The sequence below is a fragment of the Erythrolamprus reginae genome, chromosome 5 (assembly GCF_031021105.1).
Source record: "Erythrolamprus reginae isolate rEryReg1 chromosome 5, rEryReg1.hap1, whole genome shotgun sequence".
Lineage (NCBI taxonomy): Eukaryota > Metazoa > Chordata > Lepidosauria > Squamata > Dipsadidae > Erythrolamprus > Erythrolamprus reginae.
In genome coordinates, this window is record NC_091954.1 from 19,160,855 (window position 1) to 19,232,943 (window position 72,089).

The 72,089-nt window shown below is 40.2% G+C and overlaps 1 protein-coding gene across 1 annotated transcript; it reads left to right on the plus strand.

Moving 5' to 3' along the window:
* The first annotated feature begins 14,574 nt into the window (after positions 1-14,574).
* TSPAN15 (tetraspanin 15) lies at positions 14,575-42,898 on the plus strand. The gene is made up of 8 exons (XM_070752190.1): positions 14,575-14,766; positions 30,451-30,636; positions 31,117-31,191; positions 35,407-35,502; positions 38,502-38,618; positions 38,992-39,039; positions 40,436-40,552; positions 41,275-42,898. The coding sequence occupies exons 1-8, from the start codon at positions 14,668-14,670 to the stop codon at positions 41,419-41,421; spliced, it is 885 nt and encodes a 294-aa protein (XP_070608291.1). The 5' UTR covers positions 14,575-14,667; the 3' UTR covers positions 41,422-42,898.
* Positions 42,899-72,089: the final 29,191 nt, after the last annotated feature.

A 72,089-nucleotide genomic window follows, 5' to 3' on the forward strand; every position in this document is an offset into this window, starting at 1 on the left:
ATTGGAATCACTTTATAATATATAAATAGATATACAGTATTGCTCTTGAGTTAAAATGGTATATACCAAATATGCCCCCATTTTGGTGGAGGGGTATGAATGTTATCTGGTGGTGGGCACAAATCACTGAGCACTTGTCATATGTTGTGTGTGTGTTTTATATTATAAAATCAATAAAAAAATATTTTTTAAAAAAGTACAATCATGATACACTAGACCTTTAAAAAGGCAATGGGCTTTTAATCTGATCATTCTGACAGATGTAAGGCAGAGCTATCAATCATTTGGCAATCTTGTTCCTCCTCTTTGCTTGGGTTAGATCTGTCAAAATACTGCACATTTGTCACTTCAGTCAGTGTGTGGGACTTATGTGAGCTGCTGTCTTTGGCTGTGATTGTGTGGCTAGCTCACAGCACATTTAGCCAGTCCACGATCAGCAATGAATTGTGGAAAAACTAGTGCACAATCCACTAGTCGGATCATTCTTATGATCCGTTTTGTGTTTGCTATGGAAAGTTTTTGATTGAAAAGGTAAATGATTGCCATATTCCTAAAAGAAACAGGGAAGAATCAGAAGGAATGGATTTTTCCATTAAGCAACTACACTGAGAAGGTTACAGGGAGACAAAGTCATTGTTTCTATATTAATTAGTAGAAAACGTCAACCTAGCTTCATATAAATCCGACAGGCTTTCATGCTTCATTTGCCAATATGGTTCCTTGATTATTTCAACTCAGAACAAGACAGAACAGTCCATCTCTTTTACCCGTATCCCTAGTTGTACCTTGGAATACTTATATCAAATGACCTAAGTGCCAAAGCCCACTGCAACAACATCACCAAAAAGGCTTCAAGAGATGTTAACTTAATCCTACGTAGCTTCTGCTCCGGCAATCTCACACGTCTAACCAGAGCATACAAAACTTTCACCAGACCAATCTTTGAATACAGCTCATCTATCTGGAACCCACAATGCATTTCGGACCTAAACACTCTGGAATGTCCAGAGATACTTTACCAGAAGGGCCCTTCATTTCTCCACTCGCAATTGAATACCCTAGGAAACTAGGTTTACAATCCAAGGTTTAGAAAGCTTAGAACTACAGTACGTAGCCTTAAACACAATCTAAACATAAAATCATATGCTACAATGTCCTTCCTGTCAGCGACTACTTCAGCTTCAACTACAAAAACACACGAGCACACAACAGATACAAACATAATGTAAACCACTCCAAACTCGATTGCAGTAAATACGACTTTAGTAACCGAGTCGTTGATGCATGGAACTCACTACCAGACTCTGTAGTATCATCTCCTAACCCCCAAAACTTTACCCTTAGACTATCTATGATTCCTAAGAGGTCAGTAAGGGGCATGCATAAGTGCACCAGCGTTGCCTTCTGTCTGCTGTTGTAATGTTTATTTTTTTACTAGTATCGGGTATATGAATATTATTATATCTTTACATAGCTCCAATATGTACTTGACAAAACAAATAAATAAAATTGCTACCAACTGCAGGAAGAAGCATCAACCTGGTTCAATTGTAAGCTGGGAGAAAGACTGGAAACATGGAGCCTGATTAAAAAGATGGTTAAATGGTGAACTTCCAAGCACATAGTTCTGGGCCGTTGATCACATGGAGTTGAGAGTGGGTGGCTTTTATACCTTCTCTTGGGCTTTGTACTTCCTGTTCCTGTGCAAGAACATGTATTCTATTGGCTGTTGTCAGATTCCCATGAGGCCCTGTAGGGGTCATGTTTGTCTGAGTTAAGATTGGCTGAAGTTTGGGCTGATGCAATGAAGGGGTTTGTTAATGCCATGTGGTGCCCCCTGCTGCTATATGGACTAATCCTTTTATGTCCTGGAGGGTGAGGTCTTAATCCCATCACCCTGGAGTCTTTTATATTGTAGACAGGCTGGCCCAGTCTTTCTTAATGGGCATCAATATCTGCTGATGGCAGGGAGCTGCTTACCATCTTTAAAACATATTTATTCTTTTATTATCCAGGGAAATACACTTTTCAATATTTCTCAAAGTATTTCATTCTTCTAGGAGAAGAGTGGATGCTACATTTCTATGCAACGATCTTGGATTGTGCAGATATAAATCCCAATGCAAGATCCTCTATAATTGTTCCCCACTCAGGGGTGAAATTCAAAATTTTCCCCTATTGGTTCTGTGGACATAGCTTGGTGGTATGGCAGGCGAAGGATATCGCAAAATCTCCATTTCCTCCCCACTCTGGGACCAGCCAGAAGTGGTATTTGCAGATACTCTGAACTACTCAAAATTTCTGCTACCAGTTCTCCAAAACCTGTCAGATCCTTTTGAATTTAACCCCTATCCCTACCTTGTCTTTTAAAATGACACATTACTTTACCCAATCTCTAATCTCTATGAGATAGAAGAGAAAAATTAAAGGTCAATTTTTACAGGACCACTTTTCCTTCCACTTTTCTAACAAAAGTAGGCAGCGCTGTCATAGTTTGACTCTAATTTGTATATGTAGTTCTGGAAATGTTATGAGTCACTCTCCCTTTTCCCGTTAGGACTGTCCAATCTTATCCCTTGCAGCTAAAAGCTGCATGCTGAAAAACTTTTTATCTCACACCTGTTTTTAACAGTCATATCAGATGGTTAATTTATACTTTGCTTGGTGGGCAATGAACTGTCGTGTACATTTTATCCCCACCTCCCATCCTCCTCCTCTTCCTCGGAAAGCGGCAGGGAGACCAGCACCGGCAAGAGTTGCAGGGGGTCCCCTTTCCTCCCCCTTCTTTTCTCAACAGCTGATTGGCACCCATTCGCCTAGCTACCCAGCCTGAGGCAGGGGGCGACCCAGGAAGGAGAGCACGGGAAACGTGGAGTAAATTGTCACCCCAGAGAGAGAGACACTGGTGAGGTTGTAAGTTGAGGACTTAACAGTTCACTTGAACGATGATGGTCATTCAAGCCACTCCCACCTGGCCATATAGCCAGCAAGCCCCTCCTACCCAGTCACATGACCATTAAGCCATACCCACAAAATAAGCCACACCCACAGTGTGGCAGTAAAATTTTTGGCTGCCCATTACTGGTTAGATAGATAGATAGATAGATAGATAGATAGATAGATAGATAGATAGATAGATAGATAGATAGATGTAGGTAGGTAGGTAGATAGATAGATAGATAGATAGATGTAGGTAGGTAGGTAGGTAGGTAGGTAGATAAGATAGATAGATAGATAGATAGATGTAGGTAGGTAGGTAGGTAGATAGATAGATGTAGGTAGGTAGGTAGGTAGGTAGGTAGATAGATAAGATAGATATATAGATAGATGTAGGTAGGTAGGTAGGTAGGTAGATAGATAGATGTAGGTAGGTAGGTAGGTAGGTAGATAGATAGGTAGATAGGTAGATAGATAGTAAAATGGGGCAAAATTCACTTAACAAAATTCACTTAGCAACAGAAATTTTGGATTAAATTGTGGCTGTAAGCCAAGGATCACCTGTATCTTCCTGCTGTATACAAAAAATAAACGGCCACATGTAATTGTAATGAAACCTGACTCATGTTTATATACATGGAGGATTAACTTGGCTTACCTCTTTCTGTGAAAAAGGTTGCAACAGCTGTTTGCAAAGCAAAAGATCCCACCGTGGTAGTTTCTCTGCCCTTCGAAAGGGCCAGTAACTTCCCCAATCAAAAGGGGGTCTTTGGCATTTTGTCTGCTGATTCCTCTCTGACCTACTTGGAAAGAGAGCACCTTTTACATACTCCAGTGGTGTGTGCATAGCTGTTTCAAGGTCAAGTGATCTCTATCAGTAAAGACCAGTGAAAATTACTTAAAAAGTGACTCATAGGTAGCATTATATTCAGTAGCGGGTTGCTACCTGTACGGGCCATACCATAGCTCCGGTAGGGAAAATGCAGCTCATTGTCCCTGTTGTGTGCGTGCATACCCGAGCAAGATTTTGCTTCCGCGCATGCTTAGAAGCAAAAAAATAGCTGAAATCTTGCACATGTGTGCGTCCTCTCCTGAGATTTTGCTTCCTGTGCATACGCAGAAGCAAAATCTCCCTATGCACGCCAGGGACGCAGAATTCCACGGGAAGTGCACCGATTGCAGCGGTAAGTAGCAACCCCCGCCTGATTATATTCCTATATTGTGGTTCCCTAAAAATAAGCCCTCCCCTGATGCATTGTCCTTTTCCAAACAGGAGAAAAACAGTTTGATTTGTATCTTCTGCCTCTTTAGAATAAACCTTTTACTGGACATCATTTCAATAGATTTTCCATGCAGTGGAACAAATTTACATTGAAATGTATATAATTTGCATTTAACATCATTAATTCCATACACTGACATATAGAATAGAGTAGAATAGAATTTTTATTGGCAAAGTGTGATTGGACACACAAGGAATTTGTCTTGGTGCATATGCTCTCAACGTACATAAAATAAAATATACATTTGTCAAGAATCATGTGATACAACACTTAATGATTGTCATAGGGGTCAAATAAGCAACGAAGAAGCAATATTAATAAAAATCTTAGGATATACGCAACAAGTTACAGTCATACAGTCAACATGGGAGGAAATGGGTGATAGGAATGATGAGAAAAACTAGTAGAATAGAAGTGCAGATTTAGTAGAAAGTCTGACAGTTTTGAGGGAATTATTTGTTTAGTAGAGTGATGGCGTTCGGGAAAAAACTGTTCTTGTGTCTAGTTGTCTTGGTGTGCAGTACTCTGTAGCGACGTTTTGAGGGTTGGAGTTGAAACAATTTGTGTCCAGGATGCGAGGGGTCAGTAAATATTTTACCCACCCTCTTTTTGACTCGTGCAGTATACAGGTCCTCAATGGAAGGCAGATTGGCAGCAATTGTTTTTTCTGCAATTCTGATTATCCTCTGAAGTCTGTGTCGGTCCTGTTGGGTTGCAGCACCAAACCAGACAGTTTGTATCATTTCACATAAACACGTCCTACCGTGTTCCCCTAAAAATAAGACCATGTCTTATATTTTTTATACTCCAAAATAAGCGCTTGGCCTTATTTTGGAAGAGGTCTTATTATTTTGAGGCGTGTGGAGCAAGATGAAGCTCCTCTTGTTGTCTTACCTGATTTCCAGCTCTGTGTCCCTAACCATAACTAGAGGAAATGGCGGGGACCGGCTGCGTGTGGGGTGAAATATTTTTGGGGAGGGCTTATTTTTGTGGGGGAGGGCTTGTTTTGGGGGAAACATGGTAGTTTCTGATTGGCTTGTCTTAATTGATGCTCCAGCATTAAAATTAGATTTTACTGTATACAGGTTTATGCAGAAGGCGGCCTTGAAACTTCAGGGATTCTGGGTAGCGAACCCCTATAATTATATTCCTATAGGAACATGCAACTAATATATCGGTAACTGGGTTTGACCATAAATGCAACCCAAATTAAAATAACAAGAAAACCAAATACAGTGATACCTCGTCTTACAAATGCCTCGAGATACAAACCCGGGGTTTAAGATTTTTTTTGCCTCTTCTTACAAATTATTTTCACCTTACAAACCCACCGCCGCTGCTGGGATGCCCCGCCTCCGGACTTCTGTTGTCAGCGAAGCATCCGTTTTTGCGCTGCTGGGATTCCCCTGAGGCTCCCCTCCATGGGAAACCCCATCTCCCGACTTCCGTGTTTTTGTGATGGTGCAGGGGAATCACAGCAGGGGAAATCCAGCAGCGCAAAAATGGGAGCTTTGCTGGCAACAGAAGTCCGGAGGTGGGGTTTCCCAGAGAGGAGAGCCTCAGTGAAATAGCAGCATTGCAAAAACACAGAGGTCCAGAGGTGGGGTTTCCCATGGAGGGGAGCCTCAGGGGAATCCCAGCAGCGCAAAAACGGGCGCTTCGGCTGGCAAAAGGGGTGAATTTTGGGCTTGCACTCATTAATCGCTTTTCCATTGATTCCTATGGGAAACATTGTTTCGTCTTACAAACTTTTTATCTTAAGAACCTCGTCCCGGAACCAATTAAGTTTGTAAGACAAGGTATCACTGTATATTTGTAAGATTTGCAAGAAACAAAAACAAATAAGGAAATAGAATGAAATGTCTTAAGATGATGAAGATCATAGGAATCACACAGTACTTGTGTGAGGAACTTCCTATAGCGATTATATTTTAATGATTGATTTGGTATAGATTTACAATCTCAGTAAGTGGCAGTCATCATTGATAAAACATTTTGGGAGAGAATTTACTATACTCTAGCCAGGAAAACTGTGTAGAGTTGTTAATGAAATGAGTTTGACTTGAAGAAGACCTTTACCTTAATTTACAAATGAGCAAGACTTTCAGAGGCAATGGATTTCTGAGTTTTGTTAGCTTCAGAGTCTATGCCAAATAAATTAGATTATGCCCAAGTTTTGTCTGATCTTCTCTGTCATGCTTTCCCCATTCCCCGTGGACACCGCTGTACATAAGCATATAGCTTGTTTTGGTCAGAATATTGATACCTAGGAAATGTTACTACTCTCTTTATAAAAGCGAGATTCTAGCCAAGGACAGAGCTGAAGAAACATAAAGAGTCTTACATGGTCTTAAAGTGCAAACAAAGTACTTAACGTTTGCAGAGTACTAACAAAGACTAATAAACCTATTGCAAAAGGCTAACAAAGAAATCTCTCTGGAAACATCAAACAACATTTGAGAAATGTTTAGTGGAATACCAGAAAGAAGTGAATTGTTACCAGCAGTTGTGAGGCAAGTCATGATTCTCTTGATGTCCTAATCAGCAAAATCTGAACAAATTATGTAAAACTGGCAAGCACATTTTGGTAAGTGGTACCTTACCTCCGGAACCGCCTACTACTGCACGAATCCCAGCGACCGATAAGGTCCCACAGAGTTGGCCTTCTCCGGGTCCCGTTGACTAAACAATGTCGTTTGGTGGGCCCCAGGGGAAGAGCCTTCTCTGTGGTGGCCCCGGCCCTCTGGAACCAACTCCCCCCAGAGATTAGAACTGCCCCCACCCTCCCTGTCTTTCTTAAACTACTCAAGACTCACGTATAGCACCAGGCATGGGGGAGTTGAGAAACCTTTCCCCGAGGCTTTTTTTAATACCGGTACTTTGTTTTATGTTTGGCATGAATGTGCTGCTTGGTTTTTTAAAATAATGATAGGGTTTTATATATTTTTTAATATTAGATTTGTTCCACTGCTATATTGTTTTTATTACTGTTGTGAGCTGCCCCAAGTCTTCGGAGAGGGGCGGCATACAAAACTAATAAATGAATGAATGAATGAATGAATAAATAAATAAATAAGATGGTCACAGAAAGTGGACCTTATGAAACAAAATAGCACAAAATGTACATAGTAATAAATAAGGAATGTCTACTTACCATTTAGGATTAGATTCAGTTAGTTTTATGCATGTCTACAAGAAGTAAATATTTTTCAGTTCCACAGGATTTATGACCAAGGTGCACAATAATGTTAAATTAATGTTAAACACAAATTCTTTGCTACAGTACCCCTACTCAAAAGTCTGAATATGCACGCTTTTACATATTCATACTAGTCTTCGTAGTCTTCCATATTCATGTAGTTAGTTATTCATATTCTAAGAGCAACTATTTTCTATAATTATATAGAGATATTTATTATAATCTTATATATTGTATTAAAGTTCAACCAGGTCAATTAATAATTATATTAATTATAATCATTACATTAAGTGTGGTTGGTTTAAATCTTGGTTAGCTTTTTGTGGTTTGGGATTCTCTAAGATTATCAAGTTATTTTAGGGTCAATGTACTATGCAAATCCAGAAAAACTGGTTAATTCAACATCCATGTTCTGTAAGCATAACCAAAGTTTGCATTGCCTAATGGTTGTAAAGAAAGCTCTCAACAGAGAATCACCACTCCCATTAGACTAGCAGATTATGTTCCCTAATATGTCCCCATTATGTAGGAAATGTAAGAAAGAAATAGGTTCATATTATCATCAATGGTGGACCTGTAGTAAAGTAAAGTTTTATTGGAAAATGATAGAAAGAATAATAAAAGAAATAGTAATGCAGGAGATAGAAAAAACCCAGAATTTTACTTACTGGATATAACTAATCAGAAATATAAGAAAGAAATTTTACATTTAGTTATTCATATTTTGACAGCGGCCAGGATAGTATATGCGCAAAATTGGAAAGGGGAAAATATTCCCAAAGAAGAAGAAGTTATTAAGAAAATATTAGATTGCGCAGAGATGGATATGATGACAAGACGGTTAAAAGGCCAAGAGGAATCAGAATTTTATGAGATTTGGAATAAAGTATATATATGGATAAATAAGAAGAAGCAGCAAAAGTAAAAATAATATGAGAATTGTAGAAGTATGGATATGATTTAAATTTTGTGTTTGGTTTAGTTTATATATGAAGATTTATTATATAAGTTTAAACAAGTTTCTCCTTTTCATTTAAAGTAATAAGTTGATTTAAAGTATTAATAACGTATTCTTTTTTCTGTATGGAAATTTGACTTCTAGAATAAGTGGGGAAGTTGCAACCCCAACTTTGTGTTAAATGTATGTTTGTCAGTTTTGTCCTTTTTATGAAAAATCAATAAAGTTTATCAAAAAAATATATAGACTAGCAGATTAATACAACTAAAACAAACAAAAACAAAAAGAGTCCCTTTTTCAGAGTTTATTTTCTTTAGGGTAGGTTTCAGATTAAATATATATATACTCACTTTACCCTTTCCCAGTCACTGTTCATCCACACCACTCCAGCACAGTCTTTGTTTCTTTGGCTGCCCCAACTTCACAGCAGTCACAATGGCTGCCTCTCCTCCTTGCCATCGGATGAGAGGGAATTAGCCCTGGATCAGGCAGGATAGCCACCACTCTCCATGACCTGCAGGGCACCCCTCCACTTTTTGTCACCCCTTATGGAGTCCTCCAAAGAAGGAGCCCCACATTTCGCATCTGATAGCGCCACGATGTCAACCGGAAGTCACCTCATTTGAACGAGATTTTAAAGAACTGTGGTTTTAGAATCAATTCATGGAAACCTATCCAACCCATAAACAAAGAAACCAATCAATAAACAAATTTGAGAATTATTATTATTTATTAGATTTGTATGCCACCCCTCTCCGTAGACTCGGGGCGGCTCACAGCAATGATAAAAACAATATATAATGACAAATCTAATAGTTAAACTCTAAAATAACAATAATACATTTTAAAAGTCTAAAAAACAAGAAACCCCAATATATGAAAAACATACATACAGTCATATCATACACAGAAAACTACATAGGCAGGGGAAGATGTTTCAGTTCCCCCATGTTTGACGACAGAGGTGGGTTTTAAGGAGTTTACAAAAGGCAAGGAGGGTGGGGGCAGTTCTAATCTCTGGAGGGAGCTGATTCCAGAGGGTCGGAGCCGCCACAGAGAAGGCTTTTCCTCTGGGTCCCGCCAAACGACATTGTTTAGTTGACGGGACCCGGAGGAGACCAACTCTGTGGGACCTAACCGGTCTCTGGGATTCGTGCGGCAGAAGGCGGTCTCGTAGATATCCTGGTCCGGTGCCATGAAGGGCTTTATAGGTGATGACCAACACTTTGAATTGTGACCGGAAACTGATCGGCAACCAATGCAGACTGCAGAATGTTGGAGTAACATGGGCATATTTAGGAAAGCCCATGATCGCTCTCGCAGCTGCATTCTGCACGATCTGAAGTTTCCGAACACTCTTCAAAGGTAGCCCCATGTACAGAGCGTTACAGTAGTCGAACCTCGAGGTGATGAGGGCATGAGTGACTGTGAGCAGTGACTCCCGGTCCAAATACAGCTATGTACTTACTTAAATTTTAATATTTAAAATTTCCACTGAAAATATTTTTAGCAACTTTTGAGATTTCTCTCACAGATTCAAATCTTGCATAACTGTATGATAAAATGGAAAAGACCAACATAATTGGATATTCTGTACTTGACCTGGGAAATTACTTCATTAAATTCCAACTAAAATGCATTTATATCTTACTTCCTGGATTTAATGGACTCTTACTGATTATTTTAAACAGCTGTAGAGTATTTCCAATGGCAATTACACACTTCGATAGAAAGTTTCAAAACTCAGCTGTTAAGTTTTATTGCTAGACTCACGCATTAACGGGAGGTCTTCCTTGGATTTAGCAGAAAGATTTTGTTCTGCCACTAAAAGAAAGAAAATACATTTAAAGGTCACATGTAGGAAGTCCAGAAGAATTTCAAATAAGTTTTTGTATTTTTGCACAATGGAATTATTTATACGTCTTTAGCACAATTTATCAAGTAATACTAAAGTTTTAAGACACAGAGATGACCTGTGAATAAAATTAAAAGAAACGTGTTAGTAAACACAGGGGTTTTGTTAAAAGCTAAGCATAAGAATCAATGAGATGGACCATGTATAAAACCTGAAAGCTACTCAAATATGTTAATATGAGACACTGACCCATTTCACAGCTCCTGTAATGCTAGTTATTTATTCTCAATCCCTTCATTCATTAGCTTACTTGTTGGCAACAGGGCAAGAACAAATTCTGCACATGTTGGCCACATCAATGAGCTATTCTCCCACAAGAAAATAGCTTTTTTGTGTAAGGCTTGAAGTGATACATTTCTCTCTTTTAGCTAGGTTAATATCAATCATGCTAGCTAAATGACATCATAACATTTCACTCCCCCCTCCCTTGAATTCAGCATGTGGATATAATGAGATTAATAATAATGAAGTTGCCCTGTAGAAAATTTCATTATGAGAAAAAGATATATTTCACAGTGCTGGTGTATGTAATGCTACAATGCAATAAATCCTTAACGTTGTGAAAACATTTTTCATTTTATCTGCTCTTAAAATGTTCCATGCCATAGTTCTCAAAAGAAACAGGCCCAAGCCAACAGCTCCATATCATTGTCAAATATAATAAAAATGATCTCCATAGCAATACTGCGATCTTAAAACACATTCACAGGTAAGTGGAAGTAAAAGCTTGTATTAAGGATTCCATCCATCCATCCATCCATCCATCCATCCATCCATCCATCCATCCATCTATCCATCCATCCATCCATATGTAGCATCCTGGTAGCTCTCTTTCAGATATCTTGATCCCTTCTGGGAAAGGCGGGATCAGGGAATCCCTTGCAAGACCGTTATGAGGCTTATGCTAGCCACATTGATGTATAAAGTTGCTGAGATTTGCTTGGAGATGGAGCTTCAACTGTGCTGGTCTTCTCAAGATGATTGGGATCCAGCCTTGTCTAGTTACCTGGGCAGAGTTTGATCTGCTTCATCCTGAGGAAGTGAATAGGATCCTTGGGAGGTTGAGTTCCACCACTTGTGGTTCTTTCTGGTTTGTCTTGGCTGGGTTCAAGTGAAGATGAGGTCTATTTGCGGGAGGTGGAAGGTGTCTCAACTCCCCCATGCCTGGCAGGATAGGTGGGTCTTGAGCAGTTTACAAAAGACAAGTAGGGTGGGGGCAGTTCTAATCTCCGGGGTCTACTTCTTAGTCATCTCCTGACTGGACTACTTCTTAGTCATCTCTTGACTGGACTACTACATCCATTCTATATGAGTCTGTCCTTGAAGAGCATTCAAAAGCTTTAGCTGGTCCAAAAAGAGCAACGTAGGTAGTTGTGGATGTACTCCAGCGTAACACACTGCTACAGAAACTGCACTGACTCCTAGTAGGTTTCTGAACGTTATTCAAGGTGCTGGTTATCACCTTTAAAGCTGTACATGACATAGGACCCTGTCAGTTGAAGAACCATGCATCCCCAGTGATATTTGCCTGTTCTCTCAAAGTTGGCTCGTCCAGATTTGGCCCCACATATCTGATGATGATGATAATGTTTGTTCATCATGTTCAAAGAGGACCTTGACATCTAACAGGTTATGGGTCCGGAGGTGGCTGGTAAGGCCAATACAGGCGCGGAATCTTCTGCCACATGTTAAGCAGACATGTGTGGGCATCATTGTTACAGCATTTACAGCTCTGGCTTTATGGAGGTATCTGTAAGAATATTATCTGGCAAGTCCTTTGAAGTGTACCTTCTCTATTATGGCGCCTGTCCCCTGGAAAAGCCTTCACTGTAGATCTTTTGCAAGGTTGTGAAGATCTGGACCTTTCCCAGCCATAGGGGTTGGGAAATGTACAGATTAATACAGATTAACAAGAGTTGCAAGGAACCTTGTAGGTCACCTAGTCCAACCCCTGCCCAAGCAGGAAACCCTAGAGCAGTGATGGCAAACCTGAAGGTGCCGAAAGAGCATGTGTGCGCGCTATTGCCGAGTCTTCGGAGAGGGGCGACATACAAATCTAATAAATTATTATTATTATTATTATTATTATTATTATTATTATTATTATTATTATTATTATTATTATTATCATCATCAATACAACACAGCAAACAAGATCACTATGCTGGATTTCGTATTTCATCACCAGTCGGGGGCTTCCCAAGCACATAGGACTGCGTGATGTAATGGAGAATTATGTTTGCCGATCCCAGTAAAGCGGCCTTTTGCAATTGACAGATGGAGATTTTGTCAATTCCGATGGTTTTCAAACGTCCGCTGAGATCCTTTGGCACTGCGCCCAGCGTGCCAAGTTCCACTGGGACCACTTTCACTGGCTTATGCCAGAGTCGTTGCAGCTCGATTTTTAGATCTTCGTATTTCACTAATTTCTCTAGCTGCTTCTCCTCAATTCTGCTCTCCCCTGGGGTTGTGATGTCGATGATCCATACTTTCTTTTTCTCCACAAGCAGGATGTCTGGTGTGTTATGCTTCAGAATTCGGTCAGTATGAAGTCGGAAGTCCCACAGTAGTTTTGCTTGCTCATTTTTGACCACTTTTTCGGGCTTTCCCACCACATTATTATTATTATTATTATTATTATTATTATTATTATTATTATTATTATTATTATTAAGCTTCAGTGGCCTGCAGTACAGCACTCTACCTGTTGTGCCACCCTGGCTCTCTGCCAATTAGTCTTGTACATTCAAAGGTATTCTAAATTCTAAGGATTCCAAAAGGTGCTTTGGGAATAGGATTGACTCGGGATTAAACCAGACCGAGCCCAGACTTTCAATCCTGGCCTTAATCTGAAATGCTTCTACAGAGGCATTATTGAGTCTGTCATCTGCACCTATAACTGTCTGGTTTGGTTCTGCAACCCAACAAGACAGACACAGCCCTCTCAGGATAACAGTTGCTACCAACCTGCCTTCCATTGAGAACCTGTATACTGCACGAGTCAAAAAGAGGGCCTAAAAATATTTACTGACCCCCTCACATCCTGGACACAAACTGCTTCAACTCCTATCCTCAAACGGGTACACCAGAACAACTTCTTATCCTTAGAAGATTAATAGTAGTGTAGAATTAGTAAATAGTTTGACAGTGTTGAGGGAATTTGTTTAGCACAGTGATGGCATTTGGGGGAAAACTGTTCTTGCATCTAGTTGTTTTGTTGTCCTACCCTTTTGAGGATAGGAGTTGAAGCAGTTTGTGTCCCATCACCCATCTCCTCCCACAAATGATTGTATGACTGTAACTTTGTAATTTACAATTTGTATTGACTGGTTCCTAATATGATTGAATTGCTTATTTGTACCCGGACAATCATTAAGTGTTGTAGCGTATGATTCTTGATGAACTTATCTTTTCTTTTATGTACACTGAGAGCATGCACACCAATGACAAATTCAATTCAATTTGCCAATTCAATTCTATTCATTCCAATATTCCTATTCCATTCCATTCTATTATTTTATGTACACCGAGAGCATTTGCACCAGGGACAAATTCCTTGTGTATCCAATCACACTTGACCAATAAAATTCCATTCCATTCTTCATTCCAATATTCTATTCTATTTTATTCCATTCTTCATTCCAATATTCTATTGTATTCTATTCATTCATTCATTTATTAATTAATTAGATTTGTATGCCGCCCCTCTCCACAGACTCGGGGCGGCTCACAACAATAATAAAACAGTATACAATAAACAAATCTAATATTTAAAAAGTATTAAAAAACCCATTAATTTAAAAACCATTCAACGCAAGCATACCATACATAAAACTATATAAGCCTGGGGGAAATGTCTCAATTCCCCCATGCCTGACGGCAGAGGTGAGTTTTAAGAAGTTTGCGAAAGGCAAGGAGGGTGGGGTCAATCCTAATCTCCTGGTGCTGGTTCCAGAAGGTCGGGGCCGCCACAGAGAAGGCTCTTCCCCTGGGCCCCGCCAAACGACATTGTTTAGTCGACGGGACCCGGAGAAGGCCAACTCTGTGGGACCTAACTGGTCGCTGGGATTCGTGCGGCAGAAGGCGGTCCCGGAAATATCCGGACATAACAGGGATTGTGAAGTTTGACAGCTCAGGGCGCCGTTTCCAGCCGCCGCCAGCCGCCCAGCCCAGCCTTCCCCACCCTTCCCATTCCAAGCAGGCTCGCCCGTCCCTCCTCCTCCTCCTCCTCCCGGGAGCTGCTCTGCCGCCTTCGGCCACGCAGGCCGGCTGGCGCAGGCGAGCCCCTTCCAAGGAGCTGCCGTCACCGCCACCAGCGTCGCTGCCTCTGGGCTGGCTGGCACCGAGAGGCGCAGGTGGCGGGCGGGCGGGGGCGATGGCGGGCCAGGGAGACTCGGAGCAGGTCCGCTACTGCACGCGCTTCCCCTACCTCTGCCTCAAGTTCACGCTCGTCACTTACTCCACCGTCTTTTGGGTGAGTGAGGGAAGCAGCGTCGGCTGCCGATAGGCGCCCCAGACGTTGGGAGGCCAGGGGAGCCCGGACTGACTGAGGAAAGGCGGAAAGCGGACGGAGCCGGAAAGTGTGTGTGAGGGGGGGGGGGAGCGCGGGGAGTCTCCTGCCCTTCGCCCCCCGAAGTGCGCGCGCGGGATGCTCGCGGGAAAAGGCGTCGCTTCAAACCCCCGAGGGTGAGGGGAGGCGCCCCACAGGTGGTTCCTTCGGAGAGGCGGAGACTTTCCTGAGGGGAAACGCGGGTGCAACTGGGCTGGAAGGGCTGCGGGAGTTTGTTTGCCCGCGGTCTGTCGGTCGAGGGGCCCGAGTTCCCGTGCAGTTTTGGCGAGCCGTGCGCGGGAGGCGAGACCGAGCGCGGCTCGGTCTCCGCTCGTCATCCCCGTCGTCGGGGCCCGCGCACGGTCGGGGATTGAAATAGCGCAACAACGTCCCCACAGCAAATAAAGGAGGCACCCGTTCAATTCGCTCAGCTCGGCACTTCATGAGGAGATTTTTTTTAAACGGGACGGTGGCCCTTGTCAGGAGCCCCGTTGTTTTTCCAAAGGGAATTCCTTTTGGTTTCTTCCACTGCTTTTAAAAAAAAATTATATTTACTCCCCGTCGTTGTGTTTCAAAGCACTTTTAGTTTCATCTTTACACACGCACACCATTGTATTTGCATGGATTGGTTGCCGTAAGGAAATATGGATTCTAAGTTGAATTTCTCGGAGAAATGTTTCTAAGCAGCGCCAAATATTGCTGCGCTGTGATTTAATTGACTTAAATAATATAGTTTATTTCTCTTTGTGGTCAAATACAGGAACCAGGCACCCTAGACAAATTGTCAATTAGATTTTACCCTCAGGGAGAGAGAAATGAGGAGTATAAATATCCTATTTAGGGCTGTGAGCCGACCCCACGCCTCGGAGAGGGGCGGCATATGAATCTAATAAATAAATAAATAAAATAAAGGACACTCTTTTTTAAAAAAAAAAAGTGTTTATTTAAAAAGACCTTTTAGGTGGCTAATTTAAAGAGATCGATTATTGTTTCTAAAAAATTAAGTAAATCAAATTAGGCATACTTTTAAAATACTTTATTTTTTATTTTTGTATAATAAAATCTAAGGGTGTATGTCTTTCAGAAAAAAAAGAGGGATTATTTTTTTTAAAAAAAATAAGTAGTAAATCAAATTAGGCATACTTTTAAAATTCTTTTGTATTTTTGTATAATAAAATCTAAGGCGGTGTATATGTTTTTCAGATGGCTAGTTTAAAAACAGGGATTATTGTTTTACAAAATTAAGTAAATCAAATGTAGGCATACATTTACTTACTTACTTACTTACTTACTTACTTACTTACTTACTTACTTACTTATTCATTCATTCATTTATTTGATTGATTGATTGATTTTTATGCTGCCCTTCTCCTTAGACTCAGGGCGGCTTACAACATGTTAGCAACAGCACTTTTTAACAGAGCCAGCATATTGCCCCCACAATCAGGGTATTTTAAAATAACATTAAAAGAATAAAATAATAAATTATTAATCTGTAAGTTATATTATGATAAATAATAAAAATATAGTATGTATATACACCCACACCCATAGTTCCCTCTAAGCTGAGCAGTGAGCAATCGCTCACTTAAAAATCATCATCAACTCAGAGTTTTCCAAACCTGCCCAGAAGCCGAGAGGGAAAGAGTGAGAGGGAAGGAGAGAGAGAGGAAGAGAGAGAAACAGATAGAAAAAAGAGAGGAAGGAAAGGAGAAAGAAAAAGAATGGGAGTAAGGAAGAGAGAAAGAAAATCAAAATCTAGTTTGAAACTAGCTCAACTATTTAAGTGGCATTTTGATATTGATAGAGTTGCCCTATTATGAGCTCACTGTTATAGACACACAGTACAGTATTTTATTTTGAAATTCTCTGAGGCAAAACAGGGTGGGGTTTTTATTTGTTTGTTTGTTTATTTATTATTTCTGTGCCGACCAGTCCCGAAGGGACTGCCGCTCAGATGCTATACTTTTCCGCCCACCCCCCAAAAATATTAGAGGGAACACTGCCCACACCCCCACAAAAACCACACACATGCGTGCACGCACACACGCGCACACACACACAAATAAAATATGTCATTTGGGGAATGTAGCCAAAAGCCTGCTTGAGTGACAGGTCGTAGTAGAGGGCAATAAGGGTCTTTGCTCAATGGCAGTTGCTCCCATTCCTTTTTTTAAAAAAATAGAATTTATTAATTTCCAGTCTCTTTTGCAAAAACAATAATACAATAATTGCTCCCATTGCTCCCCATTGCTTCCATTCCTGAATGGAGAGTTTCTGCTTGCTGTAACTCATTAATAATCCATCATTTGGATAACTTCATTGTGTTCTACATGAAGCTTCCCTTGAAAAGCAGCTGGAAGCTTCAGTTGATACAGAAGGCAGTGGGTAGATGCATCTTTGTCCATCTGTGTAGGACCAGTGGTTAGTGATCTTAGTATGCTTCCGGGTACAATTCAAAATGCTGGTTCTCATCTTATAAGACTACATGGAATAAGACTGGGTAGTTTGTGGGACCACCTCTCTTCAGTAGCACCTGCTTGTCCTGAATGGCAAATGATTTAGCTCTACTAGATAAATGGTCAAAGCAATGGAAACTGCAGTTTAATGTTTCCAAATGTAAAATAATGCACTTGGGGAAAAGGAATCCTCAATCTGAGTATTGCATTGGCAGTTCTGTGTTAGCAAAAACTTCAGAAGAGAAGGATTTAGGGGTAGTGATTTCTGACAGTCTCAAAATGGGTGAGCAGTGTGGTCGGGCAGTAGGAAAAGCAAGTCGGATGCTTGGCTGCATAGCTAGAGGTATAACAAGCAGGAAGAGGGAGATTGTGATCCCCTTATATAGAGCGCTGGTGAGACCACATTTGGAGTACTGTGTTCAGTGCTGAAGACCTCACCTACAAAAACATATTGACAAAATTGAACGGGTCCAAAGACGGGCTACAAGAATGGTGGAAGGTCTTAAGCATAAAACGTATCAGGAAAGACTTCATGAACTCAATCTGTATAGTCTGGAGGACAAAAGGAAAAGGGGGGACATGATCGAAACATTTAAATATGTTAAAGGGTTAAATAAGGTTCAGGAGGGAAGTGTTTTTAATAGGAAAGTGAACACAAGAACAAGGGGACACAATCTGAAGTTAGTTGGGGGAAAGATCAAAAGCAATGTGAGAAAATATTATTTCACTGAAAGAGCAGTAGATCCTTGGAACAAACTTCCAGCAGACGTGGTTGGTAAATCCACAGTAACTGAATTTAAACTTGCCTGGGATAAACATATATCCATTGTAAGATAAAATACAGGAAATAGTATAAGGGCAGACTAGATGGACCATGAGGTCTTTTTCTGCCGTCAGTCTTCTATGTTTCTATGTTTCTAAGTTTAGGGTCACTACTCTGGAGCAAAGTCATCTGGCAGGACCCAGAAGGTCAGCTTTTCCTTTTCTCCACCTAGTTTTTGAAATGATCTCCCTACACTTCTCTGATACCTGGTTTGCCCTGATCCCATTGGCCTTTAGAAAGGGGCAAAGCTATGGATGTCTCCCAGGCATTGGGGCAGGTTCACTGGGAGTCCCACCTTGGGGGAATGTAGCAAAAATTTGATATCTGGTTGCTTATTATTATCATCATTTTTTTGTTTTCTTGCCTAGAGTCACAATGTTTCGAGTTGGACAGCCACACAAATTTCAGAGATATACAAACTGAGAAACAAACGTAAAATGGAACCTTTCATGCAGATCCTTTCATGTTTACACTACTTCATGAAATATATTATTACTTTGTTTGGATTTAATACTCTTTTTTTTCCTCTCCTATTTTATTTTCCTTGAGCTGAATATAGATAAATTTTGGGGGAAACGATTTGGGGGCTACTAAAACACTTTGCACGTTGCTGATGTCATTGAAATAAACAAGTAAACAAATAATTATGAATATTCATGAATAAAATCTATTGTTGATAAGACTTGTTATTGTAGGAACTCCAAGCTCTTGTATGGTAAGAAATAGAGTTTAAATATCATTACTTCCATATTCTTTTTCCTCTGTGTAATGCCATACTTTCCAATATAGTTGCAAATTATAGCTGTCTATAATGCCTTTTGCCTTTTGCACAATTGTAATGAAATTATTGTGCACTTTGATTAATTCATTATCATCAAATACAGATATATTAACTGTGTAGATAGTATTCATTGTGTAGATATTATTAAAACATAGCTGACAATAGATTGAGTGTTTTGGGCTATATACATCATTGTTGTGATTTATGAAGTACAGTAGTTAATGAAACTAAATTACGTCTGCTTCTTATGTTGATCAGTCAATACTGACTCCTGAGGATTAGATATTAATCCATGCAATTTTTTTTGACATTTTCAGAAGCAATTCTTGCATGTACTTCTTAGAGCTGAGAGAGTGATAGACCTAGATCAGTGTTTCCCAACCTTGGCAACTTGAAGATATTTGGACTTCAACTCCCAGAATTCCCCAGCCAGCGAATGCTGGCTGGGGAATTCTGGGAGTTGAAGTCCAAATATCTTCAAGTTGCCAAGGTTGGGAAACACTGAAGATGAAGGATTAGAATTCACAATTTTCTATGTTGTAAATTGCAATTTAACAACCCTTTTCTTTTTAAGAGCAATTTTTTCTTAAGTGCTTTGCTCTCAGGTCCCTTTCCTGTCTGTAAAATTTTGAAGGACTGCAAAAGAGCTTTTATTTGTATAAGTTGTGTTTATTTATATTTACTGTATTAAAATTAAAAGTGGTACTTTCATATAAATTTACTGAGATGAAAAATTACAATATTTTTCATGAAATAATGTATTTTTAATAAATAAAAAATAAGGTGGACTTACATTGTTATAAGTTTTTGCCAAATCTTCAATATCTGGCAAATAATATTTATTTCATCGACCCCTTAGACGTTGTTGGAAGATTCTTAGGTCTTCTCTGACAACTCTTTAAGAAACATTGCTTTAGAGTAAGATCCTAAAACTTGTTTGTAAAGAACAAACCTATTAATTTTTTTAAAGCCAGGTCTGATGTTGTGTCCATGTCCTGTGTAGTAAACTAATGTTAAACTAAAATTTCACATGAACCAAGGAAATGCTCTTTCTGAAACCAATCAAATTTGTGATGGGAAAAATATGTTTATGAATACGACTCTCATTTCAAGATTTAAATATCAGAATTATAAAGCTGAGACTATTGTATATGAACTCATTTCATATTCACATCAATACTGAATTTTAAAAGGTGCTTTAATTGAAAGAAAAACCTCTGACCATATGAAACATAACATGTTTTAAATGTATTTTTAAGAAATATACTTCACTATACTTTTTCAAATACTATTCTTGATACTAGTGAATGTACAGTATATTAATTGGCAAAGGAAGTGCCTTGAAGTCCTATAAATAGGATATTATACTGTACTATAAAATGTTTAGTTGCTTTATGCCCCTTCCCAAAATCATGATAAGTATTTATGAACTTTTAAAAAAATAATAAAAGTTCATTTACAGGGAGATTATTTATTGTTATACCTAAACAATCATAATAGTTTATTAAGCTTATAGGCTGCTCAATTCTTAATGGGGTAGAATACAAGAAGCATACAAGAAATACGTTACTTTTGTTATTAAAAAATAATAATAAGTAGAATAGCTGAAATAGTTTTAAAATGGCACGTTGGTTGTGGAAATTCTAGAATAAATTAATTAGAAAACAGCACTTCAGTTCCATTGGTAATTTTCATTCATGGATTACCTAATGAAAGTATATCTACTTTGTATTCAACGAAGAACTGTATGAGCAGCATGAAAAATTAATTGAAGTTTATATATGGCTGCACTTTCCTCTCCAAATAAGGAAGTTAAAAGCCTTTCTTCTCTTCTCATTGGAATACCAGTTTGAATCAGATTCCTTTCACTATTGAAAACAAAAACAAAATTTAACAAACCCTTTAACAAATCCTGAAAGCAGCATATTTGACTCTAACTCTGAATTAATGTGGAGACATGCTTGATAACACCCTGGCATTATATCTTGATATCTTGAATTGTTTTAGAGTCTTAATCTCTTTGAAACTGAGACATGGACATAAATTCTTCCACGTATCTTTTCTTGAAATATTTTCCTTTAAATTTTGTTCTCTGTGCTGTTAAAGGAAATTTCTTTGTTCTGCATAAGTTATTTATGTATGCATGTATGTATGCATTTATCTATCTATCTATCTATCTATCTATCTATCTATCTATCTATCTATCTATCTATCTATCTATCTATCTATCTATTTTCACAACCTTTATAATCCAGCCACCCAGCTTATAAGAATCTACACAGCACGTTAAAATTATAAATGCAGCAATACAATAAATGAAGATGATAAAAAACACAATAACAACATATCAATAGTAAATCAGCTGTATTATACATTCTGCTTCTCAAAATGAAGCTCTCTTTAAACATATATTGTAAAGATTTTGTGCTTTCCCTCCCTCGCTATCTTCTTGTTCATTGGCCATTTATAGAAACCTGCTTTTTTCATTATTCTATGATTCTCAGTTCCAATAAAGGAGAATATTTGTAGCTCAGGGTTGAAATGAGGGGTTCTAAGTTGGGGAGTGAGGTTTGCTCACAAGTTACATTTCAGTGGCTTGCCCTGTCAGTGTTTGGTGGATATGATCTTGGTAGTTCTTTGGTTGGCCTTTTTACTGTTATGTTCTTTGGCAGATCCGTGATTGGGATATTGTTTATTTCTTGCTTTTTGGTCTGATGTTAATCTTCATAATAAGATAGAAAAATGTGGACTAGACAGTATTGATGGATTCCTAATTGGCTGACAAACTGCACTCAACATGTCCTCAATGAAACTACATCTACAACAGGAAGGGAAGTATGTCCTAGCCCTAATATTCTTCAACATCTTCATAAATAATTTAGATGAGGGGATAGAAGGGGGATTCATCAAATTTGCAAGTGATATCAAGCTGGTGGGAATAGCCAGCCCCTCAGAAGATCAGGTCAAGATCCAGAAGAATCTCAACAGAATAGAACATGGGCCTCTATCTAACAAAATGAAATTCAAGGTGAGAAAAAGTTAGGTTTTATACTTGGGTAAGAAAAATCAAATAGGCAGGGAGAGAATAGGTGGTCCCTGGCTCAATAACAGTAACTGGGAGAGGGATCTAGGAGTCCTAGTGGACAACTACTTAAATATGAGCCAGCAATGTGTTGCAACCACCAAAAAGGCCAGATTTATGTTGCATTTAACAGATTGATAGAATCAAGATCATGTGAATGCTTAGTATCACCTTGGTAAGAACATGTTAAAATATTGTGTCCATTTTTCGATATAAAAAGTGTTATGTTTGTACTTTTAAATAAAGGCGACTGCTGATTGGCTTAGACGCAGCCAAGGGAAACCTTGGCGCGAAAGTTTAAAAAAGGTGGACACACCGTTTTTCCCACCCTAAACAAAGGTATATAAGGAGCAGCTTTAGCCGTTAGCCAGCAGTCACTTCCTACCTGCGAGCTGGTCACTTCTACTGTTCCTGTTGCCTAATAAAGAGCTGTTAACCTTCCTCAGCCTCCAGCTTCTGATTTAACAGTGGCGACGAGGCGTTCGAGCCTTCATGTTCCAGAGATGGCTTCAGCAATGCCTCATGCATTGCCCTTCTTCAACCCAGACGAAGATATATGGACGGCTTACATGTCTAAGTTTCGCATCTTTCTCCAAGCAAGCAATTTAAATGACGCATCGGACGACAGAAAATGAGCCATATTCTTACACTATTGTGGTCCAGCGATTTACAACTTGGGTACCACGCTTGTTGATCAAGAATCTATCGAGAGCGTCGCGTGGTCAACTCTTCAAGCAAAGCTCGAAAGCCATTTCAAACCGACGACTCCTGCCCGCATCAGCTGGAACCAATTCTCTCAAATGAAGCAGGCTGATGGGGAATCTATGAACGACTTCGTGACCCGACTGCGAGCCCTTATGCAGAGAATGCAGAGAAGAATCTACGGAGAGGGGTGGCATACAAATCCAATAAATAAATAAATAAATCAAGGAGAAAACCAATCTAGAATTAAGGAAAAAAATTCTGACAATAGGAACAATTAACTAGCTTGCCCCTAGAAGTTGTGGGTGCTCCATTCCTGGAGATTTTTAAGAAGAGAGTTGTTTGAAATGGTATAGAATCTCCTGCTTGAACCAGAGATTGGACTAGAAGTCCTGCATAATTCAATTCAATTTATTAGATTTGTATGCTGCCCCTCTCCGAAGATTCGGGGCGGCTCACAACAATAATAAAAATATAACCGTAAACAAATCTAATATTAGATATATAAGAAAAAAATATAAAACCCCAACAATTAAAACCTTACAATTCTGTTATCATATGTTAATATAATCTGGGTGTTGATTGCTGGTGGGGATGTATTTTTGTTCCCCTTTTGGCTTATTTATTGTCTCTTTTTCACAGTATCTAGATGTTGTTTAGGTCTATGTGTCTATTGATAGCAAATTGTCAGAGTGCCAGGCTTCTGTTTTTGGACTTTACTTGGTCTAGGATGTTCAGTTTCCCAGTTGAAGCTGTGGTTAAGTTGGTGCATATGTTTTGAAACTAAGCAGTTTTCATCATATCTTCTGACAATTAGTTGGTGTTTATGGATGCATTGTACTAGTCTTCTGTCTGTTTGTCCTACATAGTAGGACTTCTATGTTTCTATAGTGGCTGTTGCAATCTTTACATTGCATATTGTAGAGGACTCCTGTTTTTAGTCTTATGTAGAGGACTCCTGCTGCTCAGTCTTATGGATACTTAGGATGTTTTGGAGGGCTTTAGTTGGTTTGTGTGCTTCACTGATTTTATTAGTCTCTTGGTGGTTTCTGATATCTTTTTGATGCATTACAGTGTTACCCTTTTAACTGTTTTTGCTGGTTGTACTATATTGGATTGATTGATCAGGCACTTTTTGATTGGATAACCATTTTTGGATATCCGTTTTGTTGGAATATGTTGTATACCTGATCTGTTCCCTTTTCCTGCTCTTCAGGGTGGCTGCAATATGTTTGTTTTCATCTAAATAGAGTTATCAGGTCTTTGTTAGTTTATTGTATTAATTTTCTTTTGACTGTGACTGAATTTATGGACAGATGCAGATTTCCCTATGGAAGAGTTTATGCTCACAGTGCAAATAGGCTTAAGACACTTTTAAAAAGCTTACATGCATTCTTGAAACTCACATTTCATTTTTTTCTCTTGAGTAAACATGTATTGGCTTACCTTCTTTCTTACTATATCACATTTCTAAGTGGGCAAAGAGTAGTTGGGTGAGTGCTTCTTGTATTTAAATTACTTAAGAACATGTTAAGCTACTTGTGTAGTATTTGTGAGAGGAAGAGAAATATGACTAATTGTTGCATTTTGTTTGTTTATGAGCCCTCCATTGGTTTTGCTTATTAACAAAATAAACACTACTGGTTAAACTGGTTAAACTTTCCAGTGACACTTCCAGATTTTACAGACCCAGATAGTACCCTACTGCCTAGGATTGTGTCAGAGTACATATTTCCAGTGTGCCGTTTTGGGCTCAATTGTTTAAAACAGTGTTTCCCAACCTTGGCAACTTGAAGATATTTGGACTTCAAGTCCCAGAATTCCTCAGCCAGTGAATGCCGGCTGGGGAATTCTGGGACTTGAAGTCCAAATATCTCCAAGTTGCCAAGGTTGGGAAACACTGGTTTAAAAAACGTAAATATTTTCCTTCTATTGTCACACACTTGCACACATTTTTTTCAATGATCTCACACATCTTTTGATACAGGATGCAGCAAATGAAACTTCTGTTCCCATCTTTTAGGTCAACAGTAATAACACGGAATTTCCCTTTTGGATTTCCACATTCCTCTAATTCATTGTTAAATTTGAATTGGGAATCAGATGAGCTCTACTTTGAAAAAAATCTGTCTGCTCCAAGTTACATAGACACATAGAAGATTGGTGGCAGAAAAAGTCCTCATGGTCCATCTAGTCTGCCCTTATACTATTTCCTGTATTTTATCTTAGGATGGATATATGTTTATCCCAGGCATGTTTAAATTCAGTTACTGTGGATTTACCAACCACGTCTGCTGGAGGTTTGTTCCAAGCATCTACTACTCTTTCAGTAAAATAATATTTTCTCACGTTGCTTTTGATCTTTCCCCCAACTAACTTCAGATTGTGTCCCCTTGTTCTTGTGTTCACTTTCCTATTAAAAACACTTCCCTGCTGAACCTTATTTAACCCTTTAACATATTTAAATGTTTTGATCATGTCCCCCCTTTCCCTTCTGTCCTCCATACAGTTCTATTATCTAGTCACATTCATTGCTTTGTGATCTAGTCACATTCTTTACAATTCTAAATTTCCTCTGATTCTTTATAATTAATTATTATAAAGAATCAGAGGAATATATAATACCTGTGACCTGCAGAACTTGCAAATTAAATTAGGAATAATAGTTAATGAGTGAATTAATAGTGTAGAGTGAATTCAATTTTTAAATTATGAGATAAAGTATAGATCAGAATATGGAAAGAAGTTTAGGGTTTTGAGAAAACTATTAAGTACACAGTAAATAAAAATGTGTATCTACTGAAATTGAATGAAAATACATTTCATTCTTACTATTTGATTTAATATGAATGGGATGAAAGGGAAAGAGAAATATGATTGGTGTAACCCAGATGAAGAAACAGACAAAAGAGGCAGCATTAGATAAATAACATATATCTGAAGTTAAAACATAAATAGAATGGATATGGAAATAAGGATTTAGGATTATGATTATAAAGGGTAAAAATCGAGAGAAGTTTGTCATTTAATAGAATTAGAATTATCCGCTTAGGGAAGGATTTAGAGGGCGTAGGAGGAAGTAGGAAAGAGGGAGAGAAAGGAGAGAGAGTAGAAGGGGAGGAAGAGAAGGAAGGAGGAAGGAGGAGGAGTGGATAGTAGAAAAGGGGAGAAAAGTTATAAGAAAGTAGGTAGCAGATAGAAAGAAGGGAGTGGGGAAAATAAATATTGGGACAGACAGAATAATAGAAATTAAAATTTGGAATGTAGTTTAGGTTACTGTATTATTGTTTTTCAGAGATAATATACCTATATGGCTTAGTATTGAAGGTATATGTCATATTATGTATGTTTTTAATGTGGAGAATTATATATATATATATCAACATATCATAACCATCACCATGTCAATCCTTCAACTAAATGTGATTCCACCAACCAATCAAATCATTAAAACATAGCCACCCAATCTATTTGCTACATGCAAACCAAATCTCCACCCCCACCACTATTTATAAGGAACAAATGGCAGTTGCAAACAAACTATATTTGCAGCAGCATGAAGCTTACAACTTCAGCCTGATGATGGTCAAAGCAATGGAAACTGCAGTTTAATGTTTCCAAATGTAAAATAATGCACTTGGGGAAAAGGAATCCTCAATCTGACTATTGTATTGGCAGTTCTGTGTTAGCAAATACTTCAAAAGAAAAGGATTTAGGCGTAGTGATTTCTGACAGTCTCAAAATGGGTGAACAGTGCAGTCAGGCAGTAGGGAAAGCAAGTAGGATGCTTGGCTGCATAGCTAGAGGTATAACAAGCAGGAAGAGGGAGATTATGATCCCGCTATATAGAATGCTGGTGAGACCACATTTGGAATACTGTGTTCAGTTCTGGAGACCTCACCTACAAAAAGATATTGACAAAATTGAACAGGTCCAAAGACGGGCTACAAGAATGGTGGAAGGTCTTAAGTATAAAACGTATCAGGAAAGACTTAATGAACTCAATCTGTATAGTCTGGAGGACAGAAGGAAAAGGGGGGACATGATCGAAACATTTAAATATATTAAAGGGTTAAATAAGGTCCAGGAGGGAAGTGTTTTTAATAGGAAAGTGAACACAAGAACAAGGGGACACAATCTGAGGTTAGTTGGGGGAAAGATCATAAGCAACATGAGAAAATATTATTTTACTGAAAGAGTAGTAGATCCTTGGAACAAACTTCCAGCAGACGTGGTAGATAAATCCACAGTAACTGAATTTAAACATGCCTGGGATAAACATATATCCATCCTAAGATAAAATACAGAAAATAGTATAAGGGCAGACTAGATGGACCATGGGGTCTTTTTCTGCCGTCAGACTTCTATGTTTCTATGGTGAATGTGATTTCACCGAAACGTCACATAGACACTCAAAATATTACACGGGGCAAAACCCGAACTCAGAACAATCTACATACATATACCCGTGAAAATCTACGAAAACAAATATATATAAAGAAAATACATTTCATTCCTGCATTCTGGTAATCTCTTAACAATAGAGATTACTCTTCAGTAGGATATCAAATAACAATTAATGAACCATAAACAGAAGAGCTGCTTTATGCTCTTTCAAGAAACATTACATGCCAAACTATTTCCTTTCTTTGGATCTATTCCCTCTTATTTCCAGTTGGGTAAATCTGCTAAGCTTTTCTCCTCCTTACACATGTCAAAATATGTAGAAACCTGGAGTCTCCCCAGCATAGTATGGTTCCTCTAGATAGAAAGTAAGCTGGATTGATACCTATTTGCATAAGTATGTATCAGGAAACATTAGGTCATAACATGAGTCAGATCTCTTTCAGCTGAGGTGCAACTGTAATGCCCCTCATTGATCAGCTGACTCACTTGCCTTGGGTGTCACACTTTGCTCCTTCTTGCTTAATTAACAAGATGTGTTGAAAACAAGGAAAACCATTTTCAGGTAGTAAGTGTCCAGCAAGGGGCAAACGTTGTGTTGCCACTGTGTAGCCCAGGTGGTCATTAGAGTGGATGCCAGACTACAGGTAATTTAACAGATTAACAGAGTTGAAAGGGACCTTGCTGGTCTTCAAGTCGAGGGGTAGGCAAAGTTGGCTCTTCTATGACATGTGGACTTCCAAATCCCAGAATTCATGAGAGAGCATGATTGGCTCAGGAATTCTGGGAGTTGAAGTCCACAAATCATTCCCCTACTTGCTGGTTTTTTTTAAATTAGAATTTTAAAGACTGGTTTTTTTTAATGTATTAATTGGTTTGCTATTATTGTTTCTTGTTTTTCTGTACATGCTGTGAGCTGCCCCGAGTCCTCAGAGAGGGGCGACATACAAATCCAATTAAATGATTAAATGATTAAATGATTAAATGATTAAATGATTATTTAAATGATTATTTAAATGATTATTTAAATGATTAAATAATTATTTAAATCATTAAATAATTAAACAAACAAACAAACAAACAAACAAACAAATACCTAGGATCGAACTCACAACCTAGGTTTAATTATCTAAATATCTGCTATATCTGCTAAGACTGCTGGTGTGGCCAAGAGGTGGAGCTCTTGCCACACAATCAAGAGGTTGTGAGATGTAGGGTCTCCTGCTTGGGCAGGGGTTGGACTACATGACTCCCTTAATCTGTTAAACCTCCTGATTGCGGGGTAAGAGCGCCACCTCTAGGACACAGCAGCTGGGTTTTTTTAGTCCTTGATTTACAAGCACAACTGAGTCCAAAATTTATCTTGCTATGCAAGTCTGTTGTTAAGTGAGTTTTGTCCCTTTTTATGACCTTTCTTGCCAGAGTTGTTAAATGAATCACTGCAATTGTTAAGTAAGTCAGTTGCAGGGGTATTAAGTAAATCTGACTTTCCCATTGACTTTGCTTGTCAAAAGATTGCAATGGTGATCACATGAACCTACGGACACAGCAATGATCATAAATACATGCAGGGGTGGGCCACAAACCGGAACAGGGGGAATGTGGTTCTGGTGGTGGAAATGGAGTGCTTAGGCTTGCTCCATTGCTGTCCGGCAGGCACGCACCGTGCATGCGCAACCAGTGCAATTCCAGTAAAAATTACAGGTTTTTTGCTGCCATGCATGCGCGGAAGCAAACAAACCAGCAATTTTTGCTGCACATGTGCAGCAGCTGAATCTCACTGCCTTGCCTAGACTAGAGCACCAGCTGGGGCTGCCAGCAAAAGTGGCCTGCCCCACCTCTGGCTGCGTGGCCTGCTCTTTGATCTCTCAGGCTGCAGGAGAGATACCTGTGGCGTGGGAGACCACAGAGCAGGCCACACGGCCAGAGTTGGGGCCACCAAGCCTGTCCCCCGTGCCATGGCCCCTGCAGGAGGTGATGGAAAAGTAAGCAGGGGAGAGGGGCGTGGCGGGGCTAGCGGCAGGAGGAGGAAGGGCCAGTGGCAGAGGGAGCAAGGGCAAGCAGCTGTTTTTACTTACGGTTTCTGGGGCTTTTTGCTTCTGCGCATGCGCGGAAGCAAACAAAATCCCTGGAAATCGCATGTGTGTGCAGGCGTGCTCCCAGCCCATTCTGGTAGCGCCAGAAATGGTAGCCCGCCGCTGAATACATGCCAGTTGTCAAACATCCAAATGTTAATCATGTGACCACTGGGGATGCTGCAATAGCCATAAGTGTGAAAAATGATCACCTTTTCAGTGCCACTGTAACTTTGAATGGTCACTAAATCAATGGATCTTTGGATTAGTGATTGTAAGTTGAGGACTGCCTGTATCATCACGTTCTGGATCCCAGTTTTCCAAGCCTAGAAACAGGAAATCTGGACTAGGTAAAAAAGGCCACAGTGGAGAGGATATTTGTTATCTTAAAATGTTTGTTTGAGGTTTGTGTCGTGCACAGAGAGTCAAGACCAAGTTAAGTTCTAGTTAAGAAGATTTATTGCTCATTTAGCACTAAATTATCAGTAGTCAGCACTACATTGACACAATGAATTTCAAGGGGGGCTGAATTTGGATCACTTATGGCAACGGACTCCAGATTGATTCCTCGCTTGACTCTCCCGCCACCCCGCATAGACTCTGCCTTTTTTTCTCTTACAATTTGTTTTTCGAAACAGAGGGTGGAGGGATTTGGTTTTGTTTTGCAGAAATCTGGGGAAAGTTGATGAATTCTTATCGCTTATTAGTCCTTATTCCTAGCTGGCCAGGAATGGTGGGATCTGACTGGCAGTTAGTTCCTTTTTTTAGCATTGCAGGCTTGCAAAAAATAAAAGTAAATCCACCTATTGCAATTGCATTCTTTGGATTAGTGATGCTTATCAAATGACCTGTACTTAGTTTGTTAAGATATTCATGAACTGCAAGAGCCAATAGTAACAAGGTCAGCCAATGAATAGGCATAGCAACTAAGTCAGCCAATGGGAGCTAACCACTTCTGAGTTTGTGCAGAGAATCGAAAGGGAAACTTAAGCTTAAAGCTGGGCGTGGCTCTGTCCACTCTGTCCTCTGTGCTTGTCTCCTCTGCTGAAATGAAACTAATTCCTGCTTGTGTTTAGTGTAATTAGATCAAAGAAGAACTCTGCTAATGGTATAGTAAATTCATCTGTTACTATGTTTATAAAGAAGTTAATGAATCCAGCTGAATCAGTATCTGTGCATGCTTCTGGTTTTGATTTTTACAACTTAATATAGTTATTAGTGAAATGCAAAGAATTTGTAATTTGTATGGCATCACCCCTGCCCCCCCTTTTTTTCTGTTGCAGTTGATAGGGGCATTTGTCTTAGCTGTGGGCATTTATGCAGAAGTTGAAAGACAGAAATATAAAACCCTTGAAAGTGCCTTCTTAGCTCCAGCGATCATCCTGATTCTCTTGGGCATTGTGATGTTCCTTGTGTCCTTCCTTGGAGTATTGGCTTCTCTGAGGGACAATTTAAATCTTCTTAAAGCTGTAAGTATCTTTATTTAAGTAGAAGTCTGTTTTCCTCGACCCTTCCAAAACCCTTTCGTTTTCCTGTCTATAAACAATTTTAAGAAAACTTGTCTAATAACTCCCTTCAGAAAATAGCAGAAATAAATTTCAGTGGGTCACTGTTGGTTTATGTCAGTCTGTCAAGGGATCTGGAAAAAAATGCTTTTAAAAAAGAGTTAAATAGGAAATTCAAAAATAAGATTCATTTAAGAAAATTCAGACCTTTAAAGGCATTTATTCTTAATTAATATTTAATCCATATTTAATCACCCTCCCTCCTGCGCACCCTGCTCCTTTCCCGCCTGTCTTTTAATTCATATTGCTGTATTTTCATTGTTTAGTTTATTGTTTCATTTTTTTACTATTGTTATGTGTATATTTTAAATAATTTTTATGTTTTTGCTGTTGGGTTGTACAAGTTTATGTAATTTTTTTTTTTAAAAAATCCTTCTTTTGCAGTTCATGTACATTTTGGGCTTTTGTTTGCTCATTGAACTAATTGGTGGAGTTACAGCCTTAATTTTCCGAAATAAGGTAAGAAAATGATTTGCCAAATTAACCGGTTAAAGTCAAATTTAAAAAGAGTCTGGATTCTATATGACTAACATATTAACATTATTAATTAAATTGCATGTATGTACAAGGGTTTTTCAGAAAGTAAGGTTACAAGAAATGTAGGTCTTGGGAATATTCGTGGGGAAATTTTGTATTACTATCGTGTAGCGGGAAGCCAGCAGAAATGAACGAGCAGGGCCAATGGTCAGTAGATCATCAACTGGCATTGTGATGAAGGTTAGAGCATCCTCATTCTGTTTACCGCCAAGTGCGAAGTGCGCGCTGTAATACACTGCCTGAATGCTAAGGGCATAAACACTTCTGCAATTCATCGTGAAATCGTTTCAGTTTATAGAGAGGACGTAATGTCAAGACAATATAGCCAAGAAGGCTGCAACAATATAGCCAAGAAGGCTTCAAGAGTTGTAAACCTAATCCTTCGTAGCTTCTGCTCTGGCAATCTCACACTACTTACCAGAGCTAACAAAACTTTTGCCAGACCCATCCTCGAATACAGCTCATCTGTTTGGAACCCATATCGCATCTCACACCCTTGAAAATGTCCAAAGATACTTCACCAGAAGAGCCCTTCATTCCTCTACTCGAAATAGAATACCCTACGAAACTAGACTTTCAATCCTGGGCCTAGAAAGTTTAGAACTAAGACGCCTTAAACAAGATCTAAGTATTGCCCTCAAGATCATATGCTACAACGTCCTGCCTGTCGGCGACTACTTTAGCTTCAACCACAACAACACAAGAGCACACAACAGATTTAAACTTAATATTAACCGCTCCAAACTTGACTGTAAAAAATGTGACTTCAGTAACCGAGTTGTCGAAGCGTGGAACTCATTACCGGACTCCATAGTGTCATCCCCAAACCCCCAACACTTTACCCTTAGATTATCTACGGTTGACCTATACAGATTCCTAAGAGGTCAGTAAGGGGCGAGTACAAGTGCACTAGAGTGCCTTCCGTCCCCTGTCCTATTGCTCTCCTATATCTCCTATACCTTTCTTCTATTCCTATATCTTCTCTTCTATTCTTTCATTGATATGTTCTATTACTATATCTTTTTTTCTATTCTTTCTTAGATATATTTTACTATGAGTATCTCCTCTATAACCTTCATCATGTATTTTACTATGTGTATGTAGATATATACCCACTAAAACCCTCATTGTGTATTGGACAAAATAAATAAATAAATAAAAATAAAATAAAGACAGCATGTGACAAAATGGGTACAGAATTTCAACTAAAGGAACACCTTGGTGGAAAACACTTTTCCAATGACAATGAGGTGAAAATCAAAGTGACAAACTGGTTGAAAAAGGTGGTGGGACATTTCTACGACATAGGCATAAAAAAACTCAATGTATTAAACTCAATGATGATTATGTGGAAAAATAATGTAATACCTATGCTACAATTCATGTAACTTTTATTACAATATCTTCATTCTTTGTATTTCAAAAAAAATCTTGTAACCTTACTTTCCGGATAACCCTCATACGTCATTAACAAAAATATTGTGAGAAATGTCTGCAGTGAACACCAATTTAGTTTCAATTAAATTTAAATAGTAATTTTAATAGGAAAGTGAACACAAGAACAAGGGGACACAATCTGAAGTTAGTTGGGGGAAAGATCAAAAGCAACGTGAGAAAATATTATTTTACTGAAAGAGTAGTAGATCTTTGGAACAAACTTCCAGCAGACGTGGTTGGTAAATCCACAGTAACTGAATTTAAACATGCCTGGGATAAACATATATCCATCCTAAGATAAAATACAGAAAATAGTATAAGGGCAGACTAGATGGATCATGAGGTCTTTTTCTGCCATCAGTCTTCTATGTTTCTATGTTTCTAATTAAAATTTAGTAATTAAAATGTACTTGGCTCTAAGAAATCACCACATAAACTGTATTTTGACATCTTTTATTCTGCAAACCAAGCAACTAATTTTCCCTCCATTTTGTACAATTTATTCTGCAACGTTTATTACTTTACATTTGATGTTATCCAAGCCAGACTAGTTTTCATTCATTTTTCTGGCTTTCTACCTTGATAATCATGAAGTCTGAAAAAATTAATTTCTTTGGAAGTTGGAGTCAGTATCTAATACATTATTTTGTGTGCCTTCCTGCTGTAACAGAATGCAAGCATCTTTTAAAACTCATTTGGACCACCGTTCCCCGTAAGCTGCACACATGAGCACGCACGCCCCCCAAAATACCCCCCGCACACTCTTTTCCACAGGCGCGCACTCCCCATCCCCCTGCCAGCCTGCGGGGGGGCGGGGGGGGGCGGGGAGGCACCGGCAGTAGAAGGCGCTGCCCCCCGCCCGCCCGATCCACCCCCTCTCCTCCTCTTCCGCCAAAAGAAAAGCGTGGAGGCTGCCTACTTGAGCCTCCCGTAGCTCCACCCCGCTTTGCCCTGCCTGTCATCCTCTGTTGTGTTTTCCGGGGGGAGCGGCAGGAAAACCCTGTGCCAGCCAGGAAAGCCAGCTTTCCAGGAAAGCAGCACGCCTTTTAAACACGCTGCTTTCCTGCACCTCTTTCCTGGGGAGGGGAGTGGCCTCCTCCTCCCCCCCTGCCCAGGAAAGAGTTGCAAGAAAGCAGCGCATTTGAAAAGTGCGCTGCTTTTCCGGAAAGCCGGCTTTCCTGGCCGGCACAGGGCTTTCCTGCCGCTCCCCCCCGAAAACACAATAGAGACAGGCAGGGCGAAGCAGGTGGAGCAACGGGAGGCTCAAGCTGGTGGCGGCAGACCTCCGTTGTGTTTTCAGCTGGGGGGGGGCAGGAGGACCTTCCTGGCTTTCCCGGGTAGCTGGCTTGAGCCTTGTGCCGGTCAGCAAAGCCAGCTGCCCGCCGGAGATGTGGAGAGAAAGAAGGGAAAGAGATGGAGGGAAAGAGGAGAGGAAAGAAGGAGGGAGGGAAGGAAGGGAAAGAAAAGTGAACAAGAGGGAGAGAGAAAGGGAGGGAGAGAGGAAGGAAGGAAGAGATAAATATAAAGGGAGAGAGGGAGAAAGAGAGGGAGAGGGAGGGGAAGAGGGGAAGGAAGGAAAAGAGAGAGACAAAGAGAAAAAAGTGGAAGGAAGAGAGAAGGAAAGAAAGGAAGGGAGAGAGAGAGAAAGAGAGAGAGAGAGAAGATAGGAAGGAAGAGAGAGAGAGCAAGAAAGAAAGAGTGAGAGAGGAGAGAGGAGAGAGGAAGGAAGAGAGTGAGAGAGGAAGAAAGCAAGAGAAGAGAGGAGTGGAAGGAAGAGAGAGGGAGAGAGAAATGATAGAAAAAAAGGGGGGGAAGAGAAATGAGAAAATGATTGAGGCAGAGAATGACAGGAAAGAGAGAGAAACAGAGACAAAAGGGACTCTTGATTTAAAGCATATGGTAAAAGCAAATAATAACAGAGAAAAAAACCCCCAGCCCTCACCTGTTTTTATTAATAGTTATATTTTTGGATTTGCTGGTTGTTTTAGTTTTAATAGTAATAGAGTTTTGTTTTGTTTTATTATTAATTTCTTTTAATAAAAAAGAAGGGATTTATTTTATTTATTTATTTATTTGTTTATTTGTTTGTTTGTTTGTTTGTACTTCTATGCCGCCCAGTCCCAAGGGGACTGCCGCTCAGACACTATACTTTTCCGCCCACCCTGAAAAAAAATTAGAGGGAACATTGATTTGGACTATAGAATTGGCTTTTTCCCTTGCATAATCTTTAACTGCTTAGAATATTTTCAGGTGAACCGATCCCAAGTGGGAGGAACCCATCTCCGGAAGTGGGTCAAAACAGTCATAATGGAAGCTGCAGCCATGTGGTCAATGTCCTGCCCTTCTTGATGTTTGATCAAAAAAATTGGTCACAGGGATTGATCATATGATTACGGCTACCATATTAACTTTGTGACACCCTGTCGATTACAAAATAGGGAACAGATCAGGAGGCCTTGGTAAACAGAGGTGTTTGGGGCAATGTTGAAAACAAGGTTGGGCTATTGCATTGTAAGCTCCACCCTTTTGAACCTGCATTGCAATATTACACATAGGAAGAAGTTGGAACGTGGGTTATTTTGATGAAAGAGTACAATTTTATAGATGTCTCCAAGAAACTCTGTTATCAACTACTGTACTCAGCTTTATATGAATACATGCTGACTAATTTTTTTTCACTTGTTCTTTTTCCTTTCAAAGACAATTGAGTTTTTAAATGAAAATATTGGAAGAGGAATTAAGAATTATTATGATGACTTGGATTTCAAAAACATTATGGATTTTGTTCAAAAGGAGGTTTGTTTGTTTTTCATTAATATTCTAGCAGTTGACAATATTTTCTTCCCTGCAGTGCATTAAAAATTGCTGGAATTTCAGGAGACACATGCTAGATTTTTTGAGTTTCTTTAGGAGAGCTTATGAGATATTGAGGTCCCACAGAGTTGGTCTCCTTAGGGTCCCGTCGACCAAACAATGTCGGCTGATGGGACCTAGGGGAAGAGCCTTCTCTGTGGGGCCCCCGGCCCTCTGGAATAAGCTCCCCGTAGAGATTCGTACTGCCCCCACCCTCCTTGCCTTCCGAAAAAGTTTAAAAACACATCTTTGCCGCTAGGCCTGGGGTTCCTTAGACCTTCCCCCCGACTGATAAATGCTTAGTTTGACTGCTGAATGAATGATATTGATAGTTTTTAATTAGAATTTTAATTGTTTTTTAAGGTATAATTGGATTGTTATTATTGTTTCCTGTTTTTCTGTACATGCTGTGAGCCGCCCCGAGTCCTCGGAGAGGGGCGGCATATAAATCAAATCAAATCAAATCAAATCAAAATAAAATAAAATAAAATAAAATAAAATAAAATAAAATAAAATAAAATAAAATAAAATAAAATAAAATAAAATAAAATAAAATAAAATAAAATAAAATAAAATAAAATAAACAAACAAATATTGGAGATTGCACGTCATGTTTCAAAAATAATTTCAGATAAAAAATGCATTTTCTGAATGGTGTACATTCAGAAAAATAAAATTCATTGGATAGTAATATATTTAAAAGCTTTTGTGGGAATCTGCCAGAACAGCAGGCCATTCCAGCTACTTCTATAAGCAATTTCTATTAAACATAATAAAATTAATGGGTGACATCATCCCGTTGATTACAAACAGAAGCCGTCTATCAGCAGAAAGAGAAAGAGAAATTATTTTCTCCAGTTCCTTCCAACCATGATAATCTGTCTTACTTTATGTTAGGCTTGATTCATCTACTGGGTGGGTGGGAAGAAGTGAAGGGCTACCAAAATTTTTACTACCACACTGTGGGAATGACTTATGTAGGATGCCCTGCATTTTCTTTCAACTTTCAGTGCAAATTGGGTGCTCTAGGGTGGAACTCTATTTTTGCTACACCCCCCCCCACGTCTGGGCAGTAGCCCACCCCTAGTGAGAAGTCCTTTCCCGGAAAGAATAAGAAAAGGAAGAACTGGGAATTGCCCTTCTCTGTTTCAATGCAATACTGTAGTAATAATATATTAAATATTAATATGTCTGTAAGAGTGACACATTAGGATAATAAAATTGTGACATTATTATGATTAAATTATGATAAAAGTCTATCAAAGAATGGAGATTTATTTTGTTGATCATTTACACTACAGTATTATAATTTACAGCATAAATTGTAATACTATCCAGACCTATCCAGATTCCTAAGAGGTCAGTAAGGGGCGAGTACAAGTGCACTAGAGTGCCTTCCATCCCCTGTCCTATTGCTCTCCTATATCTCCTATTCCTTTCTTCTATTCCTATATCTCTTCTTCTACTCTTTCATTGATATGTTCTGTTACTATATCTTCTCTTCTCTTCTTTCTTAGATATATTTTACTAGGAGTATATCCTCTATAACCTTCATCATGTATTTTAGTATATACCCACTAAAACCCTCATTGTGTATTGGACAAAATAAATAAATGAATAAAATAAATAAATAATTACAAACATATCTGATCTAAAATAAAGCCCACTGAATTCAATAGAATGAATTCCTAGATGGAGCTGAATGTTTGATCAATAAGAAATTTGTTGAAATCTGAAAGTCTTTGTGAAGGAAATAGGCTGTTAAAATTCTCATGAACTTGTTAATCCCCTATGATCACATAGATCCATGATGGTGAACCTATTATATTATATTATATTATATTATATTATATTATATTATATTATATTATATTATATTATTATTATACTATACTAATACTATACTATACTATACTATACTATACTACTACACTACACTACACTACACCATTACGTTACATTACATTACATTACATTATATTATATTTCATATTTATATTTATTATATTATATTTATTAAATTGTTTTAAACATAATTAAATTAAATTACAATAGCTATCTTCTTTATTTGGAAGTAAGAAAAATTGTATTTATACTGTTTTACTGTTTTTCAACTCTCACATTTTTTCTGTGTTTATGATAGGATTCAAATATGCATTGGGATTTTCAAAGATCTTTAAAATGATGTAACCATTTAATTTTTTTACATTTCTTTATTTTTGATCTTAGTGCTGTTATTTTTAAAATTCAAACTAACTCACATCCTTTTTCTTTATGAAGCAACAAATGTCTTCTTGTACACACTATACTCTTTAATCACTAACCTTTGTAGTTTACAGTAGTTTGGGATTGACTGAAATCTAATCAGATCAAATCAAATCTTAAGGCCTTATTTGTCACGCTGAGTATTGACAGCCCCAGAGACATTCAGAGACATTCAGTGTTATTCAGTAATTAAATAGTTAACAGTGTGTGTGTTTTATTAGCTCCTCCTATTATGATGTAAAATCCTGCCACATCATTCATGCATCACATCCGTCCCCTCCAGATTCTCCATATTGTATTGTTATATCCTTTGTTAGCTGCCATGATGTAAAGACGCATTTTATATGCCTCCTAAGGCATTCCTTACTTTTTTACTTTTGTAATAAAAAGAAACCTTATTTGAAAGCCGATTCTTTCTTAAATCCATCGTCCGCCAAATGATTTATTATAGTCCACGCGGGCTGTAATTTATCGCTATATTTCTGACATTATTTCCCTATAGAATCTTTTCCAAAACTGTTTTCTGAAGATTATTGTTGATCACATACTATATAACCGCTGTTAACAGATATTTTTTTCCTTGCCTGGATCATGATTTTTAAATGAGGAATTTAAATGAGGAACCATTCTGCAACGATGCTAAATGTGCTACTTTATAATACCCCTTTCTCTTAAAGTTTAAGTGCTGTGGTGGAGAAGATTTTAAAGACTGGTCAAAAAATCAGTATCATGATTGTTCTGCTCCAGGACCATTAGCCTGTGGAGTCCCATACTCTTGTTGTGTTGCAAATAAGGTAAAAACAATGCATTATTCTTAATGAATTGGAAAGCTTTTTTAGTGTTTGTCGCATTGTATAAAATCAATTGCTTTCCTCTAAAAGCTAAGCTTTGTCAACAAAAAGAATAATCCGTCTGTGAAAATATTCATAATAAAGATGCAGAGATGAGCAACAAAGATATGAAGGGTTTAAAGGCTAAATCATATGATGAAGGAACTAGGAATGTCTAGTCTAATGAGGACTAAGATAGATTTCATAGCAATCTTCAAGTACTATTAGGAAAAGTTAAAAAAAGTTATAATTTTTATAAAGTTCTAGAAGTTCTAAAACAAGCTACATATGTCCATGTTACATTGTAAGTAAATGTGTTTATATGTTTTTTCCCCAGACAATGGTCATTAATACTATGTGTGGATATAAAACGATTAATGAAGAGGTAGGTATATGAAATGTTTTTTTGTATATATTAAATTTTGCACTTTATAACCAAAGCTTTCCCAGAAGTAACATATGGTGTCAGGGCTCTGACAGATGCCGTAATTAATTCTTGAGTCTTGAGCCAAGTTTCAAAAGAAATCCAGTTATTTATTAGGAGCAACATATCAACACACACCCAAGCAGACTTAGTTCTGCCCCATGTAATTAAGATCCAAACTATGACTCTGTTTTCCCCTACCTGCAAGGTGTATCATAAATCACATTCTCCCAATGAAGCACTTTGTGGGCTACAGAGAACACGCCTCTCCTACTAGGTTGTGGCCTTGAGGAAGGTATGCGTGGTGTGTGCTTCTGGTTGCTGCCATGTTACTCCATCAGCTTTCCCCACTCCTGCCTATGGCAATTCAAGAGCTGGCCAGGAGTTGACAGCCTAAGGAAGGCTGAGTGCCAAAGAATTGATGCTTTTGAATTGTGGTGTTGGAGAAGACTCCTGAGAGTCCCTTGAAGTGTAAAGAGATCAAATCAATTAATCTGAAAGGAAAGCAACCGTAAAGGTTCTTCTGAAAGACAGATACTGAAGCTGAAGCTCAAATATACAGTGGTACCTCTACTTACGAACTTAATCCATTACGTCACCAGGTTCTTAAGTAGAAAAGTTTGTAAGAAGAAGCACTTTTTCCCATAGGAATCAATGTAAAAGCAAATAATGTATGCGATTAGGGAAACCACAGGGAGGGTGGAGGCCCTGTTTCCTCCCATGAGATTCCTAGAGAGGCCCCATGGAGGCTTCTCCCCACCTTTTCCGGCCCTCTTTCTTCCCAGGAAATTTCTAGAGAGGCCCCATGGAAGCTTCTCCCTGCCTTTTCCTGTTACAGTTTCAGAGGCTCGGGTTTTTAAGTGGAAAATCTCGAAAACCGGGTTCTTATCTAGAAAGGTTTGTAAGTAGAGGTGTTCTTAGGTAGAGGTACCACTGTACTCTGGTCACCAAATTAAAAGAGAGAAAAGACCTTGATGTTGAAAAGATAGAAGGCAAGAGGAGAAATGATGGCAGAGGATGAGATGGGTTTGTGCAGACTCAAGGAGACAGTGGAAAACAGTGGGATCTGGCCTAGTCCGTGGGGTTGCGAGAAATCAGACAGGACTTGGTGACTGAAGAACAAAATTTAGCATTTAACAATGTAGTGTCTCACAGTTTACACCCACCCAGTCACATGACCACTAAGTCACACCCACCAAGCCACACCAACAGAACCACTAGGGAAAATGTTTAGATTTCACCACTGCCCCAATAGCGAGTTGTCGGCATAAAATGTGCGATAGCTGTAGGCAATTAAGAAAGTGGAAAGCCATTTTGTCTCCCTGCATTAACAAGGTTGTAATTCATTACTTCACAGCGCCTGAGTGTTGGACACATCATATATGTCAGAGGATGTACAAATGCTGTGTTCATTTGGTTTACGGACAACTATGACATCATGGCTGGGATTTTGCTCGGTATATTGCTTCCACAGGTAACTCTTTTTATAAGATAGACAGAACATTGCCCTTCCTTCTTTCCTTCTTTCCTTCTTTCCTTCTTTCCTTCTTTCCTTCTTTCCTTCTTTCCTTCTTTCCTTCTTTCCTTCTTTCCTTCTTTCCTTCTTTCCTTCTTTCCTTCTTTCCTTCTTTCCTTCTTTCCTTCTTTCCTTCTTTCCTTCTTTCCTTCTTTCCTTCTTTCCTTCTTTCCTTCTTTCCTTCTTTCCTTCTTTCCTTCTTTCCTTCTTCCCTTCTTCCCTTCTTCCCTTCTTCCCTTCTTCCCTTCTTCCCTTCTTCCCTTCTTCCCTTCTTCCCTTCTTCCCTTCTTCCCTTCTTCCCTTCTTCCCTTCTTCCCTTCTTCCCTTCTTCCCTTCTTCCCTTCTTCCCTTCTTCCCTTCTTCCCTTCCTTCCTTCCTTCCTTCCTTCCTTCCTTCCTTCCTATCTCCCCTCCCTCCCTCATTTAAGTCTGGGTCTAGAGTTCCACAACTTCCTTTTCCAAAATTTGCTGGGTGGGCAAGAAATCCTGAACCACAGTTTGCAGCAGAATCCTGCGTGGTCACAACTCAGCATCATTTCTTCTTTGCGTGAAGTTCATGATGCAGTATCAAAATTGGGCAAATCATGGGTTACTGCTGTCCTCTGAAGGGCTATTGGATGACGGGAAGACAAGAGGAGAAAACCGATGGTCTGGGAACAATTTTGTTTGTTTGCTTGACAGTTTTTTGGAGTGATGATCACTTTGCTGTACATCACCCGAGTAGAAGACATAATTATTGAACACGGCAAGTTGCTTCAAGGAGGAAGTAACCAGAGGAATGACGATGAGCCATCTGGAGCTGGATGCTGTATGTGTTTTCCTGAGTGACACCAGGTTGCCCTTTGGCCAAGACTTCAAAGTTAACGTCCCCTTGCACTGTGCCTTGAATGTAAACTTGAATGTACTGTGATTTGTAAGTAATAGATGACAAACGTCCTGACACACTTCCCAGACATCATTAACAGAAGATATTACAGCCGGATTTGTTCCTATGTTGGAATCTGTTTTCTTTTGTAACATCCCAAAAAACCCTAGCCAGGAGAGAAATGATAATTTATTCTAAGGTAATTATTATATGCAAACCGACTTTATACTTAATTTATCTACCTAACAGTACAGTGGTACCTCGTGATACGAACCCCCCGTGATATGAACATTTCGAGATACGAAACCAGGGTTCGGAAATTTTTTGCCTCTTCTTACGAACTTTTTTCGACTTGCGAAACAGCCAGGTGCTTCTCGGCGGCCTCCGGAACCCGAACCTGAACTTTTGCTGAACTTCCAGGTTCGGCAGCAGTGGTGCTTCTCAGCGGCCTCCCAAACCCGAAAAGTTCAGCAAAAGTTCGGGTTCGGGTTCAGGAGAACGCCGAGAAGCCCCCTGGCTGCTTTAAAAGGTGACAGCCGGGCGGCGGTGCCCAGCGGAGCGCCATTTTGTGATTTTCCCCCCCTTGTACGCATTAATTGCTTTTACATTGTTTCCTATGGGAAACATTGTTTCGTGTTACGAACTTTTCGCCTTACAAACCTCCTTCCGGAACCAATTAGGTTCGTAAGACGAGGTATTACTGTATATATAGCAAAATGAAATTATACTTTTTTTTCCATTACTGCTAGAATATGGCAAGTCAACCAGGGCAGGAAATGTTTCACATATCCAGATTTGTATTGATTACCCACCTTAAAATGATTGTGTGTCAGGAACAATACACACACTTTTTTTATAAATGGAAGGATAATATATCTGACTCCTCTGTATTATTAATTTGATTAATTCTTGCTTTTCTAAAAACTTGGGCTTGCTGCAGTGTTGTTTTTAAAATGAACGTAATTTTCAAGCTCTTTGTGCAGATTATATAATCACCATTGCAAATCATCATATTCTAATTTTCTGGGAATAATCTAATGTGAAGTTTTGTGTCGGAATCTAGGTAAACACATTTAACTTTCAAATTGTTTCTGTGTTGATTCCTAGCCAATGAAGTATTCTAAGGAACTCGATTTTCATTCTTGTGCAATCAACTTTTAATGCTGCTTCTGATGGGTAACTGGGAATTTTAGGGGCCTTTGCTGTGTCTTTTATACGTTCCTGATCTAATCCACTGTGTGATCAGTTAACTAAAAGCTGCTTATTTTGATGCCAATTTTTAAATTTGTTTTTAACTGTATGGAATTTCATATATTTGTTATCCCTAATTGATGTATTTGTCTCCGTTTTCTAAACAGAATTCAGGTGTATACAGACGTGATGCTGAAAAATTATATTGTTTACATGAAAAATAAAAGTTATGGTTTTCTAAAATAAAAATATTTTTTTTCTCAGTGGAGTTGGGGAAACTGGGTGGGTTTCCTGACATAAAATGCTTTAAAGGCAGTGAGTTCTCCCTCCACAAAAATTTAGCTTAGAAATGTATGTAATTGACTAGTATCAAAAAGACATACAGTATACGACTGTAACAGCATTCCCTAGCCAACAGTTTTAATGAAACTGTTGCAATAATGTATGTAATAATGAGAAAACACATTTTTCTCATTTTGTGTTCACTTTCTTCTTCAATCCATAAAAACAAAAAGGTAATTTTATAGACCATTAACAATTGGCAAATCAATTTTAAAATATAAACTGTTAGAACAGATTTTGTTCATACTGGTACTGATCTGTTGTGACAGGTTCATTCAAATCTTTTCCCATCACTTTATTCTGAAGAGTTGGACGTGGACAAAACCCAAGGGGATAAATTTCAAGTATAATCTTCGCTCCCCTCCTCTGAATGAAAGTTCAAGCCATGGTAGTGCAGTGGTTAGAGTGCAGTACTGCAGGCTACTTCTGCTGAGTGCCAGCTGCCTGCAATTTGGCAGTTCAAATCTCACCAGGCTCAAGATTGACTCAAGAATGGTGGAAAGTCTTAAGCATAAAACTTATCAGGAAAGACTTAATGAACTCAATCTGTATAGTCTGGAGGACAGAAGGAAAAGGTGGGACATGAATGAAACATTTAAATATGTTAAAGGGTTAAATAAGGTCCAGGAGGGAAGTGTTTTTAATAGGAAAGTGAACACAAGAACAAGGGGACACAATCTGAAGTTAGTTGGGGGAAAGATCAAAAGCAACATGAGAAAATATTATTTTACTGAAAGAGTAGTAGATCCTTGGAACAAACTTCCAGCAGACGTGGTAGATAAATCCACAATAACTGAATTTAAACATGCCTGGGATAAACATATATCCATCCTAAGATAAAATACAGAAAATAGTATACGGGCAGACTAGATGGACCATGAGGTCTTTTTCTGCCATCAGACTTCTATGTTTCTATGTTTCTATGTCTTCCAAGGTGGGTAAAATGAGGAAAATTATTGGGGCAATATGATAACTCTGTAAACCGTTTAGAGAGGGCTGTAAAACACTATGAAGCAGTACTACTCTCTAACAAATAATTCGGATTCAGAAGGAAATTATCCTGCAACCTGCAACTATTTCACTGCAAAAGCATATGGACTACCCAAGAAAGATCAAGGAAAATCCATTGATGCAATTTATATCAACTTCTGCAAAGACTTTGATTTAGTGGTCCACGACAGACTACTCCTAAAACTCAAATCCTATGGTATCTCAGGATTCCTCCACAGCTGGATTACAGCATTCCTGTCAAACAGGCAACAAGTTGTCAAAATAGGAAGCTCCATATCCACCCCCATCCCTGTTAAAAGTGGCGTTCCCCAAGGCAGCGTACTGGGACCTACTCTATTCATTCTCTACATCAACGACCTCTGCGATCATATCACTAGCAACTGTGTTCTTTTTGCCGATGATGTAAAACTCTTCAACACCACTGACAACACAGCTATTCTCCAAAAAGACCTTGACTCTGTTTCAGATTGGTCTAACACCTGGCAACTCCAACAAATTCTCTGTCCTCCACATTGGCAAAAAGAATCCAAATTTCATATATCAACTGAATAAATAAAATCTCACAGAATACCCCCACTCAGTAAAAGACCTTGGAATACTAATATTAAATGACTTAAGTGCCAAAACCCACTGCAACAATATCACCAAAAAGGCTTCTAGAGCTGTTAACCTGATCCTACGTAGCTTCTGCTCCGGCAATCTCACACTACTCACCAGATAATCTAAGGTTAAAGATTTTGGGGTTGGGAGTAGAAACCACAGAGTCTGGTAGAGCATTCCAGGTGTTGATTACTCTATTGCTGAAGCCATATTTTTTGCAGTCTAGTTTGGAGTGGTTGACATTTAGTTTAAATCTATTACGTGCTTATGTGTTGTTGCGGTTGAAGGTGAAGAAGTTGCTAACAGGTAGGACGTTTTGGTATATGGTTTTATGAACAATAGTTAAGTCGGAACGGAGACATCGGAGTTGTAAGTTGTCTAATAGGAAAATTTCAAATCTGGCAGAGTAAGGTATTTTTTGTATTCATGTCAGATATGCAATGTGGGTTCCATACAGGTGAGCTGTATTCTAGGATTGGCCTGAGAAATACTTTGTAAGCTCTTGTTAGCAGTTCACTATTACCAGAGAAGAAGCTGCAAAGGATTAGGTTAACAAATCTAAAAGCCTTTTTGGCAATGAAGTTGCAGTAGGCTCTAGGACTTAGGTCATTGGATATGAGTACTCCAAGGTCTTTGACAGAGTTAGGGTCATCAATAAGTTCACTTCCTCCAAGTTTATATTTAGTATTCAGATTCTTTTTTGCAATGTGTAAGATGGAGCATTTAGTGGTTGATATTTGAAGTTGCCAGACTTTTGACCATTCAGCTACGTGGTCAAGGTCTTTTTGGAGGGTGGCATTAAATAGTTTAACATCATCAGCAAAGAGAATGCAATTGCTAGTGAAGAGAAGCCAAAATTCAATCTGAGATTTGGAGCACCAAATCAGGTTGGTCAGGCAGTCCAATGGTCAGTTTCAGGGTTTGCAAGTAAATTTTACAGGAACAACTACCTCAGAACAGGAGAACAGGGTTATTTCCAAGAGAAATAGGACTCAGGGCTACCTCTTAAACCAGTCCGTAATCAGTTAACTTTAATTAAGATAGTTTCTCTTAATTAAACCTTATTGAACTTCTTTATTCTACTCCTCTCCCTAACCTTATGATCCTGGGTCATTCTGCAAACCAACTTAATGTTGAAAATGCCTTGCTGGATGCTTAAAAGTCTTTGCAAAGATGCCCGTGATTTTCAAAAACTAAATAGTAAGGGTTTTAAAAAAAATCTATCCATAATATTCTAGATCAGTGATGGCAGTCCTATGGCACGGGTGCCACAGGTGGCACGCAGAGCCATATTTGTTGGCACGCAAGCCGTTGCCCTAGCTGAGCTCCAATGTGCATGTGTGTGCCGGCCAGCTGATTTTTGGCTCACACGGAGGCTCTGGGATGGTGTTTTTGGCTGCCAGAGAGCCTCCAGGGGGATGAAGGAGGGCATTTTTACCTTCCCCTGGCTCTCTCCAGGCATTGAATTATGGGTGTGGGCACTTGCGCATGTGTAATACCATGCACAGATGCTCTTTCGGCATTCGAGGAAAAAAAGTTTGCCATCACTTTTCTAGATGTTCATTTACAAATTTGGCATATTTGGTCTTAAATTCCTCTGTGTGTCAAATCCTTGGTGCCTGAAAAGGGTTTTCCATTTCTGCCTCCCCTCCCATATTATCTGTACAAGTTGATTATTTATTTATTTATTTATTTATTTATTTATTTATTTATTTATTTATTGATTGATTGATTGATTGATTGATTGATTGATTGATTGGTCAGGGGGGAAGGCCTAAGGAACCCCAGGCCTGGCAGCAAAGATGAGTTTTTAAACTTTTTCGGAAGGCAAGGAGGGTGGGGGCAGTACGAATCTCTGGGGGGAGCTGATTCCAGAGGGCTGGGCCCCCCACAGAGAAGGCTCTTCCCCTAGGTCCCGCCAGCTGACATTGTTTGGTCGATGGGACCCTAAGGAGACCAACTCTGTGGGACCTCACCGATCGCTAGGATTCGTGTGGCAGAAGGCGGTCTCGGAGATAATATGGTCCTATGCCATATATTCCAGACTTTGTTGTTGTTGTTATTGTTGTTATTAATATTATTTGGATGCTGTACATCAGGGCAAGGGTGAAACTCAGCAAGGTCTAACAAGTTCTGGGGAACTGATAGCGGATATTTTGAGCAGTTCGAAGAACCGGCAAATACCACCTCTAGCTGGCCCCAGAGTGGGGAGGGAAAGGAAATTTTGCAACATCCTTCCCCCAGGAGTGAGGATGGAATGGGGATTTTGTAGTGTCCTTCCTCTGCCATGCCCACTAAGCCACGCCCACTGAACCAGTAGGGGAAAAAATTGAATTTCACTCCTGCAGCAAACGTATACAACCTTTAAGACTTGCGGAATTCCCAAGACAGCATGGGATGGGGAATTATAGAAATTGAAGTCCACAAGCCTTAAAAGTTCCCAATATTAAACCCTCCTGCTGTACAGAAAGAATATCTCACTGCCTGTCTTGCGAAAATGGTTATTACATTTTACCAGTTGATATGCCACCAGGTGGCAGTAGAGGTAATCATATCAGAGCAGACCACAGCATAATAATAGATGCATTATCGTGAAGTTAAAATTAATTATTGAGTTATAATATAGAAGGGGAAACTGCACCAAGTTCAGTAATTGGTTCATTCCTAGAAACCTCTACAATATTTAAACATTTCATGTAGAAGACTTTTTATTTGGGTTAGGAAAACAAGTGGCAGATCCACCACTATGAAAACTGTATCTAATTTATTTGTATGTTTGTTCGTCAAGCATGTATTAGATAACAGATATAAACATGGTTATTAATACATGAAATGGATACAAATAAAAAGGGACATCAGGACAGAAACAGTAGACAGGTTGGTGTGCTTATGCACTCCTCTTACAGACTCTTGGGAATGGGGTGAGGTCAGCAGTATATAGTCTATAAAATTTTGGGGGTTTGAGGAAGAAACCACAGAACCAGTGTATGTATGTATGTATGTATGTATGTATGTATGTATGTATGTATGTATGTATGTATGTATCTATCTATCTATCTATCTATCTATCTATCTATCTATCTATCTATCTATCTATCTATCTCCATCGACTCAGGGCCGCTCACAACATGTCAATAAAACAATATACAAATTACAATCAGATCCAATTAATATAGATAATTAACTAAAAACATTATAAAAACTAAGTATCACAATCTTTCATTCAATATATTAAACATTCAATGCCCAGAGGCTGGGGTCTAATGACCCCAAGCCTGTGACATAAATAAGTTTTAAAGTTTTTTCAAAAGGCGAGGAGGTTTGGGGCACTGCGAATCTCTGGGGGGAACTGATTCCAGAAGGCCGGGCCCCCCACAGAGAAGGCTCTTCCCCTAGGCCCCGCCAAGAGACATTGTCTAGCTAACAGGACCTGGAGAAGGCCGACTCTGTGGGACCTAATTGGATGCTGGGATTCGTGCTGCAAATAATCTGGTCCAATGCCATGTAGGGCTTTATAGGTCATAACCAACACTTTGAATTGTGTTAGGAAACCAATTGGCAACCAATGCAGTCCGCGGCGTGCTGGAGAGACATGGGCATACTTTTGAAGGCCCATGACTGCTCGCACAGCTGCATTTTGCACAATTTGTAGCTTCTGGACACTTTTCAGGGGTAGCCCCATCTAGAGAGCGGTAGTTCACAATGAGCGGCTGTGAGTAGAGACTCCCTGTCCAAATAGGGCCACAACTGGTACACCAGGCGAACCTGGGCAAACGCCACAGCCGAAAGATGATGGTCCAATGTCAGCTGTGGATTGAGGAGGACACTAAGTTGTGGACCCTCTCTGAGGGGGTCAAACGTTTCCCTTCCAGGGTGATGGATGGACAGATGGAAGTGTCCTTGGGAGGCAGAACCGACAGCCACTCCATCTTGTCAGGGTTGAACTTGAGCCTGTTGACACCTAACCAGACCCCAACAGCCTCCAGGCATCCGCACATGACTTCTACTGCATTTTTGCTGGGAAAGCGGTGTAGGCGTCATGGATTACAGGATAACTTTTTTTCTGAAACCAAATTGTTTGTTAGAGAATAGGTTGTTTGTCTCTGAGTGGAGGGCAATAGATTGGATTGTACTTGCTCATGGATGGGTCACTTCCTTATGTGCTGTTAGATGATTTGCCATACAAAAGCACAGAACTCCCATTCTTAGAATTCTTAATTGTTCTTCTGAACAGGAAGTCATCACTTTGAGATCAAAGCCATTTCCACAGGGGCTGTCAAATTTCTATTGCCAAAAATTTGCCATAGCTTGCAAAAGTCACGTGCTATTTCTCTTTAATAATAATTTCAGCTTTCCCATACAGTGTTGACAGTTGTTTAAAATACCTTAGATTTGATATGCTGTTGTATCATTATGGTTTTTATTTTTAAAAAATTGTCTCCATATTGTTGTGGTTAGCTCTGGCCTAGCTCCTGCCCCAAGCACTGTGGATGTGGGGGAGACATCCACATGCTGCAGGCCTGTTTTGTCCCTGGTGGAATCTGCTGATGAAGGCTCCTCTGACCAAGAAGACATGAGTGACAGGGAGGAGGAGAGTGTGGCAGACAGCTCAGAAGGAGATCAATTATCTAGCTCCTCGGATTCAGAACAAGAATTAATGATACAGCCACGCATGCGGAGAGCGATGAATAGGCAACAACAACGGAGAGATTATTATAAAAGAAAATGAGGCCACCTGTGGTTGGGTGGGGCTGTGGTAATTAGTGAGGCTGCTATAAATAGCAGCCTGTGGGTTTGGCCATTGTGGAGGATTATCTGATCGTTGTGTTTCGTGACTGTTTTACTGACTTTGACCTTTTGTGTGCTGATTTCCCCCCGCTTTGAAACTAAACCAGGGCAAAGTGTGTTTCACTTTGTGAAAGAAGAAGGACTGTGAATTGCCTCACAGCTGCAAGATAAGTATCACAGAACTGATAAGGGACTTGTATAAATTACCAGTTTGTTTAGAGACGAGTGCTCCTTGCTATACCAAAAGAGGGCTTAGTTTAAGTGACTTTTCCTTATAAAGAACATTGTTTTGAATTTTCAAACGTGTGTGTGTCTGAAATTTATACCTGTGAATTTTTGGGAGGAGTCTACCAGAGAGCCTGACAGAACACATATGCATGGATCTAACTTTCTATCCAGTTATCCAACTTTCTGGTAAAGCCGTGATGACATTTTGTGGACACGACATTAAAACATAAGCTGTAATTTGCATAATTTGCACAATTATATTGCAACATGCATAGCAACACTGGGCCTTCCCTTTGCAGAATTCATGTACTGTAGACACCAGGGATGGCTTTCACTTACCTTCCCTACCATTTGCAAATGTGTGTGCCCACCCACGCATGCGGTTTACTCACATGCGATCCTTCCGCACATGTGCCTGGCGCAACAATGAGCACAAAGAGGATAGTCGCCCTCATGGCATAGGACCATATTATCTCCAAGACCGCCTTCTGCCACATGAATCCCAGCGCCTGGTGAGGTGCCACAGAGTTGGTCTCCTCAGGGTCCCATCAGCCAGACAATGCTGGCTGGTGCGACCTAGGGGAAGAGCCTTCTCTGTGGGGGCCCCAGCCCTCTGGAATCAGCTCCTCCCAGAGATTTGCACAGCCCCCACCCTCCTTGCCTTCCACAAGAGTTTAAAAACACATCTTTGTCACCCAGCCTGGGGTTATTAGTTCTCTCTCCCTGATCAACGAGTGTTTTTAGTGTGACTTATCAAATAAATGATAATGAGTGTTTTTAAAGTGTTTTAGGATTTTTAAAGATTTTAATTATATTAATTGGATCAGATGTTATACTATGTTTTTAATATATATGTTTTTATATATATGTCGGAGAGGGGTGGCATACAAAACCAATCAACAAACAAACAAACAAACAAACAAACAAACAAACAAACAAACAAACAGCATAGAGCTGGTATGGGTGGGCAGAGCTACCAGTTTGGACAAACTGTACAGAACCGGCTAAATACCCCATCTGGTACACACATACCGAAACATTCATGTGCGCAGGAGGGAGAGGGTTTTATGTTTGGCCCCACAGTTTAAATTCCTAAAAGAAGGAATCTATTTTCTTGCATTCAGGAGAATACTCTGTGGGTGTCTGTTTTAAGTGAGTTTAAGATGTCCATCCACAACTGTTCATCTGACCTCCACACAAATGTGTTGCATAAGGGGCGTACATAAGTGCACTGGTGTGCCTTTCGTCCCCTATTCAATTGTCTTTCCTTTCTCTCACTTATCATATATATTTTCTTTCTTTCATATATCCTCTCCTCTAAGTTCACTTTACCCTTATATACATTACTACATGTCTATTTTTCTTCCTATGTATTTGTGTATTGGACAAATGAATAAATAAATAAAAATAAATAAATAACAGTATCTTAAAAGGGGAAGGACGTTGGTTGTAGTGTACTGAAAGGCCTCTAGAGGGCAGTTGCACACTATGGGCGTGGTTTATGCAGGATTCAAATGCAAATTGGGTGTTTTGGGGTGGAGCTCCATTTTCGATACTCCACTGCGTTCCCCCCCCTCTGGGCAGCAGCCCACCCCTGAGCAGGAATAATATGAGCCTTGATTGGTTATTCAGTGAGAGACTGCAATATAAAATGGAGAGCTGTCAGCTAGTGACAGCTGAGTTCCTCTCAGACACATTTGTCCTAATTATGCGGTTATCCATTAATAAAGCAAGTTGGAAGTGCCTCTCCTCGATAATTACACCCACAAACACTTCACTGGTCATGGGAGTGTTGGTTGCCATCTCGACACTTCTGATCAGTCTGAAATATCCCTGCTTCTCTTCATCTCCTTCAAGAGCTCAGCAAGCAGAGAATAAAAGTCATTAGCTGCTCCTGACCTGAATGCTGTTGGGTTCAGGAATCTTCCAAGCCCAAACAGGCATCAGGGGATCCATTTGCCACAGGTGGCTTGAGTAGAAGACCTTCTGAAGTCCATTCCAGCCTTTTGATTTTGTGAGAGAAACTGGCAGTAAAGTGTTTGTTAGCAAGGGAAGGGGGATGTCATCCCAATCTGGTCAGCAGAGGGCGCTGCTTGCTCACAGTTAACCAACTTCAGGCCACCTGTTCCATCGGCTTCATTTCCCCAGAGTCCACCTGCTGCCCCCCCTCCTGAATCTCTTGGCTGCTTCTGCTCTTTAATGTTCTGTTTAAGAAAAGTAACAAATCTTATGTTCCCGGGTCACCCTGACCCGGACCGAAAACTCTTCATTTGCAGTGCTTATGTTTGGTCTTTTTGAAAGCTTTTTTCACTTGGAAAGTAGTCTGAACATTTCTGCACACAATGATATGAAAATTGAAATGAAAAAAGTAAATCTTATTGGTTTATTTTGCGGATATAATGCACGCCCCCCCTGTTTTTGTGAAAAATTTTTCAATTTATGGATAGTTTTGCTTGCAAAATGCATTCTATTTTACTAAAGTTGGTGTGGGATTGGTAGCTTGAACATTTCTGAACATAATGATATGAAAATTGAACTGGAAAAATTGATGCATATTGGTTTATTTTGTTGATGAAATGCACGCCCCCCCCGTTTTTTTTAAATAGTCTTCACTTTATGGATAGTTTTGCTAGCAAAATACATTCTATTTTACTAAAGTTGGTGTGGGATTGGTAGCTTGAACATTTCTGAACATAATGATATGAAAATTGAACTGGAAAAATTGATGCATATTGGTTTATTTTGCACATAATGTATGCCTCAATTATTTCAATTTATATAAAAATTATGCTGTTAATTTCAAACTTACATACTTTTTTTTAGTAAAATGGATTTGTTTCATAAAATTAGTTCTCTGGCTACAATGTGGTTGATTTTCAAAAGGATATTCCAAATATTTCTAGACAAATATGTATAAACAGTGACAATAATGGCACACAGCAAGGCCGAGGGGGGGTGGCCCTTTTGTGGCAAAAATAAACCAATAAGAACCATTTTTTTCAGTTCATTTATATTTTTCTTATATTCAGAAATGTTCAATTTAGTATATCAAACCTTTTGGGGGAAATTTCCTTAGGGATTTGTAGCCTTAAAAAATAGAAATTGACACGAAATTAAAAAAGGATGGGGGGAGGGGCTTTTTGATCAAAATAAAAATATAAGTCTCAATTTTTCCAGTTCAATTTTCATATCATTATGTTCATAAATGTTCAAACTAGTTTTCCAGTTGAAAAGGTTTTCAAAAAGACCAAATTCAAGTGCCTAAAAAAAATCATTTTGGTCCGGGTCTATATGACCCGAACAGACTAAGTGTGACTTTTTTTTTGCCCAGAAAAAAAAATTTTCCCCCACCCCCACAAATATTTTTTTGATGGTCAGCATTGTTAAATTGAGTAAATGAATGCCTAAGATTTTAAAGAATATTTCGGATTTGGAGCATAAAAAAATAAAAAGTGAAAATGGTTGCAAGCAGCTGAGGGGGGGGGGAGGCCTTATTTCTGATGTTAAAAAACCAGTAAGAATCATTTTGTTCAGTTCCTTTATATTTTTCTTATATTCAGAAATGTTCAAGCTACCAATCCCACACCAACTTCAGTAAAATAGAATGCATTTTGCAAGCAAAACTATCCATAAATTGAAAAAACTTTCACAAAAACGGGGGGGGGGCGTGCATTATATCCGCAAAATAAACCAATAAGATTTACTTTTTTCATTTCAATTTTCATATCATTGTGTGCAGAAATGTTCAGACTACTTTCCAAGTGAAAAAAGCTTTCAAAAAGACCAAACATAAGCACTGCAAATGAAGAGTTTTCGGTCCGGGTCAGGGTGACCCGGGAACAGAAGATTTGTAACTTTTTTTGCCCAGCAAAAACTAAGCCCCCCACCCCCCCAAAAAAAATTATCATAGAGAGAACCACTGAAATGATGAAACTACATGAAATTTCAAGTTTCAGATATGCAGGGAAAATTTTTTACAGGGACTCAAACTTGGCTTCGGGTCACATACGACCCGAACAGAACAGCAGGGTTTTTAATAGGAATAAAACAAAAAGAAATGAGCAACCTGGCTTGGGGAAAGGATGTTGCAAATATTTAGAACCTCCATACTTTCACAGGGGCAGGGGATTAATTTGATTGGATTGGATTGGATTGGATTTGTATGCCGCCCCTCTCCGTAGACTTGCGGCGGCTAACCACAGTAATAAAAACAGCATATGACAATCCAATATTAAAACAGTTAAAAACCCTTATTGTAAAACCAAACATACATGCAGACATACCATGCATCAAATTGTAAAGGCCTAGGGGGAAAGAGTATTTCAATTCCCCCATGCCTGGTGGCAGAGGGTGGGTTTTAAGAAGCTTACGAAGGGCAAGGAGGGTGGGGGCAATTCTAATCTCTGGGGGGAGTTGGTTCCAGAGGGCCGGGGCCGCCACAGAGAAGGCTCTTCCCCTGGGTCCCGGCAGATGACATTGTTTAGTTGACGGGACCCGGAGAAGACCCACTCTGTGGGACCTAACTGGTCGCTGGGATTCGTGCAGCAGAAGGCGGTCCCTGAGATAGTCTGGTCCGGTGCCATGAAGGGCTTTATAGGTCATAACCAACACTTTGAATTGTGACCGGAAACAGATCGGCAACCAATGCAGACTGCGGAGTGTTGGTGTAACATGGGCATATTTGGGAAAGCCACTCACATAACAGTAAGATCATCACCCACTAGAGCAGGGGTGTCAAACTCAATTTCATTGAAGGCCACGTCAAGGTTGTGTTTGACTTCGGGGGGGGGGGGGCGTGGCCAGGGTGAGAGTAACCAGCTCAATGTCACTCATGTCGGGGTACCTGTGGTGGCCTGAGCACTCTGCCAGCGAAAATGAGCTGCCAATCTCTCATTTTTGGTTGGGATCAGGGGTGGGTTATACTGCCCAAATTGGGATGGGGGAGGGACACAGTGGGGTAGTGAAAATGGAGTTCGGCCCCAGAGCACCCAATTTGCACTGAAAGATGTTGAAAGAAAATGCAGGGCGTCCTGCATAAGTCATGCCCACAGTGTGGTAGTAAAAATTTAGGTAGCCCTTCACTGGTTGGGACTGCCTCTTGCAACTACTGCCAGTGAAAACAGAGCTCTGTTTTTGTTGGCAGAGGATTGCAGGAGGCCGTCTCAGCCAAAAACGGAGATCAGGAGCCTGTTTTTGCTGGCATAGGCATTGCGGGCCAGTCTTCCGTTGTTTCCAGGGCTGTCCTGGGGCCAGGTCTAAGCACCCCCCCCCCCCTCAGGCCAGATCTGGCCCCCAGGCCTTGAGTTTGGCACCCCTGCACTAAAGAAACAGGGTATTAGTACCTGAGGAGAAAAGTTCATAGATGTCCCAGTTTAAACCTTCTGTTCTGTCGGGCTCTCTGGTAGACTCCTCCCAAAAATTCACAGGTACAAATTTCAGACACACACACGTTTGAAAATTCAAAACAATGTTCTTTATAATGAAAATACACTTAAACCAAGCCCTCTTTTGGTATAGCAAAGAGCACTGGTCTCCAAACAAACTGGTAATTTGTACAAGTCCCTTATCAGTTCTGTGATACTTATCTTGCAGCTGTGAGGCAATTCACAGTCCTTCTTCTTTCACACAGTGAAACACACTTTGCTCTGGTTTAGTTTCAAAGCGGGGAAAAATCAGCACACAAAAGGTCAAAGCCAGTAAAGCAGTCACGAAACACAACGATCAGATAATCCTCCACAATGACCAAACCCACAGGCTGCTATTTATAGCAGCCTCACTAATTACCACAACCCCACCCAAACACAGGTGGCCTCATTTTCTTTGATAATAATCTCTCAGTTGTTGTTGCCTATGCATCGCTCTCCGCATGCGTGGCTGTATCATTAACTCTTGTTCTGAATCCAAGGAGGAGCTAGATAATTGATCTCCTTCTGAGCTGTCTGCCACACTCTCCTCCTCCCTGTCACTCATGTCTTCTTGGTCAGAGGAGCCTTCATCAGCAGATTCCACCAGGGGCAAAACAGGCCTGCAGCATGTGGGTGTCTCCCCCACATCCACATTCCTTGGGGCAGGAGCTGGGCCAGAGCTAACCACAACACCTTCTATTTTTTTTTTAGGAATTTGTCTGTTGAGGGGGAGATGACCCAACTGTCCTCATTAAGACTTGCTAAGGCTAATCTTGACACAGTTTTAAATTGGAGATGGGATACTTCCGAAAGTTCCTGACATGATCATGCCGTAGCATTCCATGATCCAGGGGCAGTTTCCACTTACGGCTGCTACAGGTGTGCTTCCCATGGACCTCCGTGACTCTGATCCGCACCCACGCATGTCCAAGCAATATTTTGCTTCTGCGCATGAGCAGAAAGCAAAATATTGTGAGGGAATCGCACACGAGAAAGATTTTGGTGATTTTTTTGCTTCTGTGCATGCGCAGAAGCAAAAAATCACTGAAATTTTGCTTGCTCATGTGTTTCCTTGTGAGATTTTGCTTCCAGCGCATGTGCAGAAGCAAAATCTTGCTCAGGCATGCGCGCATGAGCACCAGGGATACAGAGCTGCATGGGCAGCTCCATTTTCCCTACTGGAGCTACAGCGTGATCTGTATTGGTAGGAACCAGCAGTGGGCTACGAGCCGGAATGCTAAATTGCGCTCGCCACCGTGGCTCGTACGTTCTTGCGGGGCCAGCGCAATTTTGCTGCAGCATCTGTGGAGCAAGCAAAATTGTGCATGGAGCTGCAGGTGCGCTTGTGCTTCTACATGCGTGGAAGCAAAAAACCCTCACCGAAACACAGGTGCACCTGCGGTTCTATGCGCAATTTGCTTCCTCCACAGCTGCAGCAGCAAAATTGCGCTGGCCCCGCAAGAACTTATGGGCCATGGCGGTGAACGCAATTAAGCATTCTGGCTCATAGTCCACCACTGATAGGAACAGAAAACTGCTCTGATCGCTCTACCATATCCACAGGTGGACTTGATGTGGATGACTTTGGGGGTGGTGAGAGGTGTGCCTTCCCCCAAGAACCAGCATTAATTGGCTTCCGCTGACCTCCAGACCTGTTTCACATCCTTACAGCCGCTTCTCCAAAAGAGTTAACCATTTCTTTGCCCAGCAATGTGGCCTTGGCCAGAAGCCATTCCATGGGTCATGTATGGGGATTGAAGACAGAAGAGGAGTGGACCAACCTCCCTTCTCAGAAATGTAGGCTCCAAATAGGGTCCTGGGATAGATATTGACTTAGCAACCTACATTCAGTCTTTGAATCTGTAGGGTGAGTAGGAGAGGTTCTTCTGGACCGAGGCTGGAGATATAAGGAAAGTCCAGAGGGTGAAGATGGCAGCTGGGTCCATGTAGAATAGGGGCAGGGCTTTGATTCCATGCAAGGCTGAGTTCCACTTAACTTCACCAAGGGTTCGCATTGTGACTTTTTGCACTTACTTACTTACTTACTTACTTACTTACTTACTTACTTACTTACCTACCTACCTACCTACCTACCTACCTACCTACCTACCTACCTACTTCTTCCTTCCTTCCTTCCTTCCTTCCTTCCTTCCTTCCTTCCTTCCTTCCTTCCTTCCTTCATTGGACTTATATGTCGCCCCCTCTCTGCGGACTCGGCCGGCTCACAGTATATACCAAAAACATAACAATACAGTTTATCCAATTAATATACTAAAAAGATTATTTAAAATTCTAACTTAAAAAGCATTTACAGTATTTGCATTCATTCAATAATCACACTAATGGCATTCATTGATCAGGGGGGAAGGTCTAATGGTGGCAAAGATGTGTTTTTAAACTCTTTCGGAAGGCAAGGAGAGTGGGGGCAGTGCAAATCTCCAGGGGGACCTGATTCCAGAGAGCTGGCCCCCCCCACAGAGAAGGCTCCGCCAGCCGACTACGTTTGTGTGCACGCACGTGTCCCTTCATGCAATTCTACTTCTGCGCATGCTCAGCAGCTATAATCCGCCTGAAAAACAGCTGAGGAGCTAATCAACTGTGCTTGGGTGAGGGAATAAAGGTAAATATAAACCTAGAGGTGGGCGGAAGAGCCCCTTTTCAAGCAGCAGCAGAAGAAAAAAAATTCCAAAGTTTTTAAAAAATTGGAAAAAATCCCCCCCCCCAAAAGATGGCGGCACCCACGGCCTCGCACTGACAGAACTGGATCCATGACGCCTTTGTGATGTCATCAGCACGTTGCCACCGATTTGGATGATCTGGTCTGAACTGGGAGGAACCCACTCCTGATTCCATGGGCACCGCTACCGTCTTGGTTTTTGGATTCTCCTGCAGATGCCCCTTGTTGACTGGCAGTAGAGCAACTGTTGGCTTTTATTTATTTATTTATTTATTTATTTATTTATTTATTTATTTATTTATTTATTTATTTATTTAGTTAGTTAGTTAGTTAGTTAGTTAGTTAGTTAGTTAGTTAGTTAGTTAGTCCAATACACAATACATATAGAAGAGAATAGACGTGAGGTAATATAAAGAAAAATATAAAATAGAGGAGAAGATATATGAAAGGAAGAAAATATATATGATATATGAGATAAAGGAAAGACAATTGGACATGGGACGAAAGGCACACTGGTGCACTTATGTACACCCCTTACTGACTTTCAATTCTGGGGGCCCCAATTTAAAAAGGACATTGATAAACTAGAGCAAGTTCAAAGGAGAGTTACAAGGATGGTGAGTGGTCTGGAAACCCTGTCCTATGAGGAACAGTTAAAGGATCTAGGGATGTTTAGTCTGCAAAGGAGAAGACCGAGAGGAGACTTGATAGCTGTCTACAAATATCTGAAGGACTGTCACAGAGCAGAGGGATCAGCATTGTTCTCATTAGCACATGGAAGGACTAGAAACAATGGAATGAAACTGCAAAGGAGTCGATTTAGATTAGATATCAGAAAAGACTTTCTAAGAGCAAGGGTGATAAACCAGTGGAAGAGTTTGCCACAGGAGGTGGTGGGCTCGCCTTCACTGGAGGTCTTAAAACAGAGACAGGACAGTCATTTTTCTGGGATGGTTTGTTTATTTGTTTATTTATTTGTTTGTTTGTTTGTTTGTTTATTTATTTATTTATTCATTCATTCATTCATTCATTCATTCATTCATTCATTCATTCATTCATTCATTCATTCATTCATTGTTAATGTTGAAAGGGACCATGAAGGCCATCAAGTTCATCCCCCTGCCCACGCAGGAACCCTATAGCACATCAGTCAAGTGGCAGTTCAATCTTCTCTTAAAAATGTCCAGAGTGTTGGAGTTCACAATGTCCTCTGGTAGGTTGTTCCATTGGTTGATCGCTCTGACCATCAGGAAGTTCCTCCTTATCTCCATGTTGAATCTCTCCTTGGTCAGCTTCCAGCCGTTGTTCCTCGTCCGGCCCTCTGGTGCCCTGGAGAATAAAGTGATCCCCTCCTCTCTGTGACATCCCCTCGTATACTTGTAGACTGCTATCATGTCCGCTCTGGTCCTCCTTTTCTCTAGGCTATCCATGCCCAGTTCTCCAGAGTTTCTATGTCTCTTTTGAAGTGTGGGGACCAGAACTGAATACAGTACTCCAGGTGTGGTTGGACCAGGGCGTAGTAGAGTGGTATTAAGACTTCCCTGGTCTTGGAGTGTATTCCCCTGTTGATGCAGCTTAGGATTGTGTTGGCTTTTTAGCTGCTGCTGCACCTTGTTGGCTCATGTTTAGTTGATTATCCACCAAGACTCCGAGGTCTCTTTCGCAGTTGCTACTACTAAGAGGGGTTTCTCCCAGGTTGTATGTGTGTCCAGGGTTTTTTCTGCCTAGTGAAGGACTTTGCTCTTGTTGATGTTTAGTGAATCCTGCATCCAATGACTCTGGAGGTTCTTTCCAACTCTATGATTCTATGAACATTTTGTGAGTTGGTGTATATCCATAAGGATTTGGTGCTGATCCAGTGGTGGGTTGCTACCAGTTCACCCTGGTTCATGCGAACCAGTAGCAGTGGTGGCAGGAGGCTCCACCCACCAACCCGGATGTCATCACAGGCGATCTGTGGATGCTCAGAAGCTTCTGCGAACATCTCAGAATGTAAGTGAAAGCCCACCATTGGGCTGATCCAAATCCTTACGATAAATTGGCAGCAGACAAATGCAGAAATTTACAAACACAACCTTTACCTTGGTGGGTTATTTGGGGAGAAAGAACTTTCTGCTACCCATTACTACTGTAATGCTCTCTACTTGGGGCTACCGTTGAAGAATGTTCGGAAACTTCAGATCGTGCAAAATGCAGCTGCGAGAGCAATCATGGGCTTCTCTAAGTATGCCCATGTTACTCCAACACTCCGCAGTCTGCACTGGTTGCTGATCAGTTTCCGGTCACAATTCAAAGTGTTGGTTATGACCTATAAAGCCCTACATGGCATCGGACCAGATTATCTCAGGGACCACCTTCTGCTGCACGAATCCCAGCGACCGGTTAGGTCCCACAGAGTGGGCCTTCTTCGGGTCCCGTCGACTAAACAATGTCATCTGACGGGACCCAGGGGAAGAGACTTCTCTGTGGTGGCTCCGACCCTCTGGAACCAGCTCCCCCCACCCTCCTTGACTTTTGGAAACTCCTTAAAACCCACCTTTGCCGTCAGGCATAGGGGAATTGAAACATCTCCCCCCTGCCCAAGTAGTTTCTGTGTATGATTCGACTATGTGCTTGTTTTTTATATATTGGGGTTTCTTTTGGATTTTTTAACCTAAAACTGTAATTTAGATTGCTAAATATTAGATTTGTTGCTATGTACTGTTTTTTACCATTGTTGTGAGCTGCCCCGAGTCTACGGAGAGGGGCGGCATATAAATCAAATAAATCTAATCTAATCTAATATGAAGCATCCAAACTGTTTTTTGCTATTCAAGTTGTCTGAGCATCCCCCCCACTTCCATCCCAAGCAACAGATGAGAGAAGAGTTCAGCACAGCATCAAGCCATAATTACTATTGGGTGTTGACGAGAATCATTGAAAAGAACGCGCAGGAGATTTGTGAAGAGGTCATTTTAGTGCTCTTTCATTTCTTCCCCGAGAAGGAAGTTAGAAAAGCAGAGTTGCAAAGCAGCATTGAAAGTGGGGAAGGAACAGATAATGTGCAGCGCGAACCACAGTGTCTTAATTATCAGTCAACAATTGCTCCTTTCAGGGTGGAACATATGGTAGATGGTTTGCTTAAGAAAGAAAACAACAATACTTTGGAAACTTAAATGATGTTGGAAAAATAGTAGACATTGCTTTAAAGGGCTTGACGGTTGGGGGTGGGTGGGAGGCGGGCAGAGAAAGAGATGCGATGCTTTAGGTTACATTTCCGAAAAGAATCAGCTGGATTTTTGGTTTTCTTTAACAGTCTTGCTCCCAGCACAGAGAGGGAGGGGGAAAGAAATCTGTTCCTTTCCCCCCTCTTTGCTATTTTTGAAGGAAACGCTGGAAAAGGGCTGATAAATGATAAGGGAAGGGTCTCCCAGGGAAGCAATTACCAGCAGGGCTTTGGAAACCAGATCTCTGGAATTGATCAGGGAGATTCATGGGTTTTGTTTTGTTTTTTAATTGCAAAAATTACAAGTATTCCTTGACTTGTGGCCACAGTAGAGAGCCCATAATTTCTGTTGCAGAGCACAGCAATGGTTAGCTGAGTTTTGGCCCATTTTACAAAACCTTTCTCGCCACTGTTATTAAGTGAATCACTGCACTTGTTAACCTACCGTGTTTCCCCGAAAATAAGACACTGTCTTATATTAATTTTTGCTCCAAAAATTGTGCTACGTCTTATTTTCGGGAGGGTGTGTGTGTGCCTTATATTTCTCAAATAAGACAAATTCACAGGCAAAAAAGCTGACATCCCCAAAGAAAGTGTACCGTATGGTACACTGATTACAGTACGGTACCTGTCAGTATGGCACACACACACACAAAAAACAGCACTTATATGGTACAACAGTATACTCCTGCTATTGCAACTTCCGGCCACCAGAGGAACTACAGTCTACGCACTGTAGTGGAGACTGTAATGGCGGTGAGACAGCAGCAGACTGTGTCTGCTGTACTGGACGGTACAAAGCGATGGAAGGGGCCAGCAGGGGACGCCACATTATTACGGCACCGCTATGAACAGCTTTGAATGGTACCGTATGTTTTTCCACCGTACCGTATGTAAACTTGACTGCGCCTTATTTTCGGGGGGTGCCTTATATTAGCAAATTCTGCAAAACCTCTGACATGCCTTACTTTCGGGGTATGTCTTATTTTCGGGGAAACAGAGTAGTAACATGGTTATTAAGTTTAAGGTTGAAGGTTTAATTGGATTTGTATGCTGTCCCTCTCTGAGGACTCGGGGTGGCTCACAACATATACAAAGAAACAATAGTAAATCAATCTAATTAATATACATAAAAAACCGATCCTTAAAAATTCTAATTTTAAAAAACTTCCATTTACATTCATTCAGCAATCACATGAAGTGAATTTACCTTCCCAGAGGTCAGAAGGTTACAAAAGGTGATCACATGATTCTAGAGCAGGGGACTCCAACTTTGGCAATTTTAAGCTTAGCGGACTTCAACTCTCAGAATTCCCCAGCCAGCTAGCTAGGGAATTCTGGGAGTTGAAGTCCACCAGGCTTAAAATTGCCAAAGCTGGAGACCCCTGGTCTAGTACACTGCAAACGGGGGTGGGCTACTGCCCGAATAGTGGGGAACACAGTGGGGTAGCGAAAATGGAGCTCCACCCGAGAGCACCCAATTTGCACTGAAAGATGTTGAAAGAAAATACAAGGCGTCCTACATAAGCCACGCCCAAAGTATGGTAGTAAAAATTTTGGTAGCCCTTCACTGACTGCACCTGAATTTTGGTCACATGATTGTGGGGATGCTGCAAAGGTTGCTAGTCATTTCCCCCCCAATGCCATTGTGACTTTGAACAGTCACTAAACAAATGGTTGCAAGCCAAGAACTACCTATCGGACCAGGATATCTGCGAGACCACTTTCTGCCGCACGAATCCCAGTGACCAGTTAGGTCCCACAGAGTTGGCCTTCTCTGGGTCTTGTCGACTAAACAATGTCATTTGGCGGGACCCAGGGGAAGAGCCTTCTCTGTGGTGGCTCCGACCTTCTGGAACCAGCTCCCCCCAGAGATTAGGATTGCCCCCACCCTCCTTGCCTTTCGTAAACTCCTTAAAACCCACCTCTGCCATCAGGCATGGGGGAATTGAAACATCTCCACCTTGCCCATGTAGTTTTTGTGTATGATTCGATTGTGTGCTTGTTTTTTATATATTGGGATTTCTTTTTTTAGACTTTTTAACCTAAAACTGTAATTTAGATTGCTAAATATTAGATTCGTTACTATGTACTCTTTTTACCATTGTTGTGAGCCGCCCGAGTCTGCGGCATATAAATCCAATAAATCTAATCTAATCTACCTGTTCATTGCGTTTGACAAAGAGCTGATCAGTTGTGCTTTGGGTGAAGAAATACATGTGGGTATTAACTTGGGGGCGAGTAGGAGGGTTTTTTTCACAGCACAAAATGAGGAGAAACCATCGTAGACACAGTAAAATTGGCTGAAAATTCAGGAAAAAAGATGGCGCAAGCATGGACCGACACAGGCAGAACCCGATCCATGAAGCCAAAATTACATCACCAGCAGGTCAGCTAACAGTTCAGGAGATCAGGTCCAAAGTGGGAGGACTCCACCCTTGCTTCTATCGTCTTGTCCAAGTCACTGATGAAGATATAAAGGTTATTTACCTTTTAAACCCTACATGGCTCAGGGCCAGGTTATCTTCAAGACTACCTTCTATCTCATAGTTCCCAGGGACCGGTAAGATTCCACAGTGTTGGTTTTCTCCAGGTCCCATCAGCTAAACAGTGTTGGCTGGTGAGTCCATGGGGAAGGGCCTTCTCTGTGGTTTCCCCGGCTCTCTGGAATCAACTATTCCCTGAGATCTGGATTACCACCACTCTATTGGCCTTCCAAAAAGCATTGAAGACCTGGCTTTTCTGATAACCCCGGGCCCATTGATCTTGCAATTGCGAGGTCCAGCCTGAATGATATGTATGTATGTATGATTTTTAAACTGTTTTAAAATCTTTTATGATGTTTTCAAATGCATTTTCTCTATCCTGTTGTAAGCTGCCCAGGGTCCTTCGGGAGTTGGGTGGCATAGTGATACAATAAATTAACTTAAATTATTGAAGAGTACGGGATCTAAGACAGAGCCTTGGGGGACCCAAGTGCTGACTTCACTCCATGTAGATTTGGCTCCATTAGGGACTACACATTGAGTATGGTTGGTCAGCTAGTGTCAAAGCAAACAGAGGTCCAAAAATGGAATCTTTTTGTACTCCAGAGACTTCAGGGCAGCTTCCTGAAGCCTCTGGAGTGCGAAAAACTGCACAATGGGCAAACCGGAAGTCCGTTTTTCTGAACTTCCGGTTTGCCCGTTTTTTCACCATCCAGGCTTCAGTGAGGCCTGTGTGAATGCATGGGGACAGGGGGGTTGTGTGCATGCACAAAGGCAATGCAGGGTGGGTGTGCACATGAATGGGGGAAAGAAATTGGGTGTGGTCACATGCACGCATGCTAGCACATGCACACACCCCTTTTGGCACACTAACCAAAAAAGGTTCACCATCACTGGTATAGGGTTTGGACTAGAAGGCCTCAAGGTGTTTTCCAACTCTGTTATTCTGTAGTTTGTATATTCATAGATTGTCGCTAACCAGCTGGATTGTTAAAGATATTATTTTAAATCTTAAAGGCAGAATGGCAAAATCTCTCTCTCCCCCTCAGACCACTTGGAATTGAAAGGCAGCGTAAAATAACAAATCTGCTCATATTGTTGTTTCCATATGATTTCCAGTAGAAAATTGAAGCAAGAGTAAAGTATCTATTAAAGTTGGTTGCAAAATTAAAACCAGAAGCATACAAAGATGACTGTTTCAGCTGGATTAATAAACTTCTTTATAAACATAATAATATTATATATATGTGTGTGTGTATGTGTGTGTGTGTGTATATGCAACATATTTTTGCTGATAATGAAAAGGAAGGGTGACTATTATAGATCTATTTCGGGCTTATTTGTTTTCTGCTGTCTGTAACTGATTAAAGAAGAATTCTACACACACACACACACACACACACACACACACACACACACAGAGTATATTACAATACCACAAGTAGAATTCTTCTTTAATCAGTATGTATATATAATATATAATATAATATATAATTTTCAAATTCAGCAAAAAACATGTGACACATACAGATAGAATTGTTGGCTATCAATAACATTAACTGCCTTGGAAATGGCCCTGGGTTGGGCCGAGAGGCAAATAAGGAGCTGTGATGTTCCTTCAATATACCAGGGTGATTAGACACAAAAATATGTAACCCTTCCCTGGTGCAGAGCTGAAGGGATTGGATACTGTAGCCTAGAGGATAATTCTCTGCCTTACAAGGCAAAGGTTGCAGGTTCAAGTCCCAGTGGGTATGGCTAGCTGATGAGGCCAAAATAAGGCCGAAATAGATCTATCCTAGTCTCCCTTAATTTTCAAATTCAGCAAAAAAAACATGTGACATACATATATATATATATATATATATATATATATATATATATATATATATATAATATATTACAATACCACAAGTAGAATTTTTCTTTAATCAGTTACAGACAGCAGAGAACAGTTAGTTTCATTTCAGCAGAGATTACAGAGTGGGCAGAGAGTGCAGAGGGGACCTGGAGCCACATCCAGCCTTAAGCTTCTGTATTCAGTTTCAATTCTCTGCCCAGACTCAGAAGTGGTTAGCTTCCATTGGCTGACTTAGTTGCTATGTCTAGTCATTCTGACCTTGTTACCATGGGCTCTCCCAGTTCATGAATATATTAACAGTATCTTTTTCAAAAGCTGAATACATGCAGTGCTACACATGCCGTTTAATCTGTAGAAGAAATTGTTCCAGACGTCCAATCTGCCCTCTTTTGTCACCTGTGATGTAGTAGGAACCAACCCAAAGTCTTCGGCCTTGTCCTAAGGGTTGGTGGAAGGGAGGTTTAGTCCCAGAGGAGAGTGGGAAAACTGCACTTGTGTGGTAGTCGATTGTCGGTTGCTAACTCATCCCCAGGCCGTGTCTGTGTTGCCCAGGAAGACCTCCAGAGACCTTGCTCTGTGTAGACAGAACTCTTTTTTCTCTTGCGCTTTCTATGGACTGTATGCACAAAAGGAAACTGTGAAAAAAGGGGTAGAAGATTTACTGTGCCAGAATACAACTGGCAGGGTTTTTATAACCGTCCTTGCCTGCTTTTCCTATTCACTGAATTAATGACTGATTATTCCAAAGTATTTTCAAGTTGGTTGGGTAATTAATTATTTCCCTGTTTAAAACACCATCGATCTTTCCGGTACCGTGGGTGGGTTATGTGAGTGCATTCCAACTAGGAGATGGGCAGGAGTGATAAAAACAACACAAAAAGGACCCCAGTAAGAAGGAAATGACATGTTTTAAACTTGTTCTTTCCAAGCTAAACCTTATTGTTTCACCTTGAAGCAATTAATGCAAAAATGGTGCCCTAACACATCTTAAATCCCTGAATATATTACGCCAATGGTCCTAACTAATGGCCCCCAATTCAATTCAATTCAATTCAATTTATTAGATTTGTATGCCGCCCCTCTCCGTAGACTCGGGGCAGCTCACAACAATAATAACACAATATATAACAAATCTAATAATTAAAAGTAATTAAAAACCCCTTATTAAAAAGAAAACATACACACAAACATATCATACATAAACTGTATAGGTCCAGGGGTAAAAAACAACATGTAACAATCCAATTTAATAAAACAACTAAAAACCCTTATTATAAAAACCAAACATACACACAAACATACCATACATAACTTGTAATGGCCTAGGGGAAGGAATATCCTAACTCCCCCATGCCTGGCGACAGAGGTGGGTTTTAAGAAGTTTATGAAAGACAAGGAGGGTGGGGGCAGTTCTAATCTCCGGGGGGTGGGGGGAGCTAGTTCCAGAGGGTCGGGGCCGCCACAGAGAAGGCTCTTTCCCTGGGTTCTGCCAGATGACATTGTTTAGTTGAAGGGACCCAGAGAAGGCCAACTCTTTGGGACCTAACCGGTCGCTGGGATTCGTGCGGCAGAAGGCGGTCTCGGAGATATTCTGGTCCGATGCCATGAAGGGCTTTATAGGTCATAACCAACACTTTAAATTGTGACCGGAAACTGATTGGCAGTCAATGCAGACCGAGGAGTGTTGGTGTAACATGGGCATATTTAGGAAAGCCCATGATAGCTCTCGCAGCTCTTGAATTATTCTTTAGGATGAACCGGTTAGTCAGCACTGCTGTTTTTCTACTTTAGCTTAGTTCATCTGTGTGATCTCATTTGATAGGAGCATTCTCTTCCCCGAGTTTATTCCTCATAAGAAGGGTATCTGGTTTTTCTACAAAGGAATCAACGAAACATTGGACAGCTGTGAATCTGATTTTACCATTTATAATAGGGGTTGTTCTGACCGAGGCGTTCCCAAACCACGAAGCAAACTCCTTGTGCTGATTTTTTTTTTTAAAAAAATACCTTTTTATTCAATTACTGTGAATTTCTCACATTCACCTCCCACAAAAGTCGTTCAAGAGAGCATTTAAAGTCACAGATCTTATCTGGCTTGGAGAAGTGCCAGGCAGATATCTTCAAAATTTGGTAAGGGTTCTCTGACAGTCATGAACCAATTAAGCAAATTAATTATCTCCTGCAAACTCCCCTCCCTGTTCGCTCCTCTTTTATTCCCTTTGGGTCCCAGGCACTCATCGTCCGCCACTGGCCTTATTCCCAAGTCGACCCTTGTTGCGCACCTGTTCCCTTCATCTGGCAACCTCTGTGCATGCACATACTTTATTTATTTATTTTATTTATTTTATTTATTTTATTTATTTTATTTATTTTATTTATTTTATTTATTTTATTTATTTTATTTATTTTATTTATTTTATTTATTTTATTTATTTTATTTATTTTATTTATTTTATTTATTTTATTTATTTTATTTATTTTATTTATTTTATTTATTTTATTTATTTATTTACTTACTTACTTATTTATTTATTTTGTCCAATATACAATGAGGGTTTATACACATAGTAAAATACATGATGAAGGTTATAGAGGAGATACTTATAGTAAAATATATCTAAGAAAGAATAGAAAAGAAGATATAGTAATAGAACATATCAATGAAAGAATAGAAGAAGAGATATAGGAATAGAAGAAAGGTATAGGAGATATAGGAGAGCAATAGGACAGGGGACGGAAGGCATTCTAGTGCACTTGTACTCACCCCTTACTGACCTCTTAGGAATCTGGATAGGTCAACCGTAGATGTGGGCCAGTCCTTTGCTGTGTCTAAGCATCCTGTGGGCTGGATCTGGGCCTTGGGTCTTGCACAAGACAGTTAACTGTGAGGCAGAAGATGCTACGTTAACTAGCATCTGTACCAGAGGTGGGTTTCAGCAGGTTCTGACCAGTTCTGGAGAACCGGTAGTGGAAATTTTGATTAGTTCGGAGAACCTGTAATTATCATCTCTGACTGGCCTAACCCCCCCACCTATTCTCAGCCTCCCTGTAGGGATAAGGTCCTGTGGAGGGTGCGATATCTGACATCAACACAATTGAGAGAGTCCAGAAATATTTCACAAGAAGAGTCCTTCTTTCCCCTTCTCACAACAAAATATCTTACTCCACCAGACTTGAAATTCTTGGTTTAGACCAGTGTTTCCCATCCTTGGCAACTTGAAGATATTTGGACTTCAACTCCCAGAATTCCCCACCCAGGAATTCTGGGAGTTGAAGTCCAGATATCTTCAAGTTGCCAAGGTTGGGAAACACTGGTTTAGACAACTTACAACTCCGTCGTCTCTGTTCCGACTTAATTATAGTTCATAAAATCATATACCAAAATGTCCTACCTGTTAACGACTACTTCACCTTCAACCGCAACAGCACACAAGCACAAAATTGATTTAAACTAAATGTCAACCGCTCCAAACTTGACCGTAAAAAATACAACTTCAGCAACAGAGTAATCAACGCCTGGAATGCACTACCTGATTCTGTGGTTTCTACTACTAACCCCAAAACCTTGAACCTTAGACTATCTACAATTGATCTGTCCTCCTTTCTAAGAGGTCTGTAAGGGACGTGCATAAGCGCACCATTGTGCCTACCGTCCCTGTCCTTTTGTCTACTTTTTATCAATACTTATCTAATGTTTAATAGATACAAATTATCACCCTATAATTGTTTGATAAACAAACAAACAAACAAACAAATAAATAAATAAATAAATAAATAAATAAATAAATAGAATACTACCTACCCTAAGCGGGCCACTCATGCCTACATGAGATCACCCAGTTCACATGCCCAGAATGATCTAAGGCACTTTATTTATTTTATTTTATATTTATTTTATTTATTTATTTTGTCCAATACACAATGAGGGTTTTAATGGGTATATATCTATATACACATGGTAAAATACATGATGAAGTTTATAGAGGAGATACTCATAGTAAAATATATCTAAGAAAGAATAGAAGAGAAGATATAGGAATAGAAGAAAGGTATAGGAGATATAGGAGAGCAATAGGACAGGGGACGGAAGGCACTCTAGTGCACTTGTACTCACCCCTTACTGACCTCTTAGGAATCTGGATAGGTCAACCGTAGATAATCTAAGGGTGAAGTGTTGGGGGTTTGGGGATGACACTATGGAGTCCGGTAATGAGTTCCATGCTTTGACAACTCAGTTACTGAAGTCATATTTTTTACAGTCAAGTTTGGAGCGGTTAATATTAAGTTTAAATCTGTTGTGTGCTCTTGTGTTGTTGTGGTTAAAGCTGAAGTAGTCGCCGACAGGCAGGACGTTGCAGCATATGATCTTGTGGGCAATACTTAGATCTTGTTTAAGGCGTCTTAGTTCTAAACTTTTTAGGCCCAGGATTGAAAGTCTAGTCTCGTAGGATATTCTATTTCGAGTGGAGGAGTGAAGGGCTCGTCTGGTGAAGTATCTTTGGACATTTTCAAGGGTGTTAATACTGGGAACAGACTCCAGCTGTTCCTCTGCCACACTGCTATCGGACTCCAAAGGCAACTGATAACTGTTAGACTTGTTCTGCCCGAGGAAATTTGCACACTGGCTACTGATTGGATAACAGCGTCCATTTGAATGCTGGCCGCTGATTGGATAACAGCGGGTGCTGCCAGTTCAAAACTGGCTGTTGAACTGTATATAGAGGGAGCCATTTTTTAATGTATGTCTTTTGCTACCCAGCCTGTTAGCGATCACTTGCTGCTGTTCCAGTTAATTGTTAATAAAACCAATTTAACTACAATGTGTGCAGCCTGGTGTACCCGATCTAACAGGACTGCCCCGGCCCCATCTCTGCCTCCGACGCCGAGCCTTCCCCAGAATCCAGGATTAGTCTGTTTTCTCCCCCAACATCATCACTGTCCGAATCTGCTGCCATCTCCACTGGCTGCTGGTGAGTCACAACAGGGGTGTCAAACTTGATTTCATTGAGGGCCGCACCAGGGTGTTGTTTGACCTTGGTGGCCAGGGTGAGTGTGGCTGGGGTAGATGGAGCCAACTTAATGTCACTCATGTCAGGGGTATCTGTTGTGGCCCAATTATTCTGCCAGCGAAAACGGGCTCCCAAGCTCAGTTTTCTAGTGTGATGGCCTCTTGACACCCTTGTTCAGGGAAAATGGAGCTCATGGGGTGGGGGGGACAGATTCCCAAGCTCCGTTTTCACTGTCAGATTGGCAGGAGGCCATCACACCTAAAAACAGTGCCTGGGAGGGCCATATGTGGGCCAGTCCTTTGCTGTGTCTAAGCATCCTGTGGGTTGGATCTGGGCCTTGGGTCTTGCACAAGACAGTTAACTGTGAGGCAGAAGATGCTACGTTAACTAGCATCTGTACCAGAGGTGGGTTTCAGAAGGTTCTGACCAGTTCTGGAGAACCGGTAGCGGAAATTTTGATTAGTTCGGAGAACCTGTAATTATCATCTCTGACTGGCCTAACCCCCCCAGCTATTCTCAGCCTCCTTGTAGGGATAAGGTCCTGTGGAGGGTGCGATATCTGACATCAACACAATTGAGAGAGTCCAGAAATATTTCACAAGAAGAGTCCTTCTTTCCCCTTCTCAGAACAAAATATCTTACTCCACCAGACTTGAAATTCTTGGTTTAGACCAGTGTTTCCCAACCTTGGCAACTTGAAGATATTTGGACTTCAACTCCCAGAATTCCCCACCCAGGAATTCTGGGAGTTGAAGTCCAGATATCTTCAAGTTGCCAAGGTTGGGAAACACTGGTTTAGACAACTTACAACTCCGTCGTCTCCGTTCCGACTTAATTATAGTTCATAAAATCATATACCAAAATGTCCTACCTGTTAACGACTACTTCACCTTCAACCGCAACAGCAGACGAGCACAAAATCGATTTAAACTAAATGTCAACCGCTCCAAACTTGAGCAACAGAGTAATCAATGCCTGTTATGCACTACCTGATTCTGTGGTTTCTACTCCTAACCCCAAAACCTTTAACCTTAGACTATCTACAATTGATCCCCCCCTTTCTAAGAGGTCTGTAAGGGGTGTGCATAAGCGCACCATTGTGCCTACCGTCCCTGTCCTACTGCCTACTTTTTATCATTACTTATCTAATGTTTAATAGGTACAAATTATAACCCTATAATTGTTTGACAAATAAGTAAGTAAGTAAGTAAGTAAGTAAGTAAGTAAGTAAGTAAGTAACTAAGTAAGTAGAATACTGCCTACCCTAAGCGGGCCACTCATGCCTACATGAGATCACCCAGTTCACATGTCCAGAATGATCTAAGGCACTTTATTTATTTTATTTTATTTTAATTTTTTTTATTTACTTGTTTTGTCCAATACACAATGAGGGTTTTAGTGGGTATATATTTATATACACATGGTAAAATACATGATGAAGGTTATAGAGGAGATACTCATAGTAAAATATATCTAAGAAAGAATAGAAGAGAAGATATAGTAATAGAACATATCAATGAAAGAATAGAAGAAGAGATATAGGAATAGAAGAAAGGTATAGGAGATATAGGAGAGCAATAGGACAGGGGACGGAAGACACTGTAGTGCACTTGTACTTGCCCCTTACTGACCTCTTAGGAATCTGGATAGGTCAACCGTAGATAATATAAGGGTAAAGTGTTGGTGGGTTGGGGATGACACTGTGGAGTCCGGTAATGAGTTCCATGCTTTGACAACTCAGTTACTGATGTCATATTTTTTACAGTCAAGTTTGGAGTGGTTAATATTCACTTTAAATCGGTTGTCTGCTCTTGTGTGGTTGTGGTTG

Coding starts and splice junctions, on each gene's coding strand:
- TSPAN15 (XM_070752190.1), top strand. CDS start 14,668: ATGGCGGGCCAGGGAGACTCGGAGCAGGTCCGCTACTGCACGCGCTTC. Junction 30,637..31,116: donor ATTTAAATCTTCTTAAAGCT/GTAAGTATCTTT, acceptor CTTCTTTTGCAG/TTCATGTACATTTTGGGCTT. Junction 38,619..38,991: donor CTTGTTGTGTTGCAAATAAG/GTAAAAACAATG, acceptor TTTTTTCCCCAG/ACAATGGTCATTAATACTAT.